Source organism: Dipteris shenzhenensis, chromosome 25, assembly GCF_047967505.1.
Source record: "Dipteris shenzhenensis isolate YYH24624 ecotype China chromosome 25, Dip_SZ_1.0, whole genome shotgun sequence".
NCBI lineage: Eukaryota > Viridiplantae > Streptophyta > Polypodiopsida > Gleicheniales > Dipteridaceae > Dipteris > Dipteris shenzhenensis.
Window position 1 is genome coordinate 45,177,181 of NC_141620.1, and position 72,089 is coordinate 45,249,269.

At 42.6% G+C, this 72,089-nt stretch overlaps 1 protein-coding gene across 1 annotated transcript; it reads right to left on the minus strand.

Moving 5' to 3' along the window:
- Nucleotides 1-5,146: 5,146 nt before the first annotated feature.
- Nucleotides 5,147-32,580, minus strand: LOC147885940 (plant/protein). Its single transcript, XM_087396510.1, has 5 exons — nucleotides 32,116-32,580; nucleotides 17,285-17,384; nucleotides 17,005-17,167; nucleotides 16,697-16,792; nucleotides 5,147-5,490 (listed from the first exon to the last, which is right to left on the minus strand). Exons 1-5 carry the CDS (start codon nucleotides 32,462-32,464, stop codon nucleotides 5,368-5,370), a joined length of 831 nt encoding a protein of 276 aa, XP_087252636.1. The 5' UTR covers nucleotides 32,465-32,580; the 3' UTR covers nucleotides 5,147-5,367.
- Nucleotides 32,581-72,089: the final 39,509 nt, after the last annotated feature.

Here is a 72,089-nt window from a genome sequence, read left to right on the forward strand (position 1 = left end):
TCCCTATGAAAATGATGCAACAAGTGAACTATGCCACAAAGGTGTGAGTAGTTGCAGAAAAGACTATGAAAGCAATGTAAATGATGTGCAAGGATCATGGTATGACAACGCGGCAAATAGTGTCATCAATGCAAGTGGTGAGGCTTCGATGTTGCATTGTGCGAAGAATGCTTGTATACTAGAATGATAGTATATAAAGGATCAATAGTCCATTAAAGTGACAAATTATGGTCCAAATGATGTGCTAGATGCAAACGGTGACCCCTTATAGAGTAGGGGAACATTGTGAATAATAGGCTTATGCAAATTGTTAACATTGACAACCGAATGCTAAGAATGATAGAAAACCCTTGCAAATGGAGAATTGAAAAAAAGAACGGTTTAAAATCACAGCAGAATTCTAAGAATGATAGAAAATCCTTGCAAATGGAGAACAGAAAAAGACAACTAATACTTCAGAAATATTGTGATTGATGAATTGTAGACATGATATGGTGGCTAGGATGATGTAAAGACATTGCTCGGATTTCAAGGTAAGTTTAGGGTCCTCTTTATAGCAAGCTGGAGCATTCTAACCTCTAGATTATTCATAGGATTATAGCTATCTAGCAATTGGCACAATTTTTTAGGACTATCCTTCCCTTTCTATTGTTATATTGCCTAATTTCAATGGATCATTGCAAGTTATGGCACATAGTGCCTCTAACCATGACATTATGGCTCCTTGGGTCATATGCTAACCCCTCTGATGTCTTTTCTAATAGAACACATCACTCTCTATTAACACAGTAAGTGGCTTATACCATCACACTCTATGAACACAGAAAGCATGAACAAAACTTGGACAAACCACAATCAACCTTGCCATAGTGAGACAATTATTCTAAACCTACGGATAATTCACATTGGTTTAATTCATCCTAAACCCTATCTCACAAAGCTCTATCATCCTAAACCCTATCTCACAAAGCTCTTATGCCCCCTAAAGCTAATGCTTGATCCCAAGCATGATAGTGGGATAAGATTACTCCATATGGAAAAGCCAAAGTCAACTCAATATGGTATGAGTTAGGTTAACCGACATCCAACCACTTTCTCACCATGCACCCTAGCATGTTGGATGAACAAACTTGTATGCAAATAGGATGATATTTAAGATCAAAGGAAACTAAAGTTATACAAGTAAGCTTCATGCTATGTGAAGTGTAGAACGTATTTAGTGTAATCATGTCATATACTATGACTAATGCAACTCAACATCTTGTAGAGTAGGGAAAAAAAATCTCTTTTTTTCCCCTTTTTCTTTTTTCTCATTTTTTGGGTAGCTAGAACATCCTTAGCTTGCAACCACCTACTATACTAGCAACTAGCTACTAAGGTGCTAACTACAACCACAATGCACTAGGTTACAACAGCTAGCTTGGTTGCCATGCTTTTTATTGTGTGACATTAGTACAATACTCCTAAGAAATAATGATATGCCACAATTGCCACTTCTTCGCAACAGTTCACAATGACAATTGTGAGCGAGAATTCAAGCTAGTCTATGAAATGCTATTTCAATGCGTGCCCATTAGAGAGTTTGTGCATCACTAAAAATACCAAAATAAGCTTATGAGGACAAGTTATTTAATCGTAGGTAGCAGGAAAAGACACGTGACTTTATTGATAAACTTTTCATTTAACATCATATTGGAGTGTTTTCTCAATGTGTTAAGACAATCGATGAGATGAAAGAATAATGCTACTATTGGATAAAAACAACATGTGGTAATATGTCCTCAACAAAAACTAATTGCTCCTTTTAATTACTTGGAGAGGGGAGAAGAGGCGGTGGAGAGGGGGGCAATCAACCTACGAGGAGAGGGGGCAGATGGAGTACCAGCTACAACACACTCAAAATTATTAAAATTTCCTCCCTCTTATATATGTTTCCCCCGCCCAAAGAAAAAGTCAAAAACAAAAACAACATACAAAACCCCCCACTACACTCCCCTAAAAGAAACACCAATTTAAAAACCAGAGTAAATGGCTCTTAGGTTACAAAGATTACCCTATGCTTGGAAAAGCTCAACATGCCACAAGCATGGTTGATTGGCAATTAGCTGGTAGGTTGACATGGAAATTGTGAATAAGCCATTTGATTACCATACCACATTGCCATTTTCTTCTTTTGCCGTGGTTTGGTCTTTTCAACAAATGCTAGATTTCAAAGGTTTAATTGTATGACAGATGAAGGCTATCTTCCATCTTCCTCCTTTGCAATGCACTAATCTTTTTATGCATAGATTAGACACATTTTATTGGGCCATATGCTAAACCCTCTGATGTCTTTTCTAATAGCAAGCTTCACTCTGTGCCCAAAGTGGACACTAACTAATGGGTCTACTAATCTACAAAATTCATTATCTACACATTGAAGCATCGGATTTCGATGGGATTTGTTCTGGTGGGTTTGTAGTTTTGTGTTTCAATTGTCTGTGCATTCAGACATTTCATTGCATCTACAAAGCTTCTTAGATTAGCAAAATTTGCTTTAAAAAATAATTGCTAACACTTTAGCCTAAGTTTAACCCCTGGCCTAATTAATGTAATCTAATTAATATAACATATTTTAATTAATTGACCTAACCTAAGTAACCCTCCCTCCCCCTCCACCTCTCCGTCCCTCGCCACCCTCTTCCCTCCACCTCGTCGCCTCACCCTCCCTACCTCCACTCTGTGTATCGCTAACCTTCTCTCCCCCCTTGTGCATCTCCCCACGTCCTTGTGGCTCTCTCCTCCTGTGCGTGTTTTGCCCTCTTGCTCACTCAACCTCTCGCTTCCTCTCGTGCTTCTCTCCCTCCACTCAGCCTCTCCACAGGTCTCCTCTCCCTCCACGCAACCAAACCCCCCTCCCTCTACCTCCCCTTCCTCCCTCGGCTAGTAAGGCCTCCCCTTCTCTCGCCTCACCCCTCCTCTCGTCTTGCCCTCCCCTTACGGAGCTGCCCATCGCTCAACCGCCATGCTCTCTGCTACCATGTCTATGTGCGAGCCTTCTATCAAGTAGAGCTTTGAAACCACGCCATTACAACAAACGTTATCCCTCTCTATCTACTCATGCTCTCTATACAACCCAAAAATTTGCTCATGCTCGCTACGCAACCCAAAAAAATCTCCCCCTTCTATACATGAGGGGAGGGCGGGATGCTTCTAATTCGAAGCAAGAGGAGCAGCAACAGGTGGCGAGCAACAAAGATGGATGTCTGAAGCATGAGATTGTGGAGTGCAAGGTACGATGGATGGTGAGGTGGATGGCAAAGGTGGCTATGGCGGAGGGCGGTGAATCAAGTAGGGTAGAGTCGATGTCATTATGAGCTGAGGAGAATTTTTAACGATCTTTGGACATGTATCTAGAAAGATCTCTGATCCTTTTTTTCTACCTTAGGCTATAAACGTTTTCTTTTCACCCCTATTGCATACCAAAGGCGGCTTATACCGTCACACTCTATGAACACAAAAAGCATGAACAAAACAACTTGAACAAACCACAATCAACCATGCCATGAGGTGATTATCCTAAACCTACACACATGATCGGTTCAAGAATAATTCACAAAGCTCTTATGCCCCCAAAAGCTAACGCTTATCCCACACATGGCAATGGGACAAGAATACTCCATATGAAAAAGCCAAAGTCAACTCAACATGGTATGAGTTAGGTTAACTGATATCCAACCACCTTCTCACCATGCACCCTAGCATGTTGGATGAACAAAGTTGTATGCAAATAGGATAATATTATCTTCTTTTGGGTAGCTTGAACATCTTTAGCTTGCAACCACCTCCTAAACTAGCCACCAACGGTGCTAAACTACAACCAAAATGCACTAGGTTACGACAGCTAGTTTAGTTCCAATGCTTTTCACTGTGTGACATTAGTACAATGCTCCTAAGAAATAATGCTATATCACAATTGCCACTTCTTCATTATTTCTTAGCAACAATTCACAATGACAACTATGAGTGGGCATTCAAGCTTGAAATGCTATTTCAATGCATGCCCAATAGAGTTGCACATCAAAAATAAGCTTGTGAGGACAAGTTATTTAACTGTAGGTATTAGGAAAAGACACATGACTTTATAAATAAACTCTTCATTTAACATCATATTGAAGTGTTTTTCAATGTATTGAGACAATGAAGTGTTTTTCAATGTATTCAGACAATCGGTAAGAGGAAAGACGAATAATCTACTATTGGATAACTACATTTGCTAATGTGTCCTCAACAAAACTAATTAATCCTTCTAATTAGTTGGAGAGGGGAGAAGAGGCGGTAGAGGGGGGAGCAATCAACTTACGGGGAAAGGGGGGAGATGGAGTACCAGCTACAACACACTCAGAATTATTAAAAATAACACCCTCTTAAAAATAACATCCTCCCTCTCATATATGTCCCCTAACCCCCCCCCCTAAAAAGGAAAAACAAAAACAAAACCAAAATAACACCACCACTCCAGACACAAAAAACCCCCCAATGCACTCCCCCAAAAGAAACACCAATTTAAAAACCAAAGTAAATGGCTCTTAGGTTACAAAGATTTACCCTATGCTTGGAAAAGCTCAACATGGCACAAGCATAGGTTGATTGGCAATTATGGGCCAAAACAAAAGACTGGTAGGTTGCAACAAAAGGAAATTGTGAATAAGCCATTTGATTGCAATACCACATATCGATTTTCTTCTTTAGAGTTGTTTTGGTCTTTTCAACAAAAGTTAGATTTAAAAGGTTTCATCTTCCATCTTCCTCCCTTGCAGTGCACTGATCTTTTATGCATAGATTAGACACATTTTTGGCAAAGGGCCACACCCGCATTTTGCAATGGCCATGCATGAATCAGCAGCAGCATGATAGGCAGAGTTGTGTGGATCACTGGTATCTGGGTCATGAATAGGCAAGACATCTCTTTCTCCTATGTCAGAATAAACATGAAACAAGCACCAACTTGTGAGCTCATAAATCAGTCATTTTCTAATTATATAGATCAAGAACTAGTCTAGCGGACTCTTTTGACACCCTTCCCTTAATAGCCATGGCCCAGCCCTGGAACCTCCTCCCCCCCTTAAAAATAAACATATCAAAACAAAAACCATGAGTACACCAAGGAAGACAATCCCCTATATAGATACAGATTCAATTTGAATCAGATGATAGTTTACAATAGTTAAACCATGCTAAACAAGAATTTCTGATATGAAATCCTAGAGGGTACACATCAGATCAATCTACATCTGTACACTACATCCACTTTTTGCAGATGTTGGGATTCGATAAAACGGTCTAAGCTGGAACTGCCAGACTCCACTCTCCACTGGTGTTAGTGCTTCAATCTTCTAGCGAGTGTTTCCGAGCCTTCAAATTAAGTTGCAGACGTTCTGGTAATGGAGGTGTCCGTCCTCGTCGAAATAAAACTGCCAAAGCTTTGATTTTCCGACACAATGCAAAAACCTACAACCACACAAAACAATCATGAAAAAAGAACAGGCTTGGGGATTAATTAACTCAGCACACACTATTGTAAGGCAATTCTCTCTCTCCAGGCTTGGGGACTGATTAACTCAGCACACACTATGGTAAGGCAATTCTCTCTCTCTCTCTCTCTCTCTCTCTCTCTCTCTCTCTCTCGATCAAATAAATCCTTTATGCTGGTCATCTTTCATGACACCAGATGCCCCTGCTCAGCCATACATCAGTACTTCCATACCTCTTCTCTATCGCAGGAATATTGACAGATTCCGCACATGGTCACATACCGTGGCAATAGAGACAAGAGCTTGGCTAAATTTGCCACGACATGTCAGAGTTTGCAGATTCTGTGATTCGCAGACAGTAGAGACAGAGGCACATATAGCCCTGCACTGCCCCCGATATGCACACATCAGAGACGACTATCAGCAGATACTGGCAGACACCACTCAGATCTCGTCAGGTCTCTCCACTGCCTCTTCGGCAGCGTTGGGATCTTTTGTCACTCGTCTTTTTTTGTACTGTCAAGAACTTGAAAATTCTTGACCCCTCCACAGCAGAGGAGATTTTTGTACTGAGGATTAGGTCCCACGGGTCATTTTTGGCCCCCCGAGGACGATAATAAAATTCTACTTCTACTTCTCTCTCTCCATTGGGGGGCTGCTAGAGGATTGCCTTGGCTGTCCGTCAGAAAAAGCTCACGTGCCTCAAGGAGATACCACCAATAGAATGGGATGAAACTCATCAGTTGTATCCCTCAGAAGGGAACACAAGTACAAGTTTATTTCACAGAGAGGGCAGGAAGAACCAAGATTCTCCGACAGACAAACAAGCTGAAAGGTACACGGATATGGATATCTGAGGAGCTTACTCCGACTCAGCTCAAACGAGGAATGTTGAACTTGCGAAAGTGAAGGATGCGCGCAAAGCTGCAAAATGGGCAGTCTATCGTGATGGACAAGCCTTGATTTGTGAATTCAAATCTAAACCCAAAGACTCTCACTCTTGAACTGATGTTATTCAAGCCGTTTTTCTAAGATAGAATTAGTAGCCAGTTATGCATCTGAATAATTGGGTCTGAGTTGCCTTGAGCACTGACTCAACTCTCTAGATACCCGGATGTATTTGCAACTTTTTTTGTGTGTACCTTGTCCCATAGACCCATGAGATTTCCCGCGGACGTTAATCTCTCTCTCTCTCTCTCTCTCTCTCTCACACACACACACACATACGCGCGTGCATGCACATACAAGCACAGACAACGGGGGGCGCAGGATATAGAGATTTCATTAACATCTGCAAAAGGTCACAGAAGCCTATGAGACAAATAAATCTACCATGTGCCTAAACACTCCACCTAGCACACCCCTAAGGACCTCACAAAGAGAGAGAGAGAGAGAGAGAGAGAGAGTGCAAACCAGATCCAGAAAATATCGGAATTAGCCCCATGATAATCAGCCACAAGGCTGAATTCTATATGGTCACATAAGCTACGGCTGTACACACGTATAATGACAACCTTTCCATAAACAAATCACAACTATCACAAGTCATGCCAAAAGTATACAAATCAATGCTGAGGATTCCAGCAAACGTACTTAGCACAGAAACTTCTGCTATATGCACTGTTTTACCTTTCCCACATTCATTGTTCTTCTTCAGGGCCACAAAGGCATAGTTCTTAGCAATATGACCAGCCTTGGGACATTGAAGCAGAGGGGCTGCTCCTTAACCTTAGTTGAGTCTCCCAAATCGTTCTATTGCTACATCAGAGGACAGCTTGCACTAGAAGTTGTATAGGTGTGGGGCTTCTTTGCTCAGTTATTAATTGAAGTTGTCTTTGAGGGGGGGTGGCAACCCTCTCACCTTTCATGCAAACCAGGAAGAACATGGCTTCACAGACTCGTAAGCATGCCATCCTTTCGAAATTCAAGCCCAAAGGGAAGGGGCAACATAAGCAGCACACAAATCAGCCTACACATCAGCATAAAGCTGATTCTAGACAGCCTTCTTACAAGAGTGATGCAGAGAAGCCAAGGGAAAAGGGCGTTTGCCATTATTGCAAGAAGCCAAGTCACTACATAGGATAATGCAAGAAAAGAATTGCCAAGGAAAAGAAAAAGGATTCAAGCATGGCTGTCACAGATTCAGCTCCTCATGCACATGATGGTGGTGATGCACATGTGAATCAGCCTAGGTGGGCAGCACCTTGCTGAGTTAGGTCTGCAGCCTTCCATCTCTTCTTGGTCCTCCAGAATAGGCTCCAAGGGTTCTGGTCTTTGCTGCTCCTGCTTGCTGCTCCAGATGATGTGAAATGAGGCATGAGGCCTCTCCTTTTATAGGCCCTCAAGGTCCCCTTGTAGTAGCCAACTGGCAGCCCCTTAGTGTCTGCTCAAAAACCGACCCCACAAAGCCCCTTTATCTTGGGCTGTGGGTTGTACCTGTGGGGCTGTGTGCCCTCTGCATTTATGTCCTCTTTATTTAGGGCAAGGCTGCCCACAATACCACCAACCCAGTAGGAAAAAGGGCTATAAAACCAGGGCCATATGCACTTTAACTTTGTGGGGTCTAGCCCTCATAGTCTGCCCCTGTTCCAGGCCTGGTAGGCTGGCTGTGACCAGCCCTACCAGCCTCCAGACAGGCCGACCTGGCTGCCGGCTCCCCTTGCAGGCTCTCCCGCCATCTTGTGCCATGTGCCATCCATGATGCAGGCCATGTTGCCCACATGGCAGCCATGCTGCTGCTCATGTGTCAGTCTCTCAAACCCTAGGTTCACCCCCCCCCCCCCCCCAATGCTCTCCTCATATGGTGGCTTACAGATGGGGAGGTGACCTTTCCAACAACTACAGCCACATCTAAGGATGACTCTTATGCTTTTTTGACTTGCAGATATAATCCTTCGAAGGATGCATGCACTTTCAATGTCAATGAGACATTGAATAATTGGTATTTATATAGTGGTGCCACCAAACACATCACTTCCAAGACGTGTTTGTTTGATTCTCTGTATCCATCACCCGCTGCAAAAAGGGTGTCTTGTGCAAATGATTCTTCTTATTCAGTTTATGGTATTGGTGAGATTGTACTCACAGCCACAGATCTCACAAATTTCAGAATTCATGATGTACTTTATGTGCCTGGAATCAAGAAGAATTTGCTTTCGGTGTCCTTTCTCGATAAAAGAGGATTTCAGGTTGTCTTTAAAGATGACGAGTGTAAGGCTAATCAACAGGTAGTCCAAAATCTCTTCATTCAAGCTACAATTGCTTGTGAAGTCTAAACGTTTTCATTTTAGTCTCTCAGCATCTAAAACTAGCTGATAGGCAAGGCACCATTTAAGATAGAAAGAATTATCACAATACCAGAGAGGGGAGTATATCTCTCATGAATTTGAGGCTTATTTGAAAGAGAAAGGCATCACACATCAGCTTACAGTGAGGCTCACCCCTAAGCAAAATGGCAAAGCTAAGTGGAAGAATATAACTCTTATGGAGATGGATAGATGCATGCTCACAAGCAAAAAATTGCCTCACAAGTTTTGGCTTTGAGGGTCTCATGTGTGCCAACTATGTTTTGAATCGGGCTCCCACTAAGGCTTTGAAAACAAAGACTCTTATGAAGTTTGGCATGGGAGAAAGCCTTCAGTGGAACATTTTTGTGGGGGTGTTGCATATACCCATGTGCCTGTTGAATTTTGACAAAGCTGTAATGCATATTTGTTGGGTATAGTGCAAAGAGCAAAGGTTACCGTCTCTACAATCCTACAACACGCAAGATTTTTATCAGCAGAGATGTAATCTTTTCAAAATTCAGCAGATACACAAGCTGAATTTAATGTGCCAACTTCTTCCACATCAGATGATGTTTTTGAGGGATTACTTTACCCATTGCTTTGGGTTCCGCATCTGAAATCCCTGCTGAAAATCAGCATTTACAGCAAGCTCCTCATGTTGCACATGCCCCAATTCAGCCACCGGCTAATTTAGTTCCTACACAGGCAATGGAAGATGCTGTCAGGCAAGAGATTATAGAAATAGAAGAAGCCAAAATGGCTGCTCCAAACTCTCAGGGAGAGTATGCTTGATGCTCCTTTGCCTGGCAAAACTCGTAGTGCAGCTCAGAGAGAAGTTGCATGCACGGAGATTGGTATGATCTATGTCTCCACACGACAATGTTGCAAACATCTTCACCAAAGTGAAGTTTCAGGCATTTCGCAGTGCCCTGGAGCTATCTCCTTTTGGTGATTGATCCTTTCCTTGTACATCACCACCTTGGCACTACAAGGGGGTGTTGGAATTATTGCCATAATTAATGGCAGTGGCCAATGTATGACCAATAAGTGGGTTAGGGACACTTTTCCCTCATTAGGGGTTTTTCCCCTAACCACAGTTAGGATCCCTAACTACTAACTGTAGTTAGGTCTTGTTGTTGGAATGGTCACCTCCCCATCTGTAAGCCCCCATATGAGGAGAGCGTGGGGGAGGGAGACCTAGGGCAGAATATGTCCAGAGAAGAGAGAGAGGGGGGGCTGCCACATGGGCAGCACATAGGCTGTCATGTGGGCAGCCAGCTAAGGGAACACACCTGTAGTCAAGGTGGCTGCAACAGATGGCGCCAACAACAGGAGCAGATGGCGAGGCATTCAGCATCAGGATCTGGCCTGGAAGAGGTGAATCTAGAACAGCAGACATGGCGGGGTGTCCCAGGTAAAAGGCACGATGACATCAGCAATAGTACGGACGTGTACGGGAAGGACAAGGCGCCGGCAAAGGGCTGCAGCAAGGCGCAGTATAGTGGGGGTCTATGGGCAGGTCTATGGCTTGCAAGCAGGGCTGGCAGGTGGCAGGACAGCAGCAAAGGAGCTGGACCCTGCATGGAACAAAGGGCCAGCAAAGGGCCCTTATATAGGGCTGGTTGGGCTGAGCCAACCAGGTCGGTTGGGCCAGCCAACCTAGTCTGTCCAGTCGGCCCAGTCAGGGCAGACTGGTCAGTTTTCTACAGCAGGCCTCAGGGCCTATAAAAGGAGAGGCTCAGGCCTCATTTCATCATCCAACCTAGCAGCACTTCAGGGAGCAGGAAGGAGCAGCAGAGCAGCAGCAGTTGGGCCTATGACCAGGAGGTGAACTGTGCTGAGGTGCTGCAGACTTAGCTCAGGGAGAGGCTGAACCTAGACTGTCTTCTAGGGCAGAAGGTTGCTGAGATCATCATCTGGAGCAGCAATTCCACCAGCAGAAGGAGCAGCAGCAGGGCTACCTTTGGGCCTACAGTCAGGAGGAGAAAGAAGTATCTTGTGCTGCAGACTTAGCTTGCAGGAAGCTGCCCACCTAGACTGGTTTCCAGACAGCAAGGTGGAGAAGATCATTCTAGACGGAAAGTCTACTCACGCTCGAGGTGGAGCACGCGGACTCTAGTCTAGAGATAGCCAGCAGATAGGAGAAGGACTTTTGTGGTAAGATCAGAGGACCACACCATTGGTGGGACTCTGGATCTGTCTCTTTTGTATTGTGTCCATAGTTGTGGACGGAAATATACATTTTGGTGGTTTCTCTATCTGATTGGTTCATTGTCTATTGATGAGTCTACACACCTATTGAATGCACATAAGTAAAGAAGTTTGTGATTCCACACCCACACCGCACACTGTGTGAGCTCCTGGGCATTATTTCCGCTGCGTGTACCCTCTGTTGGGTCATTTCTAACATGGTATCAGAGCCCAAGTAGGAGGCTCACAGGTGTGGGAGCCTGAAGGCAAGGACCTTGCTGAAGGACAACCCTGATTCAGAAGCTCTAGGGAATCGACTTCCATGACTGGAGGATTGTGCCCTTGCGAGAAGCAGGGTGACTCAGGTTCAGTGAGGTGCGTTTAAAGTTCGCAGTCCAGGTGATCTGGAGATGTACTTTTGTTGCAAACCTTGCCAAAGGAAGGACGGGTTGAAACAAACCCTCAGAGCATGGTGCCTGGAAGACTCCAGGTTGTTCACTCATTATGAGGGGGACGACTGGAAGATCGTGATGGTTGGATTGCTCCAGTTCAGAGGCGGGAACGTGACTGAAGGTGGTGCCAAGAGGTGCTACCAAAGATGGACCTGTATACCAAGATGGTGTGCGAAAGCGCAACCGGACCTGGTGGAGCAGGAGCCACTGGATGAAAAGCCAGGAAAAGATTTCGACACCGAAAGGTTCCAGAGGACTACGACCAGGGAGTTACTGGAGCATCTTCATCGACGTGTTGGCATTGGGCCGAGATGTGTCGGTGAGAGGGGGTGTTGGAATGGTCACCTCCCCATCTGTAAGCCCCCATATGAGGAGAGCGTGGGGGAGGGAGACCTGGGGCAGAATATGTCCAGAGAAGGGAGAGAGGGGGGGCTGCCACATGGGCAGCACATAGGCTGTCATGTGGGCAGCCAGCTAAGGGAACACACCTGTAGTCAAGGTGGCTGCAACAGATGGCGCCAACAACAGGTGCAGATGGCGAGGCATTCAGCATCAGGATCTGGCCTGGAAGAGGGGAATCTAGAACAGCAGACATGGCGGGGTGTCCCAGGTAAAAGGCACGATGACATCAGCAATAGTACGGACGTGTACGCGAAGCAAGGCGCAGTATAGTGGGGGTCTATGGGCAGGTCTATGGCTTGCAAGCAGGGCTGGCAGGTGGCAGGACAGCAGCAAAGGAGCTGGACCCTGCATGGAACAAAGGGCCAGCAAAGGGCCCTTATATAGGGCTGGTTGGGCTGAGCCAACCAGGTCGGTTGGGCCAGCCAACCTAGTCTGTCCAGTCGGCCCAGTCAGGGCAGACTGGTCGGTTTTCTACAGCAGGCCTCAGGGCCTATAAAAGGAGAGGCTCAGGCCTCATTTCATCATCCAGCCTAGCAGCACTTCAGGGAGCAGGAAGGAGCAGCAGAGCAGCAGCAGTTGGGCCTATGACCAGGAGGTGAACTGTGCTGAGGTGCTGCAGACTTAGCCCAGGGAGAGGCTGAACCTAGACTGTCTTCTAGGGCAGAAGGTTGCTGAGATCATCATCTGGAGCAGCAATTCCACCAGCAGAAGGAGCAGCAGCAGGGCTACCTTTGGGCCTACAGTCAGGAGGAGAAAGAAGTATCTTGTGCTGCAGACTTAGCTTGCAGGAAGCTGCCCACCTAGACTGGTTTCCAGACAGCAAGGTGGAGAAGATCATTCTAGACGGAAAGTCTACTCACGCTCGAGGTGGAGCACGCGGACTCTAGTCTAGAGATAGCCAGCAGATAGGAGGAGGACTTTTGTGGTAAGATCAGAGGACCACACCATTGGTGGGACTCTGGATCTGTCTCTTTTGTATTGTGTCCATAGTTGTGGACGGAAATATATATTTTGGTGGTTTCTCTATCTGATTGGTTCATTGTCTATTGATGAGTCTGCACACCTATTGAATGCACATAAGTAAAGAAGTTTGTGATTCCACACCCACACCGCACACTGTGTGAGCTCCTGGGCATTATTTCCGCTGCGTGTACCCTCTGTTGGGTCATTTCTAACACTTGTATATTGTTCCTTATCTCTTTCAGTACACTTGCGTGGTTTGCTCTCTCTTTCTCTGTGCTCTTGCTCTCCTTTTCTCCTTCACTTATATCTAGATAAATCCACGAACATGCCCTAACTCATCCTCTAAAAAGTTGTACGGCCTTCTAGCCTTACTAGTTCATACTCAAAAACTAAGCTTTCTCCAACACCCAACACTTCTTTAAATCGGCTGCATAAAAGATTCGCCTTATCCGAACATGATCAACTAGTAGCAACTTGTAAGGCACATCATTAGTCTTTTAAAGGATTAAGTATGGGCCACAATAACCGTGAGACATCTTGTAAACCACACAAGTTTTCGTTACCCGAGGACTTAGGGATTCTCAAATATACCCATTGGTCTTCTAAGAGAGATCGAGGTGTGCCCTTCTGGTTGGCACAAAACTATGCTCATCTTGAGCACTCTTCATGTTTCCCATTGCTGCTGTTGCAACCAATAAGTTGGAGTTCCAACCCTAACATTCAATACTATAGGGCCTAGGCTGATATCCATAATCAACGTCAACAAACTCTCCTTAGCAGTAGAGTGCTTAGCACTATTGTACGCAAACTCTTCTAATTGGAAAAAACTCTTATCAATCAAACTGTCTCCTAGAAACATATGCCCTCAGCATTGTTGGAATGGTCACCTCCCCATCTGTAAGCCCCCAAATGAGGAGAGCGTGGGGGAGGGAGACCTAGGGCAGGATGTGCCCAAGAGAAAAAGAAGAGAGGGGGCTGCCACATGGGCAGCACCTCACGTCAAAGAACATGGAAGGTACCCAGAGCTAGGATGGATCTGCAGCAGCAAAAGGCGAAGCAGTAGCCAGCACAAGGGACCCAGAATAGGAGGCGATCACATGGCACTGACATCTGCAGGGTGTACGGCTCTGTACACTGCTGTAGAAGGGCCTGGCAGAGGCGCAATGATGGCAGGATGTGAAGGATGGATAAGCGCAGATGTGGAGCAGGTTTTGGGCCTGTTTGGAGGCCCTGGTTTAGGGCTGGAGAGTGGGCACCCAGGTGTCCAGAAGCAGCAGCAAGGAGGGCTGCAAGGGACTGACCCTGGGGGGCATATTTATAGCCCACACAGGTTGGCCAGGCAGGGTTATATAGGGCTGGGCCCTTGCCTAGATTGGAGAACCAAAGGCCCTAGAAGTGTGGGCCCAAAAAGCCCCGGGTTGTGAGCCCTTATAGGGCTGGACCAGCCACAGACTGGTCAGCCAGTCTGGTCGGCCAGTTTCCTGCAGGCTGGTCGGTCTTTTTGCCAGCCCTTGGGGCCCTATAAAAGGAGGTCCTTGAGGCCTCACTTCTCATCACTTGCAGCAGAAAACAGCCAGCAGATAGGAGCAGCAAAGGAGCTTCCCTTGGGCCTATGTTCAGGAGGTGAAGGGAGCACAAGGAGCTGCAGACTAAGAGCTGAGAGAGCTGCCCACCTAGGCTGGTGCAAAGACAGCAAGGTGGAAGGGATCTGGACGGATAGTCTATAGAAGCTCGAGGTGGAGCACGCGGACTCGAGTCTAGAGATAACTGGCTGATAGGAGAAGGACCTTGTGGTAAGATCAGAGGACCACACCATTGGTGGGACTCTAGATCTATATCTTTTGTATTGTGTCCATAGTTTTGGACGGAAATACATTTTTGGTGGTTTCTCTATCTGGCAGGTTCATTGTCTATTGATGAGTCTGCACATCTAATCTATGTGACGCACATTAAGTAAAGAAGTTTGTGATTCCACACCCCACACGCACATTGTGTGAGCTCATGGGCATTACTATAAGTCTTCCGCTGTGCGTACCCTCTGTTGGGTAATTTCTAACAAGCATATCTTTTACTGATTTACCCGTTCAATCTAACCCTCGGCCTCTAGATGGTTAGTTGTACTCATGCTTAACGGAGTACAATTTCTTGAATACGGCATGTCAAAGATGACCAATAAACTTAGCATCTCTGTCAATTACAATTATAGAAGGCAAGCCATAAAGACGAACAAACTGATGAGTAAGTCATGTTGCTGAAATTTCCTCTCGAGTAGGAATGAATCTAGAGCCGGTCAACAATCACCCAAATCGCATTATTCATAAATCCGGCCACAAAACCTGAGATCTCCAAAGAATGCAACAAGCCACCGTGTCTTAAGCACTCGGCTTTATTGACTTGGCACTGTTGGTAATGTCAAACATAAAAATCTATGTCGGCTTTCACCTTAGGCAAAAAAAAAGCCCCGTTGCCCATATTCAGCGTCCTTTGTACCCCCGGATGACCTCTGTGTGATAGGATAAATAGCAATTTGCCATCAACAAGAAGCTCCTAAAACAGCCCACTAGACACACAACTCGGCCTAACCATGATTCGTACAACCTGCTCTCCATTTCACCAATCCTCGAGGCACATCTGTACATGTTTCTGTCGCCACAAAACCAATGAATTTTCCCTAAAAAGTACATCTACTAGTAAAACTGCAATACCAAAGGCTTCCAAACTATCAAGTGCAATTGCAGATGGAGCTAACATCACATGCTCGACACCTACAAGAGCATACATCTGTTCCACATGTGAAAAGGGATCATTTCATACCTCAGTGCTTTGAGAAAACACCAAAGCTTGTGACAAGTAACTTTGAAACAAACCTCTAACAAGATCTCTCATTGTAAGCCTACCAATGAGATAACCAAAAGCAAGCAAGGAATGTGATAAAGTGTGGCTAGTGCGTCACCACCCACCATAGATCCTCGCCCCAAGCTAGAGGTCAAGCAACCCCCGTGAGACTACGTATCCCATAACACGCAGCCCCCCCCCACAAATGGCTATCTTTAGGGCACCAACCCCAATGGTCATCCCATTAAGCCCCGTGCCCTTAGAAACACAAATCCCAAGATAACCCAAGTGAGCCTAAGGTGTCCTAGTTCTTCACCCTAAGACTATCCTTAATATACCAAAGGTGTTATATGTCCTAACCTTCCCAAGGTTAGGATCGAGGCCTCTATACCAACTGACCTCCATAACTAGCCAATGCCTAGTCATGGACGTACCACCACCACTTGATAGAGCCACAAGCACACGATCGACCTTGTCTACAATGCCTAGGGATATGAGTTATGAGATGAGGCGAGTACAAGGGACCAACTTGAAGGCCTCCAAAAATCAAGAAGTAACAATATATTTTCTATTTCCGCTCTCGCCTCCTCAATAAGTACTCAGAGAGAGTGAAGATACAATCCAGGTTGGAGTGATCCCATTAGAAGCTTACCTAGCCCAATCACCTCATGCTTGTCGACTTAGCATGCTCATTGATGTGTAACTATAGTGTCAAAGCATACACATTAGCCATTAGCTTTTTGTGGATTGGGATGATACTATCGATGGTCTAGGCTGAGAGGAAGCGTCATTACAGAGATTGGCTTGGATCAGCACAAGTACTTCCCAGCTATTGGTTGGTAGACTGTCGTAAACCTTTGCTCTACTAATCTATAGTCTTTCGTTCAATCATGCAAAAGAGGTAGTAGGGCAAGGAATGCTAGAGAGGAGGCAAACCTATAGGTTTTCTAGCAAGGCTATCACTTTTAAAAGAATATAGCTTATAGGATCTATCTAAACTCATAAATTGAAAACGAAAAATAGAAGACATGACATTTGTGTAGTTGTAACTTACATCAGAAGCATCTAATTCCGCGACACCCATGCAACCCTTGCCTTGCCCATCTAATAGATTGCAATATCTTGTTGCTTCTTCTTCGTCCTCAAACACCTGTCACTGACAAATGTGTTAAAACTTCTTAACTTACCATGTAATTGAATGCTTTTCTATGGAAAAACACAGCCACCATACAAAGAATACATTTAAAATCCAACCACAAAACACACAAAAACTCGTACAAACAAAAGCCAATTGTACATAAACACCTAAACAAGTAAGTTTAGCAAATAAGAAACATGCTCTAGAAAGGGCAAGTGCAATACCAGTACTCCTTCGCGAACATCCTCTACTACCATACGAAAGCGATTGTTTGACGTGGAAACATTTTTGGAAGATTGTTCGAAAGAGGGAGACCTTGGAAGTCCATTTGCTCCTCTTCTACTGCCTCGTTTTGGGAAAAGGAGATTCAACTCGTTCTCAACCTCACTGTTGTTGTTCAACATTGAAAATAGAACTAGTCAATCAAACCGTTCATTGTCAATTAAATATTGGCCATGCGTTGGAATAAACAAAATAGGTGCATTTTCTTAAAAAGTTGACCACCTGCGTTCCCTCCTTGTTCGCATGGTCAAAAGCTTATTCTCTTCTTGGGCAAGCACATACACAGGTTTCGCATCTTCCCTCCAAGGATTTGACTCAAGTACTGATAACATTAAAAAAGAATCAATATGGTCACATATCAACTTCTACCAAGAAGACTATAAAATCCAAGATCCAAAATAAGTTCCTTAAAAAGCAAGTCATTTTGTAAGCAAAGCACGACTACACATGTGGCATGTTCAACCTCACCACTATTGAGGAATGCTAAACTCCCCAAAGATTATTATGTTTTTCTACTGCCCTCACATTCAAGTCTCTATTTCAAACACTGATCTAGGGGATACGCTATACTCTTTCAAACTATGCAATCCTTGTGAAGAGGAAACAACAACAATGAACTCATTTTTTGGTCCTTTATTCATCCTTGTTATATGATGTCACAGTTTTTCCTTCCTCTTCACAAACATACATGAAAATTATCATTTAAAAATTCTAAAACAAAAGAACATATGAAGCTCCTACTAATTTAAGGAAGCAAGAAAATATAATAGCCCTAGAACATGACACAAATTTTTTGTGGCAAATGTATCTCCTCTTTGTTAGAAATCGACCAACAGAGGGTGCGCACAGCAGAAGATCGATAGAATAGCCCAAGAGCTCACATAGTGTGCGTGGGGAGTGGAATCACAAACTTCTTTACTTAATGTGCATCATATAGATGTGCAGACTCATCAATAGGCAATAATCCAGCCAGATATATAAGCTACCAAAACAATATATTTCCGTCCAAAACTATGGACACAACAAGAGAGAGAGAGAGAGAGATCCAAAGTCCCACCAGAGCGTGGTTCTTTAATCTTACCACAAGGTACTTCTACTATCTGCCAGATATCTCTAGACTAGAGCCCGCATGCTCCACCTCGAGCGTAGTAGACTCTCTATCCAGATCCCTTCCACCTTGCTGTCCGGAAGCCAGCCTAAGTGGGCAGCCCTTTCTCAGCTTTGTCTACAGTCTATGATGTACCTCCTTCACCTCCAGAAGATAGGCCCAAGGTAGGTCTTTCCTGCTACTCCAATCTACTGACTTCTAACTGCTCCACGTGATGACATATGAGGGCACAAAGGCCCTCCTTTTATAGGCCCCCAAGGGGCTGCCAAAATGCCGTACCAGTCAGCCCTAATGGGCCAACTGACTTGGTGGCCAACTTGGTTGGCTGGTCCAACCAGCCCTGTATAAGGGCATGTGCTGAGAGGGAATGAGAGAGGGAGTGGAACCAAGGAGAGAGAGAGAGAGGGGGAGACACAAAGGTGTGGGTGTGAAGTGTTGAGCCACACCACAAACTCATAGGTTTTATTAGGATTAGGCTTTCACCCTATGACTGTCTTAAGACAGTCATAGGTGTCATATCTTTAACAAAAGGGTGGCAATGTGCCTTTACCCCAACAACCTCCCACCTAAAGGCCAATGTACCTAAAGGGGAGAAAAGAATAAAAATTACAGCAATATACAGTTACTGTATACAAGACCATAAAATAAGAATGGTCTCATCCTAATCCCATGATGTGGCGGCAATGTGCAAACCGCTCTGTAGGCAAGCTCTTAGTGAGCAAATCTGCAGGATTATCATCAGTATGCACCTTCACAAGCTCAAGTCGCTTGTCTTCCAGTACCTCCCTGATGAAATGGTATTTCACATCTATGTGCTTGGTCTTTTGATGAAAGACCGGATTCTTTGCTAACATGATAGCACTCTGACTATCACAATGCAAAACTGGCATATCTCCTGTAATGCCCAAATCTCCCACCAGCCGAGTAAGCCATATTGCTTCCTTGCAAGCCTCAGTGGCTGCAACATATTCAGCTTCAGTGGTTGACAGTGCAACGCATTTCTGCAACCGAGACACCCATGATATAGCACCTCCTGCAAATGTGAAAATATAACCGGTAGTAGACTTCCGGTTATCTGCATTCCCTGCATAGTCTGAATCTGTAAAACCATGCACCAATACATCCTGCCTACCATAGCATATGCACAAGTCTTTGGTACCCTTGAGATACCTCAAGACACCTTTCACTACTTCCCAGTGCCGCTTGCCTGGATTTGCCATATACCTGCTGATGACTCCCACCGCAAAAGCAATATCCGGACGAGTGGCAACCATGGCATACATCAAAGAACCAACTACAGATGCATACGGAACCTTGGCCATTTCAGCCTTATCATCATCTGATCTGGGGCTGTCCTTACTGCTGAGTTTTAAATGTGGAGGCAACGGGGTACTAATAGACTTCCCCCCCTCCATTTTAAACCAGTACTTTGTCAATGTACTCCTTCTGTGACAGAAACAAAAGTCCCTTGGACCTGTCACGAATAATCCGCATGCCAAGAATATGGTTTGCATCACCCAAGTCTTTCATGTCAAAAGACTTATGCAGTTGTTTCTTCAAAGCACTAATCTCTTGCTGAGATTTACTGGCAATCAGCATGTCATCCACATATAGAATGAGTAGCATCAAACTGCCATCCTTTGCCCGTTTGGTGTACAAGCAATGATCGGTCTCACACCTATGATACCCTTGGGACTGCATGAAGGCATCAAACTTCTTGTACCATTCTCTTGGCGCCTGCTTGAGTCCATACAAGCTCCTCTTGAGCTTACACACAAGCTGCTCTTTCCCTTTAACAGCATATCCCTCTGGCTGACTCATATAGATCTCATCATGGAGATCTCCGTGAAGAAAAGCAGTCTTCACATCCATCTGACATAAATCCATGTCCTCATGAGCAACAAGAGCTAACACTGCTCTCAAAGTAGTCATCTTGACTACAGGGGAAAAGATCTCATCAAAGTCAATGCCCTTCTCCTGCTTAAATCCCTTGGCACCCAATCTGGCCTTATACCTCGGTAAAGCATTTGAATCCACTTTGACTTTGTAAACCCACTTGCATGGCAAAACCTTTCTGCCTGCAGATAGCTGCACCAAGTCCCATGTATCATTTTGAAGTAGGGAGTCCATTTCTGACTGCATGGCTTTCTCCCACTTCCTTTTCTCTGTTCTTCCCATAGCTTCCTTGAAGCTGGAAGGCTCACCACAATCTGTCAATCAGCCACATTATTGGCTCCTGGAACAAACCTGTCAGGAGGCCGTTGTACACGGGTGCTCCTCCTAACAAAATGTTCCGGATTAGGCTGCTGTCTAGCCTGTTCGTCATGCATGACGGGTGGCTGTACCACCATATTTGGCTGTTCTACAGCCCCATTTGCTGGCATATCCAGTGGTGCATCATTGGCAAAATTGTCTGGCTGATTTTCAGCCTGTATACCCTCTTGAACAGGGTTATCTACAGCAGCCTGCTGCTGCATATTAATGGGCATTCTTTGCTGTCCGACATCATCATAAACAACCCTCCTGTATTCCACAGGTTGCACGGGTTCTTTGTGTACACTATCCTCTTTAAAGATGACATCATTGCTGCGTATAATCTTCCGATTGACGGGATCCCATAACCTGTACCCCATTTCACCTTCGTCACCATAACCCATAAAGATGCATCTGGAAGACTTTGGCTCCAGTTTGGTATGCAGTTCTTTGCGTATATGAGCAAAGCACTCGCAGCCAAACACACGTAAGTGCTTATATGAAGGTGGCTTGCCAGACCACACCTCCTCTGGCACTTTCAACTCCAAAGCCTTGTTCGGCGACCTGTTAATTATGTGAACTGCTGTTTGCACGGCTTCTGCCCAAAAGCCATGGGGCAATGCAGCATAAGACAACATACATCGAACCTTCTCCTGAATAGTTCGATTCATCCGCTCACTCACACCATTTTGAGATGCATTATGAGGGGCTGTGAGTTCCTGCTTAAAGCCCTTAGCTTCGCAAAACTGTACAAAAGCATGTGACACATACTCACCCCCATTATCGGATCTGAGGCATTTCAGCCTGCGACCTGTCCGATTCTCAACCTGAGCGACAAACTTCTTGAAAGCATCTAAGGCATCGCTTTTATGCTTCAAGAAATAGACCCACACTTTGCGTGTGGCATCATCAATAAAAGTAATGAAATACTTTGCACCCCCTAGTGATAGCTGTGGCATCTCACACAAATCAGTGTACTAGATCAAGCGGTGCTCTATTTTGGGGAGTTCTCCTCTTATGAGGAGTCATAGAATGCTTGCCAAATATGCAATGATCACAAGTAGGCAAATCTGAAAATGAAAGAGACCGCAGATAACCCAAACATGACAGTTCTTGCATTCCTTTAACGGACATGTGTCCCAACCGGCTATGCCACAATGAAACCTTTGGCAGCTCGGTTATGGCAACAACATGATTACCTACACTAGAAACATAAAGAGGGTACAAGGTATCACTCTTATAACCCTCAGCCACTACAACCTGGCCATCAGTAATCACCCATTTGGAATCCCCAAATATGGTGTGGTAACCACTGTCATCCAACAAGCAAGTGCTAATCATATTTTTCTTGATTTGCGGCACATGGCGAACACCATCAAGCATAAATGTGCGTCCATCAGGGAATACTATCTGTATACTGCCAATCCCTGCAATCTGACATGCATAGTTGTTCCCAAGGTGAACAACTCCATGAGTACCTGTGTAGGAAGTAAACCACTCCCTATGAGGAGTAACATGAAAAGAAGCACCTGAATCCAAGAGCCAGGTGTGCATGTCATGGCCATCAATAACCAATGTATGTGCAATTACAGCAGAAGAGCATAAAACATCATGTCTGTCACTTTCACTGTCTTCTGCTGCAACATTCACTGCATCCAAGTCATCTGCCTTGGCCTTGCCTTTGCCTTTGCTTCCACTGCCTGCATCCTTTGTCTCAGCCTTCTTGGCTTTCTGATCCCGTATAAACTTGAAGCACTTAGACTTCACATGTCCCTTCTTGCCACAGTAAAAGCATTCAATATCCTTTTTGCCACGGGACTGACTGCGGGATTTGGACTTTCCAGCAGATCTCCCCTTCTGCTGAGTCCTGCCTCTTTCCTGTACCTGCAAAGCATTTGAAGACTTGCTGCCCGCATTATTCTTCCTGCTCATCTCCTCCATAAGGAGAGAGCTCTCCACATCAGCATACATAAGAGTGACATTTGAATTAGACAGGGTGGTCTTGAAAGTGTCCCAACTCTCAGGGAGGGTACACAACAAGAAAGTAGCCTTGAACTCCTCATCAAGGTTCAATCCCTGTGCAATAAGCTGTGTAAAGATGGCATTGAACTCACTCAAGTGTGAGGTCATAGCTGTACCTTCCTTCATGCGAAGATCAACAAGCTTCTTCAACCAATAAACCTTACTGGCTGAACTCTTTTGGGCATACAACTCTTCTAGCCTCTGCCATAGGCCATAAGAGGTCTTTTCAGCCTGAACATTGAACACAAGAGAATCACTGAGAGTAAGCATGATAGCAGCCCTAGCGGACAAATCAAGCTCCTCCCACTCATCATCTGACATCCCAGATGGCTTGACACCCTTCACCCTTATGGGCTTAGATATCTTCTTTAGCAGAAGTACATTCAAACATTGTTCTGCCCATAATGCATAATTGTGTGCCCCTTCCAATTTCTTTATGTTCAGAATTGAAGATTCACTTCTCCCTGATGCCATATCAGATAAGGAAAGTACCTGACTCCCTGTAAGTCAAAAATGACTAAATAAAATTCTGATTTCTCAGAAAAACCTGCTCTATCAAGAGCCAGGAGCACTCACAATAGTGCTGTTTTTACTGTCAAAACAAAATCTGCAGCAAAACAGAAAATTTCCCTCCAGTCACTGTACTTTCTGACACACTGTACCGTGCTCAAATAGGCATAAAACAGTAACTTCAGAATGCTGCAGCTGTTCCACAAGTGCTTTATCAGTGCATCATCAGCTGACGAAGCACAAAACACTGCTGTCCTGGACACTTCTCCCACCTCAGATGAGGTATTGCACTGATTTTATATGCATAAACCACTTGTCATACACTGTTTTGTTCACTGAAAAGAGGCTCCAAGCACTTCAGCCTGTCACAAACCTGCAACAAAGAATGGGACAAATCCCAAGCAATCACCCTTCTGCCAAGGGGATAAAAGGCATCTGAAGGTCTCAAACAGTAACTCAAGTGCTCACAAGCAAAATCTGGGCAAAAGCCCCTTGATTTGACACCTGTACCAAGTGAAAAACACCTCAACACTGAGGTAGCATACAAAATACAGCGCTCTCCTGGTACTTTCACCTGACAATGTGATGCATAAACGGCCCTGTGTACACAGTAACAACACAGATCCCAACGTACAAACACTGAAGAGAAAATCTTTTGAGCACTGTCAACGATGGACAGTTAGGGACCGAGTAAACTCGATGCGCCCTGGCCAAGCGTGGCTCAACTGAGATTTTTCAAGGTGTCGTACACAGAATGTGACCTGCAAGAAATGTCACTGAATACACTGCGGAAACAAGACCAATGTGAGCATTCTCGCTCCACACTGCCTCAAAGCATACACTGCATAAACTGCCAGGCAAAAGCCCTTTGAAATTGTCACCCAAAAGCTGAGATTTGCACTCAGCAAAAGCATAAAAGCCCTCTGCAAAATCAAGGCATTTGACCTTCCCGAAACAAGATAACTGTGCAACCACCACACACTGTGGCACTAGTCACCTCAAGCACAAGGGACACGAGGGTACTTGCTGTACCTTCAACACACAATTTTGAGAACTGAACAACCGGGAATGAAGAGCAGAGTGCTCTCTCTTTTTCTTCTTCCCCCAAAAAAAAAAATGCTTGCTGTACCTGCTGTACCTGCGCAGGGTACAAATCCCAAAACAAAAAATCCGAACTGTACCTCCCTGACGCAACGACCGTACAACGGCGTACGTACAGTACGACCGCCTGTACGGCGTCCGTACAGTCGGTACGGACGACCGTACCTGACCGTACGAAAAGGCTGTAGCAACCTGTGCTGTGCGGTGCGCAGCTAGCAGCAGCTAGCTGCTGCTGCGTGTGCGAGCTGCCCCGCGTCGCCTGCGCGCTGCCCTGCTCTGCCCGCGCGCGCTGCCTGCCCGCTGCCCTGCTCTACCCGCGCGCGCTGCTCGCTGCCGAGCTCGCTGCTGCCGCTGCTGAGGGCACGAGGCCCGAGGGGAGAGGGAGGGGTAGACAGGAGTGGAGAGGGAGAGGTGAAGGCTCTGATACCAGTTGAGAGGGAATGAGAGAGGGAGTGGAACCAAGGAGAGAGAGAGAGAGGGGGAGACACAAAGGTGTGGGTGTGAAGTGTTGGAGCCACACCACAAACTCATAGGTTTTATTAGGATTAGGCTTTCACCCTATGACTGTCTTAAGACAGTCATAGGTGTCATATCTTTAACAAAAGGGTGGCAATGTGCCTTTACCCCAACATGTGCCAGGCCCTTTTGGGTTGCTGCCTTGTCACAGTCGGAGCCTATTGCAGGCCTGCCCGATGCCCCCGCCTGATAGGTGCTCCTATGTACGGCCTGCTTCCCAGGCCTGTTTGCAGACCAAGATCTTGCCCATAGCCCTCACCATGCTGTCATCTGTTGCCTAGAGCCTCTCGGCAATGTGTCGCCTCTTGCCAAGCGTAGATCTAGGGGGCCGTTGGCCTCGCCATCCATCCTGCATAGTCTTGCCATCTGAGGCAACCTCTAAAGCTTCAGGTATTCCTCTTTTCTTTCTCCGATCTTTGCCCCCATGGCAGCCATAGTGCTGCCCATGTGGCCTTCTCTCAGAACCTAGGTTCACCTCCCCCATGGGGAGGTGATCTTCCAACACGCTTAATCACTCAATCAGTTCTACAATGATATCAAAGACAGCTCTGCAACAGAGCTTCAGAGGCTTCAGTGTACCAATCACTCCCATCATTGGAAGCTTTGGTTACACGTTTAGAGCTATACAGATACTGAAAATTTGTATATCATGCCTCTAGATAATTGTGATGTATTGTTGGGTATGCCGTGGTGCCACAGTGTTCGGGCTGTTAGTGTAGACACGTTTAATAGGAAGATTACTTTGACACACACCGGCAAGACTCATGAATTGGATGTAATACTAAAGGGAGAGTCAATCCCTATTGTATCCACTTTGGCTATTTCTTCTATAATGAAAAAGCATAATTCCGTGTATTTGGTTTTTGCAAAAGCAATACAGCCAAAAGATACTCCCTCTCATCTTTCTGGGCTACATAAAGAGCGAGCTGATTTTCTTCAAGATTGTTTTTCTAAGACTCTGCCAAGAGAACTTCCACCAGAAAGGCCTAAGGATCATGCCATTGATATAATACCAGGCAATAGCCTCTTTCTACTTGGAAGCACTATTTGCTTGGTGCTAATTTTTATGTCTAGACAAGTTCAGGATACTTTCTCACTCAGCAAAAGTTATCAGAGAAACATAAGCGTTGGAAAAATTTCTTGTGTATGTTCCATTTCCAGATAGTGCATGTGCCAAGCGCTGAAATCTTCATCTTCTTTTCATCCCCAGAAAGATAAGCAGCCTGAAGAAGCAAATTCCACTGTCCTTGAACTTTTGAAATGTTATGTTATGTCTCAGATCATAAAGAAAAATGGGAGTAATATTTGCCACTGGTAGAATTTGCTTATAACAATACAGTGCATACTTCCACACGTAAGGCTCCATTTGAAATTATGGAAGGCGAGAGGAAAGTCTCACCCATTTTTCATACGATAATAAAATCTTTGAGATGGACACGTATCTCGAGAATTTGGATGAGGCATATAAGAAGATCAAATTAGCTCTCCAGAGGACTCAGTAAAGCAAAAGGAAGCCATAGATAAGCACGGCCTTGAATTGGTATTTGCCGGGTGATTGGTTATTTTGCCTTTCTAGAAAGCAAGGCTGAGAACTCGTAAGGGTCAGACCAAGGTGTATGCCAAGCTCAGTACGAGATATTATGGACCCTTTCAGGTCTTGCAGAGGATCAATGATGTGGCTTACAGGCTGAAGCTATCCGATCATTGGAAAATTCACAACACCTTTATGTGAGTCTCCCGAAGCCATTTCATGCGAAGATATGCCTTATGAGAAACAGCCAAAGGTAGAGGAACTGGATGAGATCTTGATTCCAAAACAAATATTGACACATAGTGAAAGAAAAATCCAAGGTAGAGTTTCCCATGGTTATTTGTCGTAATTTTCACATTGAATGCGAAGGGGATGGAGGAGGATGAGTTGGCAGATTCACCTCAGTTGTTGTACCTCTACCTACAAGCTTTTCAGCTTGAACCAGCCAGTTGTGGCTCTTTCAAGCTCAGCAGAGCACAGATCTAAAGCATTGCCTAATACTCAAGAGGGGGTAGCACCTCCACTCCCTCCGTACAGACAGGCTCAGTTATAGAGAAATCACTTGGTGAAACTTCATGTCTCACCCAAGATACCGCTTGTTGATGGTATATCTACCATGGAACTCCTATGATCAATGTACTAGTCACTGTTGCTTTGCATCGGTATATGGTTTGTATATCGAGCTCTACTGAATCATATATGCACCGCTGGTTATGCATTGTTCGTTCTGCAATGTTAGTTATGTGTTGCTCATTCTACAATATTGGTTATTCATTGCTCGTTCTACAATGTTGGTTTTGCATTGCTCGTTCTGCAATGCTATTTGTACAGTACATGCTTTTGTGATGGCACTCTATGCCAGTGTTATTGTTTCTTTTATTCATGTATAGCAGTTCTTGAGTGCAAAACAAGGACATTTTGCCAGGTTTCAAGAAAGGGGGTATGTCAAGGGGACGTGAATTTCCTAGACCTGTGAATACTTTTGCCCTCTCATTGATTAGAATTGAAAAAAGGGCTAATCTAGTGTATGGGCCTACTATGCAAGGAACCATAGTTGGAACCATACATGTACAATCATCCGTACCGTACGTCTATTCCGTACGCGTACACTTTTTTTTTTTGGGCAAAAAAATATACTTACAGGCCTTGGACGCCCGCCCGTATGGTCATTCGTCTCTAATTTGCAGCAGACGCAGTTCTCCAAGCTCCACCCTTGGCCCTTGGCCCTTGAGCCCAACCGTACAATTTCCATACAGCCAAGCTGCCAGCCGTACAACTAGCCGTACCAAGATCATGTAGCTTGCCATACAACCAGCCCTCCAAGTTCCAACTATTGAAACTTGTCGCAGGCTGCAGCCTTCCACTGTCCAGACTCCAGACTCCACCTTGAGCTCTCGAATCTCAGCTACCTGGGTCCTCACCTTCAACAAGAGAAGATTCTCTAAGCTCTTGTGACTCTTAGCCTTCAGGATTCGATTGAAGAAGGACCGAGGTGACCACTGACTCCCTCTTATCTCTTCCATGTTATCTGTTAAATCTTGGGTCTTGAAGTTTCTTCTCATTCTAAAATCCACATTCTCATCTCTCTCTCTCTCTCTCTCTCTCTCTCTCTCTCTCTCTCTCTCTCTCGGAAGAAAAAAGGAGAAGAATGGGAATTTGTGGAGACACTGAAGCCTTTAGGAAAGGGGTAGTTTACTTGCAAATGCAAGTACTACCCTCACAAATGGGATGGAGGACCTACCCGCATAAGAGCACACTTTCTTGGGCTGACAAGCCTTGGGGTTGACCCTTGCCCCCCCTGAAAATGAGAAAGACACTTGTAGAAGGTTGCAAGCAAAGGCAAGGGTCAACCCCAAGGCTAACATGAGAAAGACACTTGTAGAAGGTTGCAAGCAAAGGCAAGGGTCAACCCCAAGGCTAACAAGCCTTGGAGTTGACCCTTGCCCCCCCTGAAAATGAGAACGACACTTGTAGAAGGTTGCAAGCAAAGGCAGGTAAAAATAAATTTGCAAAAGAGCTTGATGTAGATGTGGCTGATTTGGGAGATGCCTGGAAGAGTGGTGCTGCAAGTGCAAGTGCATCTACACATGAACCAAAAAATAAGAAACAAAAGGTGTTAAAGGGAGCCTGGGCCAAGGCATGGGAGTCCTAGGCACGGAAGGATGCCCACATTGCTCTTCGGCGCTTTTTCTTTACAAAGGACATTTCTTATTGGAAGGTGAGGAGTCCATATTTTTTGGAAATGGTCCGTGCAATTCGCCAAGTTGGGCCTAGCTTTAAGCCTTCATCTTACAAATCCTTGCGCACTTCGGAGCTGAAAAATGAAGTGGCATGCATAGATCAAGAGTTGCTGCAGTTTCAGGAGAAATGGAAAAAGTATGGATGCAGCATAGTGCGTGATGGCTGGTCTGACACTCGGCGTAGGCCTCACATTAATATTATGGTCTCATGCATTTTTGGATCTGTCTTCTTGAAGTCTGTGGATACTAGTGGGCAGTACAAATCAAAGGAATACATTTTTGGGATATTAAAAGATGCCATTCTTGATGTTGGGCCAGATAATGTGATGCAGGTGTGCATGGATAATGCATCTGACTGCGTGCGAGCAAGAGATTTGATAGAGGAGGAGTGGCCTCATATTTTCTATACTAGATGCACATGCCATTGCCTTGACCTCTTGTTTGAGGACATTCGGCAACATGCTTGGCATTAACACATGTCAACATGATTGTCACATTTGTTACTCGGAAGCACACTGTGTTAGCATTATATAGAACTTTCAACAACAAGGAATTAGTAAAACCTGCACAGACTCGGTTTGCTTACATGTTTATTGTGTTAGCAAACTTGTTGGATGAGAGAGTCTACAATGGATTGCGTCGTATGGTTGTGAGTGATGAGTACTGCAGGAAGAAAGTATCACGCACTGTGAAAGCACAACAGGTGTCTTCCATTGTATTGGGCGCTTCGTTCTGGCAAGAAGCAAAAGTCATAGTGAAGATATGTGCACCTATTCTGAAGATCCTCCGTTTCGCTGATAGGTAAGGGGCTACCGTGGGACGTGTATATGAGCTCACTGGTCGAATGGTGGAGAAGATACAGACTACAGATGGCATAGACTCCTCTAAGTTGGCTGATGTCAGAGCCTTGTGTGTTAATAGGTGGGATATGATGCACTCTCCTTTACATGCAGCTGCTTTTGTTCTCCATCCTATTTGGAGAGAGAGAGATCCAGATGGTGATAAGGAGGTGCATGATGGGTGGATGGATGTCATTGAGCGGTACACGAAGTATGATGTTGAGAGGCACGGCATCTTATTTGATGAGTTTGATGTTTACAAGTCCATGTTAGGCACATTTGCTTGGGCAATTGCGAAGGATGATAAGAGGATGCACCAAGGGGTGAAGTGGTGGGAGACATTTGGGACTCACACTCCAAATTTGCAACAGTTGGCTATTCGAGTGCTCTCGCAGGGGACATGTGCTTCTCCTTGTGAGAGGAAATTCTCTCTTACACATACCAAAAGAAGGAATAGGCTTCTTCCAAAGAATACATAACAATTAGGATACATCCATACTAATTTGCGACTGATCTCCAAAATCAAGGAGAGGGGATTTGAGAAGATAGAAGTGACCTTGGAAATGATCAACAAGGAGAAGGATGATGAAAGGCTGCTTGCTTTGCAAGAGATTACAGAGGGAGAAGAGGAGATTCCAGCCGGACCAGCCCCTCTTGTTACAGGGAGGATGAATGTTGCTGCAGCTTCAAGCGACTCCAATATTTTGGAGTCCCATGGTGAGGCAGATGAGATTGACGCTGATGAGAATGAGGAGGAGGAGGAAGAGGAGGAGGAGGAGGAGGGCACTGATGCTGATGAGGATGAGGATGCACCTTGAGGCTTTGTGATGCATTTCAGTTTTGTTTCTTGGCTGTAGCCTGTGGCAGCTTGCAGGACCCAGGCTGGCAACCTTTTCAGTTTGTTATATGATGTTTTCCAGCTTGCCTTTGATGTAGTACCTGCAGCCTACAAGTCCCAGGATTCTTTCACTTTTCTAGTTAGTAGTATCTACTACCTGCTACCTTTGATGATTGATCATGATGTTTTGGTGTCCATCACTATGTATCAGATGACAAAATCCAGTTCCTGGAGGCTGGACTCTTCATGACTTTAAAATCAATAAAAGTTTGAAGTTTGAAGTTGAAAGTTTTGTAGTTCTCTCTCAAGTAAATGTGTACATTCTATATTTTTCTGATTTTTTTGGGGTAAAATTAGGGGCACGTATGATTCAGCCCCGGGGCTGAACCACACTCCAATCATACTTCCATACCCATATGACGTTTGCGTATGGTCAGGTATGGAAAAAACTATGCAAGGAACTAAAGGACAAGAGGGGTAAAAATCCCATTGCTGAAAATAGCTCTATGGGCCAAGTTTGGCAAGCTGGCTTGGGAGCAAACAAGAAGGTGAAATTTGCTTTGAGGCAGGTTTCTGGACCAAGGCTATCACCTTGCTGATTTTTGACTGAGATGGCAGGGCTCCCAGAAGCTCCAAAACTGATTCACCTACAGCCAGGGACCCTCCAAAAGGATTCGCCTACAGCCAGGGACCTCCAAAAGGATTCGCCTACAACCAGGGAGCCTCCAAAAGAAATTGCCTACTGCCAGAAGCTCCAAAACTAATTCGCCTAGAGCCTCTAGAAGAAATTACCTACAGCCAGGGAGCCTCCAGAAGGAATTGCCTTTGCCAGGAGCCTCCAGAACTGAACCGCCTTTAATTGGGGATCTGCCAGGTGAATTCGCCTTCAACCAGAGCAACCAGATTGACTCGCATGCCTGCAAGGAACTTCCACATTGATTCATTTTCATCTAGGGCAAACTGTTGGGTCTGGTGTCACATGCCAGCTCTGGACAGCAGAGAGTTGCTTCCATTATTATCTATCAGACAATGTGCATGGAGTCGCCTTCTTTTCTCTGTCAGCTCTATCCCCAGAATGGGAGCAAAGGTTTGGCACTGGTGACAGCCTCTGAGAGCTGTGTGGCTAAGATGGGCTGCTAGTACTTTTGGAACCGTTGGCCATGGATTATGCACTGGATTTGGATGCCTTTTTGAGCCAGAATTGGCTCAGTAGTAGCAGGCTGTTTGTGCTTGCCAGTGTTGAGGTTCCATTGGGCTGTGTTTGGACAGGTGCGAGGGCATTTAGCCTTGCTGTAATTTAGCCTACTGAATAAAGAAATAAACATATACCAAAAGGGGCGCCAAAGTTGGGGGCCGATTGGGATCAAGAGCAATCTAGCTCCTCGTTCTTGGTCCTGTGTTCTCTTTGTGTTTCTGAAATTATCTTCTAAGTGGCTGAAATACCTCGCCGCTTTTACAAGCCAGACTCCCTCTTTCTATTCACCCCTCCTGTGTCTCGGACTTGCTCACTCAATGTCTTAATTTATTATTTATGCAATTAATTTATAACCTATACGGAGGGCTTGTTATCATTAAGAACTTTTTTTTTCCTTGAACAAGCCGTATTAGATCCCGTCTCTTGCATAAAGCAATCAATCGAAAGAAACCAACATCTGGCTGTAACACTCAGTATTCTGCCCCCCCTCATGGAGTCGCATTCTTGTGTATGCCAATTATGTAAGAAGCACGACCAAACTGTCAGGTGTTTCGTCTTCAAAGTAACACTTGTGCCAATCTTCCAGAATGACGCTCAGATCTAAAGAGGGTAGCACCAGCAGCACAAGACTTGCCAGTCCGGATGCCCATTAATATTGACGAGTGAAATATATTAGTCAGATGTTAAATCGCACTAAACTCTATGCGTGCCTTTACACTTAGATTGCTGACGATGGAAAACATACCCAAGATCGAGGGATTGACGAGGAACAGCGGTAAAGATATAGTTTGGCTAACAATGACGCTCACAATGTCCGTCTCTCACCAATTCAACGATCGAAAGCACCTGCACACCTATGACTTTCTATGCTGAGCCTATCGTGAGGGATCCGAGACAAACCATCGTAACTGCTGGTGTCAATGCTCTGCTCGAACTGCCGCCGCATGTCGTAAGCGCGGGACGAGACCTGTTTAAGGAAGCCATCGGAAGTGGGAGGGATGCTGCCGTCCAAATGCAAGGCGCGGTCAACGTCGGGCTCGTGGTCGTCGCCGGGGCTGAAGCCAGGGTCGTCGCCGCGATGGTAGGAGCCGGAAGAAGCGGAGCAGGAAAATCTGGGGAGTCTGGAGAGGGAGAGGGGAGGGAGGGGAGGGCGAGGGAAGGCAAAGTGGTGGAATTTGGGGAGGGAGGAGGATGGCAAGGGGAGGTCGGAGGGCACGAAGATGGAGTCCAAGGGGGAGGCGAACGACATAGCTATGGAGGAAATTAGGGTTTCGGCAGTATCAAAAAGTTGCACGTAGCTTCTGTACTAATTTGCTCTCTACATGGAAGCATACAAGATGAAAGAACAGGAATCCTATGAGGAAGAAGTGTTTTAGATATTTTGGAATTCCTCCTTGTCTCGCCACCTTGCAAAAGTCTCCTTCCACGTTTCTTCCACCTAAATACCCACACCACCCGCCTACTCGGTGGTCGTCTGATTGTTGTCGTTGGAGAGCAGGAAATCGAATGGGCCAATCATGTTGCAAATAGAGTTGGCCATGGAGTGGGTGCCGGACACAAATCTTTTGTGCTAGTGTCTGAAAAGAACCTAAGTCAACAATCTCCAAAACGGCCAAATGAATCGAGGTGTGGATGCGCTCCCACAAGCACCTAAAGAAGGACATGGTCAGTCCATCTTCTTCACGGCACTTATAGCTCCTCATCGGTGAAAGGCTCCCCCACCTCTCGGGCTTCTTGAGCCTGAAGAGACTCCCCCTCAGACTGGAACAAACACTAATAGAAGTTTGTGGTCATCTCTTGGGAGTTCGAGTGCATCTGACCACTCTCATCTCTCAATCTCTGCAACTACATCTCTATTGATCGAGACCCATTGCTCTATAAATTGTCTGGTCCTCCTATCACCCTTTTGTACCCATTATGCCTAGGGAGAGTGATAAGAGAACTATGCTCGATGGATCTCTACGTCATAGAGCACACGCTTGTACCAATCCGCAAGCCATTGAGAACTTGATTCATGCTCCCTGAGATGCTTGTAAGAAAACAATACAACGTCTGTGCTCAACAGATAACAGGATCTCGTATGCAAGAGAGAGAAGCAGATAGTATGGAGAATCAAAAATTTGATTACTGTAAAACTGATACAATAGATGGCGCTGCCTCCCAGCCGTGCGCTCCTGTGTGAGAAGCTTCGATGGCGTGCTGGAAACAGTAGAGGACGGAGGCTGGATGCTAAGGAATCAAGGTTGCTGTAGCTAGTGATGATTATGGGCTTCACGAGCTTGCTCTTATATAGCCACCAGTTGTAGTCGGTTAGACCCAATTGGGAGACCAACCCAATCGGCCCAAAACGGCCGACTGGAGGTCAGTCCCGAAATAGGCCACCAACCACACGTTAGAACCGTGGCACAGAATAGAGCAACTCGCCTACCGTCTCCGTTTACGGCCCAAAGCCATCCGGGATCCATCTGGGGCTCCAAACGGCGGGCCTCGCAACCTGAGAGTGGGCTGCCCCGGGAAATGCTCCATCTACCCTCAGTGCAGTCAATCATGGGATGCCTTCCCACACTTGCATGTAGCCTAGTTGGCAGTGTGCCAACTCTATCTGAAGCCGTCCAGCGATGAAGTCACACATGGCCCCCATCTGGTGTCCAAACCAGGACCTACCGGATAACCTAGCTACTCAAATGCCTTCTCCTCATATGGGGGGCTTACAAGTAAAGTTAGCTGGTTCCCGCGTAGTTACATGAGAGTGGAGCATTGATATCTAACAATGCTCTATGGAAGCCAAGTCTCATCTTAATGCTCTCATGCACTCCTAAAGGAGGTGCCACCAGTGGAAGCCTGAGACTAAATCTCCTTACTCCTTTGAATCATATTCGCTGACCACAAGACCCAACCTCCCTCGAGTGTAATCTCAGGCTACTGGCAAATCCTTATAATAGCCTACTATACCTAGCATCTGGAATGCGAACCCCTTTTTAAGGGAGTCCTCGACACGAATGCTCTAGATGTAATAGCTAGCCTCCCTTGAGTGGGGTCTCGGGTTGCTAGTAAATCCCTGTAATTGTTGAAGTCACCTCTGACAATCCAAAGAATCCACATCAAGGAGGCTCTTAGTTAGCCTCCTCTAAAACTTCCGGAGCGCTACTATCTATAAGCAAGGGCATACACATTCAAGATACTGATTCTGGAGTCACCCAATTGTAAACCCATCCAAAGTGCTCTCCTTGTGATGAGCTCATCTTGATCATAAACATCTACAACCACCACCTACGAGATAGAGATGCACACCCCTGCACTCCTACCTACATCGGGGAACCATAGCTCAGAACCTCTTCTCGGGAGGAGATGTCACTACCGTTTAACACCTACTGCTAAATACATATGCTCATGAATCAAAAGTGCACAATGGAGAGAAAGCTCACACGGGAGAGGAGAGATGGAAGATGGAAGACCACTCAACTAGAATCGAAGGTAATTTTTCATTAGCCTTACTCTATGCACTAACGTGCTATGTTTTTTTTTTAAAACATGCTATGTTACATGTTTTCTGAGTGACCCCCCTCAAGCATGTTGATAAATGTGACTTTGTAAAATTGTTTGACCTAAAAACTTGATATGTGTTATACCTTGATCATCCTCACACTAATGTATGCATGGAGATGCTTGGTATCCACAAACATACACAAACGATTTCTCCACACAAGAGGAAAGGAGAGTCTTACCATGTCATTTATTGTGAGATGGCAATGTTTACTTCTTTACAAAAAATTTGGGAATTATGCATATGCATGTTGCATAAAAATGCTGTAAAAAATGAGGGTACAAATGTAAAATGGAAACAATTAATGTGTCACTATGAAAGTGACCCCTCCAAAATCCCATAAAATGATTTGCTATTGAGACATCTCCAAAATATGGGTGAGTCTATGAGGCAACGTGAAGCTATGAGCTTGAAAATGCACTCTCTGGATCAATTAACTTCCATGAAGATGTGGCAAAAATAGCTCTTGATTGTTAAGAGAGATGGTAATAGTATGCCATATGTAAAACAACTTGCCATACTGGTCTTGGCCATTAACACCCAAACATTATGCAGTCCTCAAGAAAGATAGAAGGACTTCTCGAGCTTTAAAAAAAACAAAATCTTGCTAATGAAAAATACAATTGAGCCATGACGGCCCAATAAATAAGGGGAAGATTTGCCAAAAAGAGCCCCCCTTCGAGATTGCAAAGCAAGATTTTACGTGTAGATCAACCACGACCTTAGCCAAAACTTGGCAAAACATTGAGGAGGAGAAAAATAGACCCATCATGGCTGAGAGGACAGGGGAGAATCTATCATGGCACCAGAGAAGCAACACAAACTTCTTCTTTGAGTAGAACTCAAGAACCACAATAGATTTTGAGTTTTTAGTGCTACTAACAAGCAACTAAAATAGGAATGAGCTAGGCAATACATCTTCTACAATCAACCTTCCACAACTAGTCTTCTATCCAAAAGGTTTTCTAGAGAGTCTGAGAGAACTTAAGGTTGTTTTTGAGAAGCTTGACGAACACTACATAGACATCTCCTCCTCAAAAGAAGTGGTGATTGATATGGTAATCTATAACAATATGTAACCATCAAGTTTATACATATAGAACTCCCATCAAAGTATCCATTTAAAAAGGCATTTTTCACATCCATCTGATAGATGGGTAGATTGAAGAGTGTAGCTATGGCAATCATTGTTCTAATTGTTGTCATTTTGGCAACCAAAGCAAACATCTCATCACAGTCTATTCTATATTCTTGTATCCCTAGCGCACATCCAAAATGGTTTTTTGAGAGTGTGGCCTTTGCACCCCCTTCACCCCTCTATTTGAGGCCCAAGGGGAAACAATCCAGGGTCCCTTGGGCTTGAAAGGGGCCTCAAATTGAGACTCATGGATGTCTCATTTGATGTGCGTTAGTGCACATCCAAAATAGGCTTCCAAGAGCATGGCTTTTGCACCCACTTTGAGCCTCCGTACAAAGGGGGTGGAAAAACCGTGCTCTCAGAACTCTATTTTGGATGTGCACTAGTGCACATCAAAACAAGACTCCCAAGAGTCTAGATTTGAGGCCCCTTTCAAGCCCAAGGGATGCCTAATTATTCCCCCTTGGGCCTTCAACAGAGGGGCAAAAGAGATGTAGAGATTGTGCTCTTGGAAGCTTTGTTTTGGATGTGTGCTAGCCCACATCAAAACGAGGCTCCCAAGAGTCCCGATTTGAAATGACTTTCAAGCCCAAGGGACCTCAGATTGGTCCCCCTTGGGCCTCAAACAGAGGGGCGAAGGGGGTGCAAAGACCATGCTCTCGAAAGCTTGTTTTTGGATGTGCACTAGCACACATCAAAAGAAGGCTCCCAAGAGTCATGATTTAAGGCCACTTTCAAGCCCTCGAACCCAACATTGTTCCCAATGGGGCCTTGAGAATAAAGGGCTATGGGGCTTGAAGGGGGTGCAAAAACCACGCTCTCAAAAGCCTATTTTGGATGTGCGCTAGCGCACATCAAAATGGGGCTTCCAAGAGTCCCAATTTGAGGCCACTTTTGAGCGTAGGTGTCCCCCAATTGGTCTTGTTGGGCCTCAAATAGAGGGGTTGCAGAGGCTCAAAGGGGGTGTAGAATGCGTGCTCTCGGCAGCCGATTTTAGATGTCTGCTAGTACACATCAAAATAGGGCTCCCAAGAGCCTCGATTTGAGGCCCTTTTTGAGCCCAAGGCCCGACCTCGGATCGGCTCTAATAGAGGGGTGAAGGGGGGGCAAAGATTACATTCTTGGAAGCTCATTTAGCATGTGCACTAGCGCACATCAAAATGGGGCTCCCAAGAGTCTCGATTTGAGGCCACTTTGGAGCCCCAAGAACCCTAGATTGTCCTTGTGGTGCCTTGAACAGAGGGGTTGTGGGGCTTGAAGGGGGTTCAAAAACCACACTCGTGGAAGCCCATTTTGAATGTGCACTAGTGCACGTCAAAACAGGTCTCCAAAGGGAGTTTTGATTTGAGGTCCCTTTCGAGCCCAAGGGACCCCAAATCGGTCCCATTGTGGTCCTTGAACATAGGGGATGAAAGGCATAAAGGAGGTGTAAAAATTGCACTCTCAAAAGCCCATTTTGGATATGCACCAACACATATCAAAATGGGGCTTCCAAGAGTCCTGATGTGAGGCCCCTTTCAAGCCCAAGGGACCCCAGATAGAGGGGTGCAAAGAGTGAATAGAGGGGCAAAGGGGTGCAAAGACCGTGCTCTCAAAAGCTTATTTTATATGGGCACTAACATACATCAAACGAGGCTTCCAAGAGGATTTGAGGCCACTTTTGAGCCCAAATGACTCCAGATTGGTCCCCCTGGGGCCTCGAATAGAGGGGTGGAGGGTGCAAAGACCGCGTTCTTGGAAGCCTGTTTTGGATGTGCTCTAGCAAGGCTCTAGCACACATCAAAACGGGGCTCTAGAGATTCCCGATTCGAGGCCACTTTTGAGCCCAAGGACCCTAGATTAGTTTTCATGGAGCCTCAAACAGAGGGGCTGTGGGGCTCAAATGGGGTGCAAAAACTCTATTCTCCAGATCTCGTTTTGAATGTATGCTAGCGCATCACAACAAAACTCCCAAGAGTCCCAATTTGAGGGCCCTTTGAAGCAGAAGGGACCCTAGATTGGTCCCCTCGGTCCTCAAACAGAGGGGCAAAGGGGCTCAAAGGGGGTGCAAAAATTGCGCTCGCTCAGAAGCACATTTTGGATGTGTGTTGGCACACATCCAAAAAGGGCTCCCAAGAGTCCTTATATTTGATGCCATTTTTTGAGCCCAAGGGACCTCAAATTGTTCTCCCTTGGTCCTTAAACATGGGAATGAAGGAGTTGCAAACATCATGCTCTCGAAAGCCCATTTTTGGATGTGCACTAGGGCACATCAAAATGGGGCTCCCAAGAGTCCCACTTTGAGGCCACTTTGGTGCCCAAGGGACCCTGGATTGGTCCCCTTGGGGGTCAAATAGAGGGGTTGCAGGGGTGTAAAAAACATGCTCTTAGAAGATTGTTTTGGATGTGTGCAAGTACACATCAAAATGGGGCTCCCAAGAGTCTTGATTTGAGGCCACTTTCGAGCCCAAGGGACCTTGAATTGTTCCCCCTTGGGTGTTGAATAGAGGGGCGAAGGGGTGCATAGATTGCACTCTTGAAAGCCCGTTTTGGATGTGCGCTACCACATATCAAAATGGGGCTCCCAATGGTCCCAATTTGAGGCCACTTGTGAACCCCAAGGACCTTGGGTTGGTCCTCGTGGGGTCTTGATAGAGGGACTGCCCCACAACCCCTCTGATTGAGGCCCAAGGTCACCAATTTGGTGTCCCTTGGGATCAAAATGGGCCTGAAATTGGGAATCTTGGGAGCCCCATTTGGATGTGTGCTAGTGCATATCCAAAATAACATCTGAGAGCAATTTTTGCACCCCCTTTGAGCCCCACAAGCCCTCTATTCTAGGCCCCATGGGGACTAATTTGGGGTCCCTTGGGCTCAAAATTGGCCTCAAATTGGGAGACTTTTGGTAGCCCTCTTTTGATGTGCACTAGCGCACATCTAAAGTTGGTTTTGAGAGCATGGTCTCTGCACCCCCTTTGCCCCTTTGTTTGAGGTCCAAGGGGGGCCAAAATCTAGGGACACTTGGGCTCAAAAGGGGCCTCAAATTGGGACTCTTTGGAGCCTCATTTTGATGTGCACTAGTGCAGATCCAAAATGGGATTTCAAGAGCATGGTTTCTCCACCCCCTTTTTCAGCCCCTCCATCCCTCCATTCGAGCCCCAAGGGGATCAATATGGGGTCCAATCTGGTGTCCCTTATGCTCAGAAGGAGACTCAAATCAGGGTTTCTTAGGAGCCCCATTTTGATGTGCGCTAGTGCACATCCAAAATGGGCTTCTAAGGGCATGGTTTTTGCAACCCCTTTGAGCTCCACAGGGACCAATCTGAGGTCCCTAAGGCTCAAAAGTGGCCTCAATTAGGACTCTTGGGAGACCCATTTTGATGTGCCCTAATGCACATCCAAAACGGGCTTCCAAAAGCACGGTCTTTGCATCCCCTTTGCCCCTCTATTTGAGGCCCAAGGGGGACCAATTTGGGTCCCTTGGGCTTGAAAGTGGGCTCAAAACAAGACTCTTGGGAGTCCCTTCGATGTGCACTAGCGCACTTCTAAAATGCTCGAAGGGGGTTCAAAAAATGTACTCTTGAAAGCCCATTTTGGATGTGCACTATCCCACATCCAAATGGAGATCCCGAGAGTCTCAATTTGAGGCTCCTTTTGAGACCAAGGATTCTTGTATGAGCACCCTTGGGCCTCAAATAGAGGGGCTATGGGGCACAGAGGGGGTTCTCGTCTTGGATGTGCACTAGCACACATCAGAACAGGGATCCCAAGGGTCCCAAATTGAGGTCCCTTTTGAGCCCAATGGATCCCAGATTGTTCCCCCTTCGGCCTCGAAAAAAGGGACAAAGGAGGTGCAGAGACCGTGCTCTTGAAAGCTTGTGTAGTGAGCACTTGTAAAGGTTGTCATTGGGCAATATAGTTGTATTTGACTTGTTGTATTATTGAAATAGTTGTCAAACTAAAGAAGATAGGATTATTATTTCTAAACTTGAAACCAGCGTCATGACATAGGTCTTGAAAATTCTATCTACTAGCTTACTCTTTATATTGAAGAAACATAGATCTATTCTCTTTGAAACATTGTGCCTAGATCCACAAACTCCATAAGTATATGTCAAAAAAATCATTGGCCAAAATGATGAATGGTTTTGCATCGTGTCATACAAAGTGTTTATCCTCTCCATTTCCTTTAGCATGATTAAAGAAACATGTATACTCTGGCAAGGTATCACATCTCCTAGAATTACAAGTTAGCAAAAGCACCCCCTTTATATTGACAACTATTAGGGGGTGTTGTTGAAAGTCCTCTATATAATTTCTTCAAGCACTTCCTCCTCAATTGGATCAATTTGAGGCACCTACTATGCAATTGCACCAATCTTTCCTGTTGGCATTGGTTTAGTCCAAGGCACCTGCTATGCATTAGCATTAGTCTATCCCATTGGCGCTAGTTTAATCCAAGGTCACTACTATGCATTTGCATATTCAACTACCTTTCCCTTTGGCATCAATTTTGCCTTACGCACTCAATATTTGCATCCTTTTCTACCTTTTTCTTCGGAACCTCTTCTACCTCAAGGAAGCATTTTCCTTTACCTTTGGCTTATCTACTACATTAGGCACTGTCTTTGCCATTCCATCATCATTGAAGTTTACTTCTAGGATTCAATCTACTACATTGAAAGAAAAACTTGCTAAGCACATGGCCAAAGTGTATACTCAACATAATAGTATACTTTTGTGTACAAATGACATGTAGAAGACTAGAAAATTTTGGAGCAATAGAGAGACTGAAATCATTTCCAAATGAAAATGAGATCATGTTACAATGTGGCTCAATTTCCTACTCGCACACACTTCATTACATGCCTTCCTTTTTATTCTTGGGCACACGTTGTGCCATATCTTTGCAACCCCTTCTTCTCCTTGGAAGCATAAAGATGATAGAGGAAATTGGACTCTTGGGAGCCCCATTTTGACGTGTGCTAGCACCCATCCAAAATGGGCTTCTTAGAGTGTGGTTTCTACAGCCCCTTCGAGCTCCAAAGCTCCTTTGTTTGAGGCCCAAGGGGATCAATTCGAGGTCCCTACAACTAGATTGTGTTCATGGCTATAATGGGGAGCCATTAGTAGAAAATCCCTCTATTAGATGCCATTTGTCTTTGTAACATTAATTACTAACCTGCTATAGATTAGACAACCTATTATGAGTACAAGACAATCAGGGGAGTTGGAGTTGAGCCCCATTGCCAGTGTTGTCTCTTTACCAACATGGACTTAGGTAGCACAGAATGTGTGTGTAGAGTAGCGGCAAACTCCACTTGTACTTGCATAAGGCTAGGAATAATCTCTCTTAGGAATCCTCAACATGCATATTGAAGATGCAACTCCTATATGCAACTCCTACATGCATGTTCTACATGCAAGTTCTACATACAATTCCTACATGCAGTTTGTACATGCATGTTCTACATGCAAGTTCTACATACGATTCCTACATGCAGTTTGTACATGCAACTCCTACATGCAACATGCAACTTCTATATGCACATCCTAGATGCAAGTTCAACATGTAGAGAGAGAATGTCTTACAATTCCTACATGCAAAGAGAGAAGCTCTCCAACTTGTATAAATACCCCATAATGGAATGAAGCCCACACTCTTTGGGGCATTGTGTTGAGTTCTACTTTGGTATTCCAAGCAATTGTCTCCAAGTGTCCATGCTTCCTTGCACTCCATGTCCAAAACCATGTCCTAACCTTGCAACTCCTCCTCCCCTCTCCTCCAACCTTGCAACCCTCCTCCTCTCAACTCCTCCTCTCCCTCTCCTCCTCCCTTCTCGTCCCTTTCCTCCTCCCTCTTCCTCCCTTCTCCTCCCTCTTCTCCTCGCTTCTCCTATCTCTCCTCCTCCCCTCTACTCTTACACCTTCTTCCTCTCCCACTCCTATGCTCCCCCTAAACCCTTAGTCCCTCAACCCTTGACCTCCATGATCTATGAGGGAGACGAGCTCTCCACCATGTACTCTACCCTAAAGCTTGGATCCTCCTTCTAACCCTTACACTTCTTCTGAACCGTGGACCCTCTCCTAAACCTTGGAACCTCCTATTGGATCTTGAACTTCCCTCTAACCCTTAAACTCTTCCTAAACTTTTCAACCCCAAATGGAGGCAAAAGCCTTCATTGCCCCAATCATGATGATACGCATTCCTTTCACACATGCATGCACTATGTTTGCTTACTACACGTAAGCCTACGTCTTTCACCGGAATACAACTCGAGGTCCTAAGCTACACTTATACTTCAAACGATGACACTGATCTATTTGTAGGTGACAAAAAGCCTCGAGCAGCTAGATTTGCTCTTGCCTTTTTTTAACTACATTGCTCCTATGCCAAAAACAAAGCCAGCATTTTCTCTCAAACGAAAGACCCTCAATGCCTTCTTGCATCTGGTGCAAAAGGTTAATGGGAAGCTCAGGGGATCAAACCTAGACCTTCTGTTGACATTCAATTACCCTGCATCTGATGAGGTTGTAATACCCGATCTAGCAATGCAAAAGGTCAATGGAAAGCTCAGGGGATTAAATCTAGACCTTCTGTTGACATTCAGTTACCCTGCATCTGATGAGGTTGTGATACCTGACCTAGCAATGCGATATCTATCCAAGCATAAGCAAATCCAATGGCGGGGTCATTCCTACACTTTGGATAGCTTGTTTATTGCTAGTATGTTGGGAATAGTGGACAATGGATAGCTGCTTGTCCTTTTTTATCAATCAAGTTTGAAAATGCCAGAGTTTAAGATGATGTGTAAAAAAGGATCCATCAAAATTTCCAATGTGGAGGAAATGGTCCAAGCGGTGGGGGGTGTAAATTGAATGAAATAACGTGCCCCCTAAGAGTACTTGTGATAGTTGATTGGGTATATAAGCCACAAGATGCTCAGGGAGTAAAGTTTAACTATCATGGGGGTTATGTTGTGGAAGTTATGGGGTGGATGCTCGATGTCCACTTTGCAATATCTTCTAAGTGCTATGTCAAATTGGGGAATGAGCATTTTCCAAGTGAAATTTTTCGAGTGTCCGAGCAAAGGAAAAAAAAGAGAGCTTCCAACTATGTAAAAATATAGCAAAAATAGATCGGAACAAAACATAGTTTCACATAGAAATATGCAAAGTATTTTAGCAATGCCTATTTTATACACAAATCTTTACATGAATCTTTGGGAATGGCGAGTAACATAATGGGATGGCTTTTGAAGAAACCCGCACGTAGAGTAAACTTCTCTATGAAAATTCCCTTATGATCTTTCTTACAACTTTTACTTAATAGGGGGTGACATTGCCTCATGAAAGGGTTTCTCCAAAGAAACCTCATTGAAGCAAGCCATCAAGGTAGTTTTGCCAGCAAAACCCCTTTGAAGTAGGTCTTCTAAGGTAGTTCCATTGGCTAAACTACAATGGACAACACTTTTAAAAGTGGCATAACATTCACATCCATTGTCCAAATACAGTTATTCAACCACTCAAATTGATCAGAAAATCCCATTTGAGCATATCTATGGGGTTATATTTTGGAACATCTTGCATATATAGTATTAAATATTACATGCATTTTATGAGAGTGATATATAAGCCCAAGTTAATACTTTTTATAGTAATTAACCTTCTTTAAAACCATATCCATAAATATCTTGTTATTTATGCTATTAAAACACTAGAAAGCCCTTGTCATATTGATATAAATGTGTTTAATAAAAGTAATTATATATGTATAATATTACTACATTGAGAGTGATTATGAGGGATCTTAAAGGAATTATTTTTCTGCACTTTTTTTAGGTATTAATAGGGGTAAAAGGGATGTCTATGAATAAGAAAATTTATGTTATGTAAAACTGAATGAGTCACAATTCTGTATATTTTTATGATAAAGGGATCTTAGACTAGTTCTAGCGAAAATAAAAGTGTAAAACCATGTTTCCTAAAGAAATACAAAATTTTAAATCTCTTGAAAAACACGCTTGGATTAACCTGCTCATAGGTTTTCGCTTGTAAAATTGACGCATCCGTTAAATTGTGCGGCTTGAGCAACCAGACGACTCAAGCTATTTTGATGGGTTCATATCATGAGGTTTCAAAATTGACTATTCGAGCACTGCAAGAATCCACAAAGACATTCTTGGCATCAAACTGGTGGTAATATCCTATCACTTTGGAGGATGAGGCTACGGCTAGGCCTCATGAGCCAACTTGTACTTTAAAAGGTTCACCCTGTGAGGGCACAATGGAAGCTAAGCGGGAGAGGAAGCTTGAGAGACACACGTTTTGGTGGGTGCCTCAATACTCTAATCTTCAGTATATCCATATCTATATAGTTTGAGTATACATAACCGGGGTTAGGCACAGAGTCCTTTAACCTCACAATCTCCCACTTAAAGGCCAATGTTCCTTTATGGGAAACATCCAATGGGCATACTATCCAATGCCCAACAATACATCACAATACTCAAACCGCTGACTAGGTAGACTCTTTGTTAGCATATTTGCAGGGTTATCATCTGTATGAACCTTGAAAAGCTCTATATGCTTGTCCTCAAGTACCTCCATGATGAAATGGTACTTGACCTCAATGTGTTTGGTCTTTGGATGAAAGACCCAATTCTGTGCTAGTTGAATAGCACTCATGGAATCACTATGCAATGTCGGTACACCTGTATGAATCCCAAATCTCCCACTAGCAAACAAGCCATATAGCCTCTTTGCAACCCTCTGTGGTTGCAACATACTCAGACTTTGTGATAGATAAAGCAACACAATTCTGTGCACGAGACATCCACGACACTGTAACACCTACAAAGGTGAACACATAACCAGAAGTGGATCTCTTGCTATCCACATGCCTGCATAGTCTAAATTTGTGTACCCAAGTACATGCATCTCTCCTCTCAAAGCAGATGCATATTTTTATAGTAATTAATCTTCTTTATAAACATATCCATAAATATTTTGTTATTTATGCTATTAAAACACTAGAAAGCTCTTGTCATATTGATATAAATGTCTTTGATAAATTATATATGTATAATATTACTACATTGAGAGTGATTATGAGGGATGTTTCTTAAAGGAAATATTTTTCAGCACTTTTTTAAGGTAATAATAGGGGTAAAAAGGATGTCTATGAATAAGAAAATTTATGTTATGTCAAACTGAATGAGTGACAATTCTGTATATTTTTATGATAAAGGGATCTAGTTCTAGTGAAAATAAAAGTGTAAAAACCATGTTTCCTAAAGAAATACAAAATTTTAAATCTCTTGAAAGACACGCTTGGATTAACCTGCTCATAGTTTTTCACTCGTAAATTGACGCATTTGTCAAATTGTGCGGCTTGAGCAACAAGAATGTCAAAGAATGTAAGATCGTGCTAAACCTAGTGCACAAAAGATCAGCAGAAGAACTAAGGAGGCTCAAAGCACACTAAATAAGACATGAGAGGGAGATAGCAAATCTATATCTCTTGCAATGTGTGTACTCAACAATATATGATAGGCCTCTTATATAGAGAGTGCCCTTAGAATAGTCAACACTTGTGGGATGCTCTGATCCACATCTCTCCTTATGGATATCCTCAATCCACATCTCCACATCATGTAGTCCACATCCTAGGGTGGCTACTTTGAATCTTTACTATACCATACCTTTGCCTCTAATTATGTGCTCATGGCACCACAACTCTCAACACCTCCCCTTGGTGCCATGATCCTTTGGCTACTAGAAGGTGGTCACATGTGAGTTACGTTCCATCACCTCCCCTTAGTGCATACATTGCTATAAGGTAGTTTGACATGTCAATACCTCCCCTGGGTGCTTTCATAGCTACTCTCAGGTGGTCAGGTTTGATTTACAAACATATGGGCTAAAGGTGGCAAGGTTGTTGCTTCTCAATGCTTGATGTCGATGGCGTTCTCTTCTTTGCTTGATGTCGCTTGATGCATGATGCTTTGTTCTACCATGTGCCTTGATGCTTTATGTGTGGATGCCATGTTCTATGCTATGGTCATCTCATGCAATTGTTGCCTTTTGCATTCATGCGTTGCTTTTCGATTTGCAAAGGTCTTACCATGAGCTTTGTTTTGCTTCAATGGCAGTGTCTAATTGCTAACAATGATTTTGACTTGACAAACGTGTAGAGTTTTAAAAGGCGATCACTTTTCCTTTTTGGAGCATGTGCAAATTCTTCCTAGATTGGAAGTTACACTGTGTCGAAGGTTTTGTGAAGAAGAGGGGGCCTTGATGATGTGGCACATGGATTTACATGCATAATTCCAAACTGTGCTTGGCAGGGGCTATGTGCTTAGGTGGCACTTAACTAATCTTACCCTAACCACGGTTATTGCTGGTGAGTTAACTTAACCATGGTTTCTTTTGGGTTGCTTGACCATTGACCAAGGTTGAACTAACCCTAGTGATTACAAACTCAACCAAGGGTATTTTGACTAACCCTAGCTAGTTATCATCTTGCCATGTGTCATTTTCCTGTCTACCTTAGAGAAGGACAAGGTGGGAAGGCGTCGATTTCTTCTGCTCTTGCAATTGTGAGGCTTGAGGCGGTGATGTTAGCCCATTTGTTGATGCTGTTGCTGCCGCTCATGTCAGCCCGTGCAGGAGATGAGGAGTCACAGCGTGCTTGCTAGCCCTGTGAAGTAGTGAGCCTTGGAAGTATGGTGTTGGTTGCTTGCTATGAGGGAGGCAAGTCGGGAGGGCTAGTTGGTGCTGTAGATTGCGGGTGTCTGTTGTAGAGCCGTCGTCGAGCCTTGCTGAGCCAGTTGGTTGTGTGAGAAGCCAAGAGCCATCAATGGAGCTGGGAGAGTGGCGTTGTTTGCATTGCCTAGCCTGTTAGAGCAGAAGGTCGTAGGAGAGCTCAACCATGAGCGTTGAAGGCTATGAGCCTGAAGAGCCATTGCTGTAGGCTTGAAGCTCAGTATGTGTTGTCCTGGCGGTGCATATGCATTGTGAAGCTTGCCGAGATAAAGTCTAGAAGGTGATCATCGGTTATCTAGGTCTGTTTAATGTCTGTCTCAGTCCCTCACCTTAATCTACCTGGGAGTGTTACTTGCGTAGACACTGTTAATGGTCTCGCCTGTTGCTAAAATTTATTCTTTAGGTGGAGATCATTTATACGCTCTTAATTCTTATGCTTTGTGCCTATCCTTATAGGCGTGGAGCATATCGATAGTGATATGAAAGCGAAGAAGGTGACCATAAAAGGGAAAATTGACGTGAAGAAGTTTTTCGAAAGAGTGAAGAAGAAGAGTGGCAAGGCAGAGAAAATTCTTTACCCAGAACAAACGAAAGACGGTGACAAGAAGGACAAAAAAGGAAGAGAAGAAAGCCTTCTTGGTTGCCTGTATGGCTTGCTGGCTACATTGTGAAGGTTGCACCTTTGGAGTTGACCCCAGTGCTCAGCCTTGCAGAAGGCCGTTGAAGCTGAGTTGGTTTGGTCAGCTATGGATGATGTGTTCTAAAGCTTGCACCACAACATAATAGTTTCAAGAGGAGAGATTGAAGGCCCACCAATACACAGAAGCTTTCAAAGCTAAGAAGGAGCACTTGGGCTGCTGGAGCGGTGATTGTGGAACAATGACTAGAGGATTACTACGTGCAAAGACAATGTGCAGGAGATCCTCCAAACAATGGAACAGGAACTATAGGTTAGGATAAATGATCTAATTTCTTGCAAGCAGGCTTGGTAGATTCTAAAAGATAAAATGGAGACTTGGAGGAACTACAAGACAAACTGTGTGCAACAAAGAGCAGCAAAGAGAGATGCTAACAATGCTGGGACAATGGTCTACATTAAGTAAACAAGTTGCCCCTGGCTGCACAAATGAAGGAGAAGGATGGAAAACTGTTGATCCTTCAATTCGAGGTCAAAGAAGTCATATCAGAGGATGATAAGCTTCGGCAGCACATAGACTCAATGAATTTTTTCATTAGTGGCATATAGCTATTTATCCCACTGTCAAGTTTTGCAACTATTATCCAACTATAGTTGGAGCTTTCTTGTATCAAACTATGTATGCATTGAATTAGAGTTTGCGCTAATTTTCAAGTGCTTATTAGGTCATAGCAAAGTTGTCCGACTTTTAAGGTGTGTTGGTTTTCAAACTTGTGAGACTATAATGAGAATGAATTGCTCAAATCGTTTGGCTTTAAAGACCATGAAAAATCATCCATTTACATATGCGTGCATTCCATTCGTTTACTGCATGTTCAAACAACGTGGGAATCCCACTAAGGCCCTACCTTTTGGAATTTTATTGTAGGACATAAGTGTAAAGTAGCTCAATAAATACTTCCAATAACTTGTAAAAGGGAAATGAAAGGAGTAAATTGGAAGGAAAGAGGTGAACCATTGTGGGCACATGGCCATTTTGGCAAGAAACCCTCATTTAAATAACATCACATGCTTTTAATAAAGGTGGTGTCATACAAGAAAAAAACAATATAGTGTACTACCCCTCAATCCACTCATTTAAAATGGTCAACTTCACCAAATGAACTAACATTTCAATTTTGGATGTGAGTAGCATTCGCTAAACAAGACCATCTCTTAGGACCCTTATAGGGCCAAAAATGAGGTAATAAGAAAGGGGTCCTCAAATGTTACAAAAAATATGCAGGCCTACACATGACCATTCTCAGCCAAAGGGGCATGCCAAGCAAACTCTGCTTGAAAACTTATTTCAGCCGCATCAACGAGGTCTAACCTCCCAAAGCGAATGCAAAGATATATGCCATGCTTGGCAGAACCGAAGATAACAACAATTATATTCAATAATTTATAATGCCTCTTGATGCCAAGTCTATATGCATGTTGACCATGATGTGGTGGTGGTAGAACAAGGCCACTACCTTGTGCTGCAAACTAGTCTAGATCAGGATTACTTGGGTGGAGATGCAAGACATAGCTTGGTGTTAGTGGAGATCAATGGCACTGCATAGTCTCACTAAAATAGGCAGCAATTGCCTAGGTCGAACATCATTTTTTGGCCATGTATATCATTTTTTGCTTGAATCGGATTATTCCCATGGGAGAATTTATTGATTAATGGATCCCATATCATTGAGACTAGATCACAAAATGACATTATGATTCATAAGGGATTTCTATCTATTTTTGTTTTTTGCTCGATGAGACTATGAATTAGATAGTCCTATTGAATTGCAGCAAGGAGGTTTGAGTCATGGGCTCTATTTTAGAGCCCATTCCAACATTGTTGCCTCTCAGAGGAATGACAGGGTTTATATCAGGGATTTCAAATGAACAAAGAGGGTACATCAATGAATACCCTTCTTTTTTTTGAAGATAAACTCTTATAAAAATGCATGGGAGTACTTTACAAAGAACATAGAACTAACCTTAGAAGAAACGCTGGAAACCATCGAGAAACAAGTAGTTGTTGACAAAAAATAAGTTGGGAGCAACCAATTGCTACCAAGAGTAGTTGTGAAGGATGTGGGAGAGAGCTTGGAGTAGGAAGACAACAAGGGGGAAAAAACATGGATTAGGAAGCTAGGGTGTAGTATATGGCTGCAAGGGGGTGGGAGTGAGTGAGAAAGAGGGAGCGGCCAAGGAGATCTTGAGGATGTAGGCATCAAGTGATTAACCAGGCAAAGGGAAATTTGGAAACTTGTATATAATGGACATTAATGAGCTATACCCTAGGATTGCCTTTAAATGGGTGCGGGTAAATAACGGTATTAGAGATTAGTTAGAAAAGCAAAGAGAGATATACCCCTTGGATTTTTTGAGAGCGGGAGCATCAATATTATATCCTCTAGATTTTTATTAGAATTAGGATGCATATACCATGAGATTAAATAAGGGAGGAGAGAGTGTATTAAACCACATCCAAAGCTATAACATGGAGGAGCTAGTAGATGCCTTCAAACATCAATTCACTCGTTGTAGGCACAGTAAAAAATTACACCCCTAGAATTTTCTTTTAATGAGATGTAGCACAATTTGTACCCCTAGATTTTCTATTGCAAGTATTCAATTTTGACAATTGTATCCTCCCTTTTCAAATTATACCTACATGTCACAAGAGCTTCATTCGACTACCAAAGTTGCATCCATTGAACAATTACTTCTTGGTGCTGATTGATTACTTGCACCAGATACCTCTAGTGATTAGATTCATGTGTTTTGATCATCTTCCCTATTGGCCAAATGGGAATGGACAAGGCATCGGTGGATTGGGTGGGGGGATGGAGAAAAGCTCTATCGCTCAATACCACTCAGAGATGGAGTCATCCTTGTGAGCTCATTTTTCCTCTGAGGCCTTCTTCCACGAACACAACAATTCTTGGGGCTATATGCTCTCATTTAAAATTCCAAAGGAAGCATTGCAATGAATCCAAAAGTTCCTTGCTATACAACATGCGTGGAAATGAGCACTCCCTCCTTGACTCGCCCTTGTCAAAGACTTCTGTGATTGACCATGAAGCAATTACGATAGTTGATAGCATGAATATCAATTTGGGGTTGTCACCCGTAGTGTGTATAATGAGCTTGTAGGTTGATAAGAATGCATCAATTATTGAAATCAAGGATGATATAGCAGGGTTTTCTATCCATGTAAACCTACCTTCATGTGGAAGTTCTCATAATGAAGATGGTCAAAAGTCGAGCAATGTACTCGATGAAAGGGGTTGCCAAGCAGCCGCTTTAGCCATATCGAAGAGTTTTATTGACCATGTTGACATTGTAGATGATATAGATGAAGACAATGAATTGTGTTTTACAAGGTAGCCCTCCAAGCCAACAAAGTTGATATCAAGAATAGTGGATACATGGTGGATGATGATTGTCAGTTTGCCAAAGTATATTATCATGGATTGAGAAGTTGAACAGTAACAACCTATTAAAGACTTGAATTTCCTAGATCCATCCTAGGCAACAAGTGGAAGAGGTCTCGAGACATTACAATGGAAACCTTATCCTTGAATTTCCACCCACCTATGGAAAATTGGTAGAGATGGATGGCATGGAACAAAAATTGAATGGTCACGTATTACGAAACCTTCGACCATGAATATACATATCACATGTACTATGAGGTTAAGCTACTACATGGGAATCTTAAAGTGTGAAAGAGCAAATTTCTTGCCTACATTAATAGGGAGAGATACAATGTCTCTTTATTTAAAGGATCTTTACCAAGGAGGGTGACATTGGGCATGCAAGCTATAGAGGGAGTCAAATAGATTGTCTACCACTATTGTAAAAAACCGCATCTTGCATTTCCACCTATCCATGCATGGTTTATTATGTGATGCCACATGATCACACAATGACATGCATAATGGTTCACATAGATGAGCACCATCACCGCAACAAACTAGGCACCTTGAAGGTGATGATAAACAACACCAGAAGCTTAGTGTCGAGCATGTTAACAAAGGATAGCAACATAGCCCCTTGTAAAGTTTGAATGAGAGTAGCCAAGGAAATGCTCATGAAGTCTATATTGTCTTTGATTGGATTCCTTGAAAAACAAGGAGGTGTTAGGGATGTAGGGCTACACCAATTCTTGGAAGAGATCATTCCACTTGTGGAGAATCAAAGGTAATTTGCACTCTAGCAAACTAACATCCATGACATTCCTCCCACCCCCATCTGCTATTGACCGCTTATTATTTTATGATTTCATGGGTAGGGCCGATCGGATGAAAAGTGCTTTGTCTTCAAGATATCCACAAGGGGCTAGCATTAGGGTCAACATTGTGAACCACATGAGGCAAGGTGGGAATGGCGATCTTCATGTGGGTTCAGTTTGATCATACTCAAAAAGTCATTGGGTAGACTATGTCATGCGTATGAACCAAGGTAAGTCTAATTTCCATTTTGTTCCATGCTTGTTCTGTGATGCTATGACTATTGGATGGATGTTTGTTTTACTTCATGCATGTTCTAGAGACCAAGAATTGATGACGATAGCATCATGTGAGATGAAAGAAGAAGACATGGCCAGCTAGGTTTTATTTTGGGAGATGCTCAATTAGGCTTCTCGGCTACCAATTTCCACCGATTCATGGTGGACAAGTACCAATTACACTTCCTAGTGATAATGACCCAATTAGGCTTCCTAGCTGTGCTAATTTCCACCGAAAGGCCCCAAAAAATTGGAATGCAACAAGGAAAGTGTTCAATGGGACCCTAAAAATGTCATGGTGGAGTAGGAACAAACACACCTGCATTTTCCAATGGAAACAAAGTTTGTGGAAGTGCACACAAAATTTTGGGAAGGAACAACATGAAGAGCATCATTCAACGAGTGAGAGGTGGTGGTTTGGTTAAGCACAACAAAGCAATAGGAGGCTGAAATAAGCAAGGCCCTAAGGCAATGGTGCCAGAATGGGGCAAATTTTGAAGGGGCTATACCATCCATGGACATATGGCTTAGTTGGTGGGAAGCATGAATTGCTCGTTGGGAAAATCTAATGTCTGCAGTATGATTGGTGTCCTCCTAAAATATGCATGACCTAGTTTGAAAGTTAAGCTCACATTCCAAATATGATAAGCATATATTAGTTTGTCTCCACAGGTCAATAAGAGCCCAACGGAGTTGGCAATAACTCTAAGAATAAATCTTTCAGAGAGTGTGCATAGTAGCTAGTTTTTTGGAGAGGGATTTAAGACAAAGATAATATTGTATGAGGCTTGTGTGTCAAACATGGAAATTGCCTTGCTATAAAGTGCAAAGTAGCATGCATACATGCTTGTTGATAGGCATGCTGATTGATAGACCGACAAACCTGCAATAATTGACGAAGAGGGAAACAATAGAACAAACCCATGCCCCCTAAGTTGCATGAATGGTACATGAATCATTGGCAAGCACGCCCATGTTCCAAGAGGCAAGGGTTCTTCATGAGCTAAGGAGACTATCCAATGGAAGACAAGCAGGGCTTCCACCATTGTAGATAGTTCCCACAAGCCTGAGTATGTGATGCAAGCATGAGAGCGAAGTCCTCGAGAAAGACCAAGCAAAATTAGATTTACAAATGATGGAGAGGAAGCTGCAAACAATGAACCCAAGTAGTAGAGCAAATGGGGATGATAGATGTCTTGGAAAATAGAGGAACTAATCCTAGCATCATAGAGGAGGCTATCAACCATTCAATGTGGGAATACAAAAAACAACTCAAAATTCTAAGGTGAAGTGCTTTGGGTTTGTAGATAATAAGGCCAAGTGTGATTGGTATATCGAACAAAGTGCCCGAGAGATGGTGGCTCCTTGTTTCTACTTAGAATAGCATCATCCTAGATCTAGAGGAAACAAAGCCCAGTGGATTTGGTTTTGTTCCAATGATTGGAAGCACACGTGGCATATTGATGAAAATGTAGTCTACCAATTAGTGCATCTAGAGAACTAGAAGGATGATGTGGGAAGGAACATCACCTTTTTGGAGATGCATAATTTGAAAAGAGATGGGTTCAAGCTATTGAACATGAAATCATTGTGGACCGAGGTCAAATCTTTAGATGTTGCAAATACCATAACATTCACCCTACCAGCCTCGAATGCCCCTAGAGAGTAGCCTCATAGCGCCGGTAGATCCATGAAATGGAGACATGGAATTTTGAAGGAGGCAAGCAAGAGGATTAAGAGTGCAGAGGAAATGCGTACAACTATTTTGCTTGAAAGGACTATCAAGCCTACAAAAAATTCTTTGTTTCAATTGCCAACGAGCGTGAAGGCACCCAACATGTACAAATTAGAGCTCAACCAATGTGTAGCTACCAATTTCCAAAAAAGAGAAGAGTTTGACAAAAAGCCATACCTAGCTTGCAAGCATTTGTATTATGTATTCTTGCATGTTTTGGGGTTGCATAAGATAGGGGATATGGTCATTCATCAACTGACACTCTCGTGTGCACAAGACAAAGGATATGGTCATTCACCAACCGACATTCTTGAGCGTACAACTGAATCTGCTCATCCTATTGTAGTGATATTGGAGCCATGTTTCGCTTGCAAAGGGCAAAATGGAGTAAAGCAGGAATGTTGAATGGGGATAAACTTAAGGCATCTTTGACAAGAGTTTGTAGGCAAAGATTCGTAAATTTATTAAAGGAGCTCATGGAACTGTGATTTTTGATTAATTGAGCAAGAGGCCTAAATTAAAAATTAGACATGGACTAACATAAAGTCCCATGGCTAGTGCTCAACAAAAATGTCACAATAGTAACAAGAAATAACACAAAGTGTTTTGACAAGACACTCAGGTATTCTCTTAAAAGTTTCCAAGTGCAAGGCTATTCTAAAATTCTATGTCAAAAGACAATTCACCCTCTGGCTTCCACAATATCATGCTTGACATAATCATAACAAGGAAAAACTAGAATCGACTCAGAGATTTGGCTCTATAAATCGCACTATCTTTGTACAATAACATCAATGTCAGCATTAAAGAATGGCCCGTGATGGTCCCTCTTGACTCTAATTGTGCTGAACATTGAATGTAACTCTCATCGGTTTGTAGTCAAGGTCCTTACTTCCTATTGACAATGTTATATTTTTGCCAGCTCCTCCCTCTCATGGCCTTTCTAAGCAGAGAAAATGTCTTCTCATCCTATAACATTTGCGCTTGCTCTCCTTGAGAACTCTTTGTTGTTCAGTAACACACTCCAAAGATGTCATCATGGCTTCCTCCATTTAAAATATTATAGCGTGTAGATCCATTTTAATATGGAATGGAACCACCATAAATGGAGAATATGAATGATAATGAGGGGCAAAAGTTTAAGGTGATATCGAGGCAAAAGTTTAAGGTAAGATTGGAGTACAAGCACACAACAATGACAATGACGAGTTGAATCAGCCAACACCGATGAGAATTCAATGAAGGAAGTTTTTCAGTGCAGGAATGAGACAAGGCTTCCATGGACAACTCATTTAGGATATCATCAAGAAGCAAAATTTGATAAGAAATATGGCACTATTGGGTCATCATCTTGGTGCATGGAATACAATTCTATTTAGAACAATTAACTCCAATGTAATCAATTTCATCGTATGGATACTAGATTTATAGTTTTGTGTTAATTATTCTAATACCCCCTTAAGATACAACAGAGCGCAACAGCCAATGAGGAGGACTAACTAGATCAACAACCCCTACAGCATGAACTAGATGCCCATCCTTGCAAGCCTTGATGCCTTGGATCAACCACCAATATCCCCTCATTAGCTTGACCCTGAGTCTCCCTCATAGACTCGAACTCCACCAAAGGAGCATGTTCTAAAGGCTCTAGGGACTTCGATCATTCCTTGTTTGCTCTCACAAATCCGTAGAACACTTCCCTAGTGCAATGGGTGATGATCATGCCCCCATTTACATCACTCTCTCAAGCCTAGAGGCTCCTTAGTGGCATGTAGCAATGGACACCAAACTCCAATCCCATCAGAAGAATCGGGTCTGGTACCTTACGCGAAATCATCTAAATAAACCAGTCATCAAGTCAAACTAGCACTTGAAGGAGAATCTCCATGATGATGGAGCTCTAGCATGCTATAGAGCAAGGCTCATGGCTCATGCATTCCACCAAATATATGGCATTGACTATATAGAAATGAATGCCCATGCCCTATCCATGCAAAGCCTCTACATCATCATTGCCATTGCTGCGGTGTAGGTCCTTCATCTCCATCAGATGGATGTGAAGAAAGCTTTTCTCAATGATGTCTTACCTCCCAAAGAACATGCACTAGTCTATGTAGCTCTAAATGACAAAGACAAGGCATGTGTGCTCCAAAAAAGCATCTATGGGATCAAATCGTATCCAAGGCTTATTGTACCTATATTTGCATGATTCCTTGCAAGTATTGGTTTTCCCCACATCCTCAGTGATATCAAAGTCTACTTACCGAAGACTAAACATCACTGCCACATCATTGGTTACTACGTTGACAATTTCCTTCTCGCATGTAATGATCTGGAAATACTCATCAATATCAAGATTTAGCTTTCTCTCGAATTCAAGATGACAGACAAAAGTCCCACTAAGTACATACCAACTATCCAGATCCAATGATATCCCTCCATAAGTGCAATCTCTCTACTTCAGAAGTAGTATGTTCTTGATATCCTTTGTAGGTTCAATATGGAAAATGCTCACCCCCTTCCCACCTTGATGGAGGTCGGCCTCAAACTAACCCATAAGATATCTCCAAAGTCCCTTGGGCAATTGAGTGTAGATGCAAGAATATTCCATATCGATAGACTATCGGATGCATTCAATATCTAGTGATCTACACATGGTTGTGGACCTCACCTAATGTGGCTCTCAAGTTTCCATGCACATGCAGGATCTTGGCATACTTCACTACCTCACAGTCAAAAGACTCTTTTATTATCTTCTTTATGCACATGAGCTCACATATCATGCTTAATCTCTTCCCATTCTCATCAACTAGCCAGATGCTCATTGGGGAGGTGAAGTCTACTATTGTAAATCAACCACAGGGATTTTCTTTATCTAATTTATTGCCCACATACTCAAGCAGTTGTTCACTCTTCATTCCTTTAATCATGATAGCGTGAGCAATTTGTTGAACATTAAACATAAATAGTTCTACAAGCAATATGGCTTTGCCTTAGAATTATTGTTATTAAGTCTCATTACAAAGAGCATCTAGCATTGCATTGTATAGGGCCTTATGTCTTAGAAGTTAAGTTGTACATGTTAGAGTCACGGTCCATAGTCTCCATCAAAAACTTAATGGACTTTACTAGATGTGAAAGGATGATTGTATTGGACCTTTCACCATTAGAAAATAATGATGTTAATCATGGATTTTGTAGTACAAGCTAGTAAGATAGTAAAAGCATCACTTACACTCTCCTCTCCCCATTTGTCATTCACTACATGTTTGGTAATTTTCCTAGTATCAGTGCATTTTAAAATGTAAAGGCTACACCTTCATCATCATCAAGCATTGTGGGAAAAGCAAATTGGTCACCTTCACTCAAAAAATGACTAAGGAAGTCTTCATGACCCTAAAAAATGGGCTCATCTCCTATGACTTTAGCATTAGGTGCATCATCTTATACAAATCTTATACTAAATTTAGTCATACCTACTTCCATTTCATCACAAAGTCCTTATTGATACACCCTTTGCGTGCTTTGTGCATACAAGCATCACAAAAGCAAGTTAATTTCCTTGTTTTGGGTTAGATACTTCTTACTACAACCATATACACTATGAAGAAATTGAGAACCATGCAATTATGCACAGTTGTATTCTTTAGACTTCGCTACATTGCTATTTTTTATCTCCCAATAGAATCTTTGGATTATGTTTTCCTTCCTTGTTGAAGGTAGTGCTTGCAAAATTAGTGATTGTAGCCCTAAGAAAAGCAAAAACATTAGAGGAATTATTTAACACAACACCATCTTCCTCAATATGTTTTTGAGTGAGTGCTCTTTTGATGAATGCACTTGCTCCATCATGGTCACCGTTTCCATGTCATCTTTGAGATTGTGCCGGCATAAAATCTCCCAACAAAACCTAGTAGAATTGAACTGGCCTACATAGCCATCCAACCACAACCAATGTCTTTTAAACTACAAGCCTTTGTCTTCTCACCATTTTGAATGACTTAGAAAACAATCTTGCGCAAAGGATGTATCATTGTTCTTGTTATTGAAAATGGGCAATATGTGCCAAGATAGTGCTTTGTTTTGTGTGCAATGCATTGATTAGATCTCATTCTTCTCTTATTTCTAGCAAATTTGATGGCCAATACTATCATATATTTTGAAAACTTTGTGAAACACTCCTTGAATTAGTCAGCCTACCATTTGTAAATAAAACTTTGGGCGATGAATCTTGTTGTGTGGTGTTTTACCATAGTCCAAAACCTACCATCTTTATGAGAATTTTTAATCTCTTGTACTCTTTTCCTATTCTAGTCATATTCACAACAACTTCCTCAAAAATCTCACATTGAGAACTCTCAAGTTTGCAAGTTCAAGTGGGCATGTTAGACCTTCTCTTATGGCATTGCATTTTGCAAATTGTGCCATGATGTATTTTAATAAATAGATGGTGCGTTTTAGTATGTAGCTAAGATATGACTCCCAAGAATTTGTGACACCATTGAAAACATGATTAGAAGTTGCACATTTACCATTCTCTCTATCAGGGAAGCAAATAGTACTGATTGTAACAATAAATTTTCTTGTCCTTTAGCTTCTACACATAATATATCTTGAACTTCTCAGAACTTTGCTGCTCTATAATGACATTAGGATGCATGACTTGAACTCCAAGAAGAGCTTTATTTGTAAACCAAAGTACACATGACGAGCACATGACTACTAGAGAAATCGGTTGTTGGAGATGATTTGAAAAATATGAAAATCCGTGAAAGCACATGAGCAGTGCTAAAAGCACATGAAGAATTTTGAAAGCACATGAGGACTACTTTAAAGCACAATTGAAAGCATATAAATACACATGAGGACTTCTTTAAAGCATAATAGAAAGCACATGAGGAAATTTTGAAATCACATGAGAAATGTTTGAAAACAAAATAGAAAGCATATAAAAGCACGAGGACTTTTTTAAAAGCACAATAGAAAGCTCATAAGGGTGCTTTAAAGCACAATAGAAACCACCTATAAGCACATAAGGACTTCTTGAAATCACATATAAGCACGCTAGAAATTCTAAAAGAACATGAGCAATAAAAAAGCCTATATAAGCATAGAAGACTGTTTGAAAGTAGAATAGAAAGTAGAACATAATAAAAGCATGAGGACTACTTGAAAGCACAATAGAAAGCACATCTAAGCACTTGGGAAAATTTTAAAGCACAAGATATATATGTACACACATGAGGAATTATTGAAACCACAATATCAAAATTAGATAAATACATAAAGATTAGATTAGTTCAAAAATCATAGAGAAGAATCTAAAAAATGTTTGAAATAACATATAAAAATATTAGGAATGATTGAAAGTATAATAGGAAACACATATAAGCACATGAAAAATAAGATTTGGAGTACTTCTAAACTTGAGAGCATTTCAGGAGTTGAAAAGCACAAGAAAAACACATCAAAGAACATAAAAAATCCATTGATATTTTAAAAGCACAAGAGTAAGCTTAAAATCATGAGAAAGCTTGATAGAAAGTGGACATCAATGAGAGCACATGAAGAAAGCAAAAGAAGGCACATGTGACTATTTGATAGCACAAAAAGGCACATGGAGAAAGAGTTTGAATGTGCTTGAAAACGTAACTTCAAGTGTTAGAGCACATGAAAGAACAAAAAGAGAACATTTCAATGTGCTTCACATCTCAAGAAATCTTGAAAGGATTGGATCATCACAATACAACTTGGCCAAAGCAACACATAGTTGGGAGAAAACATGGCAATATACATGATACTAAATGTACCATATAAATATGAGCAAGAAGCTATCTTTTTCAATGTGAAAACATAGCGTTAAGTTCCTATGAATCCTCAATTAAATAAGTTGGATGGTCGACATATACCATTTTTATTGGAGATAGCAAGTGTCCTCTATCCAGAACTTGCTAATAAGCTCTTGAATTCCCCATAAAAAATGCTATAAACATATCAAAAGCTTCTCTCCAACTTCATTGCATGATAGGATATCTTGGTCATGACAAAATTTCTTAGATCCAGAGGTCTTGAGATCTAGTCAATGGATATTTCATTGTCTCTTGGCAATGCATTCATCAACCAAGTGAGAGTGATTCTTTGATGGATAGTTTGTTGCTAGATTTTGGATCCTTAACATGCATGTTGCACCCTTGTATACATTGCGATCAGTGGGTCATGAATTACTTATTGTTTTCTTCTTTGAAGAGGATGTTAATTTCCTTTGTATAAATAGCACAATTTGTTTTGGTTATTGTTCTCTTAGCTATTTCATCAGTACACTCATCTAGCTTACATTTCATTATTCTTCTTTGATCCATCATCCTTAATTCTTCCAATCCCTCACAACCTTCTTTTATAGGGAGCTAAAAAATGACATTATTGAGGGAAATATACCTCCCTATCCTTGGCTTGCATGATTTTAAAGGGAAATACGATCAAACTAAATCCCATTAGTTTGCATATCCAATGCTCCAAGAAATTTTAGGTTAATGGCTTGATCGTCCATACCTTCATCAGTAGCATATGGTGTGAATGCTAGCTCAAAATCATGCTCAAATATGGTTGAGCAAATGGTAGCAAAAGGCACTCTAGCACCTAAATTGGTACCTTGTTCTTTGCAAGAAATACTCTTTAGATGGAATCTTATCAAAGCTTAAAGAAAGTTTAGAACCACAACTTGCCTAAGATCATCCATACCTTCATCAATTGCTTCTAGTATGAATGCTAGATCAAACTCATGCTCAAACATGGACAATCAAATAGTACAATAAAAGACCCGCACCTAAACCAATGGTAGTAGTTTAGTGAAACATGAGTTTCCCCCCCATTAACCATGTCCTTGAATCTCTTAAATGCCCACTCATAAAATTGACGCATCCAAAAACTCATGTCCGAGCATGTTTTTCATGAGATTTAAAAAATTGTATTTCTTTAGGAAACATGGTTTTTAAACACTTTTATTTTCACTAGACCTAAATCCCTTTATCATAAAAATATACAGACTAGTCACTCATTCATTTTTACATAACATAAATTTTCTTATTCATAGACATCCGTTTGTACCCCTATTATTTCCTTAAAAATGTGTTGAAAAATTATTCCTTTAAGAAACATCCCTCAGAATGTTTTTATAGCATAAATAACAAGATATTTATGGATATGTTTCTAAAGAAGTCTAAATTACTATAAATAAGTTTTAACTTGGGCTTATATATCAATCTCATAAAACAAATGTAATATTTAATACTATATACGTGATATTTTCCAAAATATAACCCTACAGATTTACCCAAATGGGATTTTTTGATCAATCTGAGTGGTTGAACGACTATATTTGGACATTGGATGTGAAAGTTATGTCACTTCTAAAGGTGTTGTCCAAGGTAGTTTTGCCAGCAAAACTACCTTGGAAGATCTACTTCAAAGGGGTTTTGCTGGCGAAACTATCTTGATGGCTTGCTTCAATGAGGTTTCTTTGGAGAAACCCTTTCATGAAGATAGGTTGAGAGAGGATTTTCAATGCCACCCCCTATTAAGTAAAAGTTGTAAGAATGATCATAAGGCAATTTTCATAGAGAAGTCTACTCTACGTGTAGGTTTCTTCAAAAGCCATCCCATTATGTTACTCACCATTCCCAAAGATTCATGTAAAGATCTATGTATAAAATAGGCATTGCTATAATACTTTGCATATTTCTAAGTGAAACTATGTTTTCTTTTGATCCATTTTTTCCGTATTTTTATATAGTAGGAAGCTTTTTTTCCCCGTTCACTCGGACGCTCGGAAGATTTCACTCGAAAAATGGTCGTCCCCCAAAATCTTGTAATAGCCTATTGTTAATATTTGAATATTACTTTCATTTGTGTTATGTTGAGAAATGTGCTAAAGCATATTGTCCTAGCCTATGCTTTTCTTATCACCTAAGCATGCTCTTATAAGACCCAAGGTCACTTCTGATGAGAAGGTGCAAATGATTAATAAATGCGATGGGTAGTACCCTTTTTAAATGTTAAACAAGGTCATGTGTATAAAGTCCTAAATGCCTAGAAGTTAGGGTTATTCTTGCTACTAAGTCAACATGAGTGTATGGAGTGCATCCTCTAAATTTCCACGTTTGGCTAAGTACTAGAAGAAGACCAATCCTAGTTCATGTGCATACATTTCCTCTCTCTCTCTCTCTCTCTCCATCATTTTCTTTCTTAGTTGTGCATTCCCCTTTGCCCCACCATGCTATGTATTCACTACTAAACAACTTGCATCATTTAATGAAGAACGAGCACCCACTAGTCATTAAGAAATGGTGATTAACCCACACACTTGAAGTAAAACAAAGGGCCACAGGATGAGTCAAAGAACCAATATGCAATGCCATGATTTGAAGTCAAAATTTGATGATTGGGCTAGGAAATATGAAGTGGTTTGTGCTAGCTCAAGAATACCTCATGCTCGAGAGGTGCTTCTGGCAAAATTGGTTCGCTTTTGTTTGCCGAAGCAGCATGCTTCACAAAATTTTCCAAGAAATTGAAGTTTTGGAATTCCAATCGCCATATTATGATTTCTGAGCTCTATCAAGCTTTTGAAATTGACATGTCCATATCTTTTGAAAATGACGGAAGCTAGCATTCTAAACAAGCGTCCTTCCTTGGCTGCTTTTCCTACTAGCTTATATCAGGATGAATTGAACCATGTCTATTGGATTAATGGTCTCTCTAGCTGTTGTGAGTTGATTGTTGTAATCCTTTATCCTAAGTACGTAAGCATGGCCAGTTTCACTGCTGTTGCAAAAAAACTTTGAAATTTTTCACTTGATGAGGAAACCATTACATGCTTTCCTCCTCCCTTAGATTATGCTTTGCATCTAGCCTATAGGATGCCCTCATATTGGCTTTGTCAATTTATTCAGTCACTTCTTGATGGCTTTTTCTTGGCCATTTGTTTGTTGTGACAGAATGAGTAGAGTTGGCACTGGGAATTCCTCCTATACCACTACTTCAAGACTAAAAGCGAGTCACAATAAGGTTTGCATTGTTATGGCCTCAAAGGTTGTGCTTTTTGATCCCAATCATTTTTAAAGTCTTTCATTGCCTTCTATAGAATTGTTTTCATTCCTTTATATGTTGCTTTGGCTTGACCATTTGTCCTTGGGTTGTATGTTTTAGACTTCTAATTGTGCCAGACATTATTTCAATGGGGTACTTGAAGTAGAGGATCAAATTCTCGGGCAAAGAATTTGTTGTGCTACAAATTTATTTTCCCTTCAAGATTTCACTTTGGCCCACTTGGTCACGCAGTTGGTTGCTACTACTATGTGCTAATTTTTTGTTGGATGTGTTGCCACATTGAATAGCCCCACGAAGTCCAAGCTCACTTTTGGTAATGTATAATTTGATTATAGGGACGCTTGAAATCTGGAAAGATGGCCTTCTAGCTCATTGGCACACATCACACTATAACAGTGCTTTGTTATATTTGAGTAGCATGTGCTCCACCATAGGCATGCACTTCAATTTTTTTGTACTATTATCTTGGAGAATAATTTCTCCCATCTACCCCTTGGTGGAATTTTTCCATGATAATCTACCTTTCATGTGGGAAGAAACATCCATGTTCCCTTCTTTTCTATACAAGAACCCACCAATGAGTGAACACTTCCATGCTTTTAAGAATATTTTGTTCCTTTCATCCTTCCTTGTTGATTTGGAAAGGTTAACAATCGAGAGGTGTTGAATGATATCTTTGCGCTTATCTTCATTCATGAGTACCATGAATAGATTTGCATGAAGGAGACTATCATCAATCCCTTTTCTTGGTTTCTCATATTCCATTCATGATAAGAAATCTTCCCCAAAATGCAACAGACTGGAATTCTAGGTTATCTTGAATTTGAATTCCTACAGGCAAATCATCTACCAAAGGTCAAGAATGGCTTCATGCTCTTCTTTTTTATGAGGGACAAGAGTGCTTGGTAATCCACATAGCAAAAAAAGCTATTGTTGACGAGATAATGTCAAAAATTTTGCACACTCTACACCATGCCTAGGGCCTCAATTTTACTCATTGAGTAGTTCATTTGGGTGGATGAGAACATTTATCCGACATAGTAAATAGGATAATCCAAGTTCCCTTTGGGCGGAGCCAAAAGGAAGCAAACACCATTCTATAGGCATCAATATGCACATGGGTAGTCCAAGTTCCTTCGAGCAAAGCCAAAATGGAACCAAATGCCATCCCATAGGCATCAACATGCACACGGAAATTTAGGTTCAATTCAAGGTTTTCCAAAATTAGTGAGTTGATCACCATTTATTGTAGCATCTTGAATGCTTTGTCTTGTTCACTCCTCCATTCAAAATCTATGTTAGCTCATGTCAACTAGTGAAGTGGTTTGACAAGACCCACAATCTTAGGTAGGGATTTAAAAAGTACATTAAAATAAAATAAAATACGTACTTTTCGATTAAAAAACATGTCTTAATGCCCTAAATGCAAAAAAAAGCACTTTTTCCCACCATTGGTAATGGATCGGGAGCGTACCACGATGTTTGTCATAATACCATGTCATATGTGTCCACTGCCTTCACACACTATGGGATATAGTACCATACCGAGCGGTAAGAGGGACCCCACACGATGCCACACCCATACCGCATGGTGTTTTTTAAGGTGCCATGAGACACCACCGGGTGATGTACCCATACCACGCAGTGTTGTTCAGGGTGGTATGTGTGCCATCGAGGATTGTACGATTTGCAAGGATCTTCAATCATGGCCATTGAGACATTGCATGGTTTGGAGAGGTACCATGTGGTGTCGCTTTTGAAATCTTATAAAAAGCCTACCCTACCACCACCACACCTATAGCTATCGCTTTCATCTGCTTGTCTCTTTTTCTTTTGTATCAGGTGAGTTTATTTGCTTTAGGCTTTGGTGTCAGTCAGTCGGCGGGCCAGGTGATGGCCCGTCTTGACCAGTCAGAATCACCTTGCCTTGGTTGATTGAAGGAATGTTAGAGAGGGAAAGAGAGAGAGAGAGAGAGAGAGAGAGAGAGAGAGAGAGAGAGGGAGGGAGAGAGAGAGAGAGAGAGAGAGAGAGAGAGAGAGAGAGAGAGAGAGAGAGAGAGAGAGAGAGGAAAAGGAGAGAGGGAGAGAGGAAAAGAGAGAGAGGGAGGGTGTATATGTGATAGAGAGAGAGAGAGAGAGAGAGAGAGAGAGAGAGACAAAGAGAGAGAGAGAGAGAGAGAGAGAGAGAGAAAGAGAGAGAGAGAGAGGGAGAGAGAGGGAGACAAAAAGAGAGAGAGGGAGACAAAGAGAGAGAGAGAGAGAGAGAGAGAGAGAGAGAGAGAGAGAGAGAGAGAGGGAGACAAAAAGAGAGAGAGGGAGACAAAAAGAGAGAAAGAGAGAGAGAGAGAGAGAGAGAGGAGAGAGAGAGAGAGAGAGAGAGAGAGAGAGAGAGAGAGAGAGACAGAGAGAGTATCAGTCAACAAGCTAGGAGATGACCAGCTTCGGTCGGTCGAAAGTGCCTCGCCTCGACTAATGTTTGTAATGGCATAGTAAAGATTGAAGCCCAGTGATGGCTTGCATCTACCAGTCGGTTCCCCTCACTTTGATCTTCTCATATATCATATCTATCTATTTATTATTTATAGACATCGATGTTAGTAGAGCTGGGTTTTATCTAGATAATGGCCCGCTTTTGTTGGTCAGTTCATCCCCATAAAACCCCTTCCCAACCAGTTGTCTGATTGGAAAAGCTAATCTAGATCATCTTGAAGATATGATGCTATTATATGTTTCCTATTCTAGCCTCCACCAGCTGATAGGTTGACACTTGATAGTGACTCTATGAGATTTGCTCTATAATAGTGGATTATGTGGCGAGCTATTATAGTAGTGGAGACTATAGTGAGTTATGAATTACTTGACCTAATAATCTATTGCATTAGAAAGAAAAACATATTTAGTAGTTTATTATTCTAAGGATATGAACTTCTATGAAAGTTATTTTGGAACATGACAATTAGTCGTGTTGCATGTCAATTGTGAGTGGCTTAATTTACGTTAGCATTGCAAATTTGCATGTGTAACAAAAATAAAGTAGTTTGAGTGCTTAAAAAAAGATTATTGCATGCATTAGATCACTACGCACCCATCCTTAACACAAGAGCAGTTGAAGACTGAGGTTCTGATGCTTGTCCATAAGTTAACAATCAAACACTTGATAGGACTGAATGACAAAGAAATTTAGGCGGCCAATGTAACCTCAAATTATTTACATGATTGAATGCTAGCCCAAGTATTTGACCTTCTATACATGAGCTGGCATGGATGTGGCCAAATGTCACTGTCGCAGATGTTAAATAGATAGTTGATCAATATTTCCCTTGAGTGTTGGGAGATCCTATAGGTCAATGGGAAATATATGCAAATATGAACAATGCACCTTTCTTGTCAATGGAGAGGATAAGCTTGCACTTTGGACATCTGAATGGAAGGCATCGTAGATTTCTACTCAAAGAAAAAACATGAACGAGAAAGGGGTTTTCAGAAAGGCAATAGCACAAGGATAGGGATGCTAATGTGGCATCCACCAGGCTACTGATGATGTGGTCGACTTGTCCTACCATGTGGTAGATAGGGGTTGATATGTGTCAACCCTGACACCACACTTTGGTGTGTGGTAACCCTTGTCGATTGGATGATAGAATCTTGTAAGATATCGATAGAATCTTAGAGATTCTGTCGACAAAACTTTGTGGAGACCTAGGGAGTGCGTTGGTTATGGGGAGGCACAAGAATTATGAGAGGTTGCATGGTTGGTAGAGTATGCTGGAGATGCAAGGATGCGTCAATTTTACGAGCAAAAACCTATGAGCAGGTTTATCCGAGTGTTTTTTCAAGAGATTTTTAAAAATGTTTTTCTTTAGGAAACATGATTTTTACACTTTTATTTTCACTAGAACTAGATCCCTTTATCATAAAAATATACAGACTAGTCACTCATTCATTTTCACACAACATAATTTTCTTATTTAGAGACATCCATTTGTACCCCTGTTATTACCTTAAAAAAGTGTTGATTCCTTTAAGAAACATTCCTCATAATCACTCTCAATGTAATAATACTATGCATATATAATTACTTATTAACACATTTATATCATATGGCAATATCTTTTTAGTGTTTTTATAGCATATTTATGGACATGTTTCTAAAGAAGTTTAAATTACTATAAATAAGTATTAACTTGGGCTTATATATCACTCTCATAAAATACATGTAATATTTAATACTATATATGAAAGATTTTCCAAAATATAACTCCATAGATGTGCTCAAATGGCATGTTCCGATCAATTTGAGTGGTTGAATGACTATATTTGGACATTGGATATGAAAGTTATGTCACTTTTAAAAGTGCTGTCCAAGGTAGTTTCGCTAGCGAAACTACCTTGGGAGACTTGCTTCAAAGGGGTTTCGCTGGCGAAACTACCTGGATGGCTTGCTTTAATGAGTTTTCTTTGAAGAAACTTTTTCATGAAGATAGGTTGAGAGAGGGTTTTCAATGTCACCCCCTATTAAGTAAAAGTTGTAAGAAGGATCATAAGGGAATTTTCATAGAGAAGTCTACTCTACATGTGGGTTTCTTCAAAAGCCATCCCATTATGCTCTCACCATTCCTACAGATTCACCTAAAGATTTTTGTATAAAATAGGCATTGCTATAATACTTTGCATATTTCTAAGTGAAACTATGTTTTCTTCTGATCGATTTTTGCCATATTTATAAATAGTTGGAAGCTTTTTTTTTCCTTCGCTCGGACGCTCGGAAGATTTCGCTCAGAAAATGCTCGTCCCCGAGATGCAATTGTCACCTAAGTTGTTGGTGAGCTCTTCAAGGCTATCATTAGAGCCCATTGAAGAGGCCTTTGGAGGAGAAGGCTCGCTCATCCATCGTGGAGGGTTGCTTCTCGCTGGTCATTCACTGCCTAGTACAGTAGAAGGTCGCTTGGTGTCGTGAGAGCTTGGCGTTGTAGTTGGAGGCCTGTTGTTAGAAACATCTCTTGTGTTTGCAAGCGTGGCGGCTGCTCAATTGTTGAGTTAAGGACATAGAGGCACTTGTGTGGGCCTAGAAGGACTTGAAACATGTGCAATTGGAGATGGAATGGGCTGTGGGGAGTTGGAACAGGCTGCGGGGAGGTGCCACTATGTGGAGCAGTATGGATGCATGATACACGTGTGACATGTTCAGCAGGAGGTCAATGGAGCCTTTGCTATGACATGTTCAGTATGAGGTCAATGGAGCCTTTGCTATGCCACTCTAGATTGGAGATTGGAGGCGAGGCGCTGCTATGAGCTAGCTTATTTGGAGAAGCTCGTTGGATAGACAACATGGAGCCGCTATTGGAGTAGCCTTGGGTCGTGCCTTTGCTGCATCGTGGGACTGTGTAGATGCTGTATGTGGACTACAATTAATTGTAATGAGAGAGCTTTGTCATGTAGGGTGAGCCTTAGGTGCAACATTGTTGAGGATAGTTGTGCTACCTTATATGCAGGTGGGACAGGTAGGACATGGTAGTCAACCGTAGAGGAAACAAGCTATCGATGAAGGTGAAGGAGCCTTAGATGGAGACTTAGAAGGCGGCTAGGTGGCATGCTAGAGTCTACAACAAGTGTTGCACCTTCATTGGATGGCAAAAAACTTGTAGCTTGCTGAAGCATTTGGGCACTACTGAAGTTGCTATTACCATGGGAAACCTCTTGGAACCTCTCTGAGATCTAGGATAGGATTTATCTCTCCAATGGAAATGGACAGAATTGTCATGCTCTCTTTTAATTAAAGAATAGAGTTCTCTCTCTTTCACAACTACTAAACTCTCAATGATGGAATGAGTAGAATTTGACAGAACTTCTCTCAAAGGACTCTCAATGAACGGATTATTTCTCTCACAGAAGAAGACACTCAAGAACTTTCAATCTCTCGATCTCTTCTCATGCTCTCACACAAGGATGGCACCTTAGCAGAAGGCAGAACCATGCTCTCATACCATGACAAAATATGAAGAGGGGAGAGGAGAAGAGTGGAGATGAGGAGAGAGGGCACAACTAGAGAGCACACCACAAATGACTAACTTTACACTAGATTTAATTGAAAATGTAGAATATATACAAACCCTTTTAGGATTAGGGTTAGGGCATCTAACCCTTTCTTTTATAGCACTCTATTGGGTTAGTGCTATGGACATGATATTGAGCATGGTTTCTCAACAATGACATGCTCCAAATAGCACTAGGCCTACCAAATGACATTCAAGGTCACAACACCATCATTTTGTTAGTCATGCTAATGGAATTCCTTATGCAAAGCTTCAAGGTGGTTATACAACACACAAATGGCCAAGAAGAAGCCATCGAGAAGAGACTAGACAAATGGTCCAAAATCAACAAAGTCAAGCTAACAAAATCCTAGATGCAAGGCATAATATGCAAGGCATAATCTAGTAGAGGAGGGCATGGCATGACCACCATATCAAGAAAAGTATGCTCAAATATGGGATGCTCAAGGACAAGATGCTTGTATGCTACACAGTATCTCTCTAGAATTCATGAAGCAAAATCTACATTAGGCATGGGTAGGGCCATACCAAATCAATGTATTCTTTGAGAATGGGACATCATAATAGAGGACCTAAAAGGAAATATGCAATATTATAATATTTCCAAAGTGACTGAAGTGATGTTGTCTTAGCTATGTGACTAGATAGTGTCATTTGATAGGCCAAGGACCATACTGTGAGACAAAAGAATTCGGATTAAATGGAGTTGAAGATTTGAAGTAAAGTGGTTGGATAATGCTAATGAGTGAGGAAGAGTGTCACTATGATGATGATAGCACTTAGTATGGCAGGAGAACACTATGAGTTTGGAAAGTGTCAAGACAGCTGTAATGTCAGACATAATATATACATAAATCTATATGTCTGTATATATCCAATATTATAGACAAAGTGATTGAAGTGATGTTGTACAAATCTCCAAAGAGATTGAAGTGATGTTCCGAAGTGATTGAATTGATCCTTTGACAGGACAAGGATCATAATGTCAGACGAAAGATTTTGAATATCTATATACATCTATATGTCTATATATTATAGAAAGATCACTAAAATTTGCAAGCTCTTTGATACAAACCAGTGAAGGAACAACAAAGGAACATAGATTGAAAGCCACGGTAGCAACAAGGACATTTATTCATCCTATTGTCCTACAAAAGATGAAGCCATTTTGCACTGGGTCCCTTGGCAACCCATGATCGTCATACAAGAGATTGATCAATTGAAGGAGGTACTTAGTGTTGACCAGAGAGGGGCCAGAGAGTATGCCATGGATCTTACAATGTGAGATTGGAGATATATATACCACAAAAAGAGAAGTAATTCCTTTTGTAAAACTTGTATATGAAAATAGAGGGAGCCTACAAAACAGTAAGACATTAGTCATAATCCCATGGAATATAACTTATAATAGTTTAGAAAAGGAAGCCTTGAGACAAAGAAACTACCTGAGGTGAAAAGTTAAATAATTACTTTCATGAAGTTGATAACTGTGGCGAGTTGTTGTTTGTCTCTCCATTGTTTGTCACTCTATCTAAACATAGAGGAAAAACTTGAACTCGCTCCCATGTCTTCATAGCTGCAATGTTCTCACAACTGTCATGGTTCCCTATGACGCACACACTGCAGAAATAAGAAAGTTTTCTTGTTTTAATTAGGTGGTTGTTTGAAAAACCCCATATGCTGTGCAGACCACGAACTCCTTTAATTTTCTCGCAATCGTGCCGGCTTCCGCTTTGCACTTCATCCACTTTTAATTCATGGAACACTCTGTGTACTACACTATTCTTAAGGCTTTGTTTACAATATGTTAAATGTGCACCTGTGGAGAGGCTGGCTGTAAGCCATGTTATAACATCATGGGAATCATTGAGCTTTTCTTGAGGGCATGTTAATTGGTGTTTAAATAGATCTTGCTTAATAACATCACCACATCCATCATGCTCACCCTTGCCATGGCTAGACCCAAAGAAATTCCACATCATGTCTAGACCAGTGTTATCTGCTTGTTGTACCAGTGAGCACTTTGTATCTCATCTTGTTCTTGAAATGAATAACTTTCAGCAAAGTCTATGATAGAGACAATAGTTTCATGGGGAAAATTGGCAAGGCACATCCTGAATTGCTTATCCTGCTAGCTGGCTGTGAAATTATGAAGCACATATTTTGGGATGGATTGAACCACGTTACCTATAAGCTCCCTCGGCTGAGTGCTCTTATATGATAGTAGCCATATCTTTTTATCCTATCCATTTTAGAGCAACCGTGGTTGTCTTCCCTCATTTCATTTGGACATACATGAAATGTGTTCTTGGATGTGCCATGAATGCATTCAATGCGATGCCACTCACGGTCTCTCTTTGGACAAATGACTGGCTCCCATAGAGACCTTAGGCTACAAAACCTTCTCTCCCTTGCAACATATGATGAGGATCTAGGTGGCATGCAGATTGCACATTCATCAGGAAGACATGGGCATCGATTCCCATGGAGCAATGTTCCAACACGAACAGATCTCAAGTCATTCATAGCTTGCCGTGCCAGGTCAAAGTCTATGTGTTTTGCAACAACAAACATTATTGTCTTTGAGTTTCTTGATGTACCAGGGCTTACAATGCTCAAAGCTCGTTTGCCCAATTGAAATGTCAGGATTCTGATCCATAGGGCCTAGTCGAATTCTATGTATGTTTTGCAACAACAAACATTGTTGTCTTTGAGTTTCTTGATGTAGTAGGGCTTACAATGCTCAAAGCTCCTTTGCCCAATTGAAATGTCAGGATTCTGATCCATAACTTGAGATAGACTCCATCAATTGACCCAACATGCAGAAAAAACAAAACAATGAGCCCTCTTTTAAATGGAATAACAGTATAATGAGCCCCCTTTTTGTACTACTAAAACAAGACAAAACACAGTATGTGAACAAATGTGGCATAATGAAAGTATATAATGAATTGAAATTGAACTAATCAAGCTACTAGAAGCAAAACCATGTTGGTTTAGGACAATCACAATTTTAACTACTGGGCTGGTTTAGGACAGTCACAATTTCAATCATTAGACACGTTTAGGACATATTTAGGACAGTCAACCACCGGTTTGGCTTAGGATACATTCAGGACAGTCATAATTTCAACTTCTGGGCCAGCCAACATGGTGGCTGGAGCTCGAGGTTCCATCCATATTAATTGCAGGCCACCGTGGTGGAATCTTGGGCACCAACCTAGATGGGTTAATGTCACAATTTTAACCATCGGCCTAGTTTAGCTTGACGGTCTCAACTTCATATATTAGACAATAACAAGTATATTGCTTTTCATTTTTGAAATTCACAATTAGAAAATAACAATATATTGCTTTTCATTTCTAAATTTCACAA

Excerpts from the sequence above, each read along its gene's own strand:
- LOC147885940 (XM_087396510.1), bottom strand. The coding sequence starts at position 32,464 with ATGTCGTTCGCCTCCCCCTTGGACTCCATCTTCGTGCCCTCCGACCTC. Across the intron at positions 17,168-17,284 it reads CGAACAAGGAGGGAACGCAG|TGAGGTTGAGAACGAGTTGA; the intron begins GTGGTCAACTTT and ends GAACAACAACAG. Across the intron at positions 5,491-16,696 it reads CGGAATTAGATGCTTCTGAT|GTTTTTGCATTGTGTCGGAA; the intron begins GTAAGTTACAAC and ends GTGTGGTTGTAG.